Source organism: Callorhinus ursinus, unplaced genomic scaffold (genome assembly GCF_003265705.2).
Source record: "Callorhinus ursinus isolate GAN/ISIS: 27379988/994484 unplaced genomic scaffold, GSC_fseal_2.0 scaffold33, whole genome shotgun sequence".
Lineage (NCBI taxonomy): Eukaryota > Metazoa > Chordata > Mammalia > Carnivora > Otariidae > Callorhinus > Callorhinus ursinus.
In genome coordinates this window covers 16,678,518-16,750,606 of record NW_027397095.1, presented here as the reverse complement: position 1 = coordinate 16,750,606, position 72,089 = coordinate 16,678,518, and the positions used below count along the sequence as shown (strand labels likewise).

The 72,089-nt window shown below is 39.0% G+C and overlaps 2 protein-coding genes across 3 annotated transcripts; one reads left to right on the top strand and one right to left on the bottom strand.

Annotated features, from left to right (window-relative positions):
• Nucleotides 1–34,954: 34,954 nt before the first annotated feature.
• On the top strand, nucleotides 34,955–61,906 carry SLC6A14 (solute carrier family 6 member 14). 2 transcript variants are annotated; one of them, XM_025852733.2, is made up of 14 exons: nucleotides 34,955–35,094; nucleotides 36,121–36,286; nucleotides 39,693–39,824; nucleotides 41,090–41,251; nucleotides 42,373–42,511; nucleotides 44,119–44,251; nucleotides 46,392–46,532; nucleotides 51,572–51,800; nucleotides 53,304–53,429; nucleotides 55,003–55,121; nucleotides 55,677–55,776; nucleotides 56,004–56,113; nucleotides 58,260–58,427; nucleotides 59,397–61,906. In XM_025852733.2, the coding sequence occupies exons 1-14, from the start codon at nucleotides 35,047–35,049 to the stop codon at nucleotides 59,541–59,543; spliced, it is 1,920 nt and encodes a 639-aa protein (XP_025708518.1). In that variant the 5' UTR covers nucleotides 34,955–35,046; the 3' UTR covers nucleotides 59,544–61,906. The 2 variants fall into 2 exon arrangements, with proteins under 2 accessions (XP_025708518.1, XP_073735337.1); XM_073879236.1 differs by lacking the exon at nucleotides 46,392–46,532.
• Nucleotides 61,907–61,995: 89 nt separating this feature from the next.
• On the bottom strand, nucleotides 61,996–63,636 carry CT83 (cancer/testis antigen 83). Its single transcript, XM_025852734.2, has 2 exons — nucleotides 63,417–63,636; nucleotides 61,996–62,321 (listed from the first exon to the last, which is right to left on the bottom strand). Exons 1-2 carry the CDS (start codon nucleotides 63,489–63,491, stop codon nucleotides 62,016–62,018), a joined length of 381 nt encoding a protein of 126 aa, XP_025708519.1. The 5' UTR covers nucleotides 63,492–63,636; the 3' UTR covers nucleotides 61,996–62,015.
• Nucleotides 63,637–72,089: the final 8,453 nt, after the last annotated feature.

Sequence of the window (72,089 nt, the reverse complement as noted above, 5' to 3'; positions counted from 1 at the left end):
GGTTAGTCTCCCCCTCTGATTTCCCCCCTACATTTTCCCCTTCCTTCTCCTAATGTCCTCTATGCTATTCTTTACATTCCACATATAAGTGAAACCATATGATAATTGTCTTTCTCTGCTTGACTTATTTCACTTAGCATAATCTCCTCCAGTCCCATCCATGTGGATGTAAAAGTTGGGTATTCATCCTTTCTGATGGCTAATATTCCATCGTATATATGGACCACATCTTCCTTATTCATTCATCTGTTGAAGGGCATCTCAGCTCTTTCCACAGTTTGGCTATTGCGGACATTGCTGCTATCAACATTAGGGTGCATATGGCCCTTCTTTTCACTACATCTATGTCTTTGGGGTCAATACCCAGGAGTGCAATTGCTGGGTCATAGGGTAGCTCTATTTTTAATTTTTTGAGGAACCTCCACACTGTTTTCCAAAGTGGCTGTACCAACTTGCTTTCCCACAAACAGTGTTAAGAGGGTTTCCCTTTCTCCACAACCTCTCCAACATTTGTTGTTTCTTGCCTTGTCAATTTTTGCCGTTCTAACTGGTGTAAGGTGGTATCTCAATGTGGTTTTGATTTGAGTTTTCCTGATGGCTAATGATGATGAACATTTTTTTCATGTGTCTGTTAGCCATCTGTATGTCTTTGAGAAGTGTCTGTTCATGTCTTCTGCCCATTTTTTGATGTGATTATTTGTTTTTTGGGTGTTGAGTTTGAGAAGTTCTTTATAAATCTTGGAAATCAGTCCTTTGTCTGTAGTGTCATTTGCAAATATCTTCTCCCATTCTGTGGGTTGCCTCTTTATTTTGTTGACTGTTTCCTTTGCTGTGCAGAAGCTTTTTATCTTGATGAAGTCCCAAAAGTTCATTTTTGCTTTTGCTTCACTAGCCTTTGGAGATGTATCTTGAAGGAAGTTGCTGTGGCCGATGTTGAAGAGGTTACTGCCTATGTTCTCCTCTAGGATTTTGTTAGATTCCTGTCTCACATTGAGGTCTTTCATCCATTTTGAGTTTATTTTTGGGTATGGTGTTAGAGAATGGTTGAGTTTCATTCTTCTGTATATAGCTGTCCAATTTTCCCAGCACCATTTATTGAAGAGACTGTCTTTTTTCCATTGCATATTTTTTTCCTGCTTTGTCGAAGATTATTTGACCACAGAGTTGAAGGTCTATATCTGGGATCTCTATCCTGTTCCATTGGTCTATATGTCTGTTTTTGTGCCAGTACCATGCTGTCTTGGTGATCACTGCTTTGTAATATAGCTTGAAATCCGGCAACGTGATGCCCCCAGATTTGTTTTTCTTTTTCTCTTCTAATGTGTGGCTTAGGCATCGTTTGTTGCTTTTTCTCTAGTTCTTTAAGGTGTAAAGTTAGTTGGTGAATTCGGGATTTTTCTATTTTTTTGAGTGAGGCTTCGGTGGCTATGTATTTCCCCCTTAGGACTGCCTTTGCAATATCCCATAGGTTTTGGACCAATGTGTTTTCATTCTCAGTGGTTTCCATGAAATGTTTAAGTTCTTTGATTTCCTGGTTGACCCAAACATTCTTGAGCAGAGTGGTCTTTAGCTTCCAAGCGTTTGAATTTCTGCCAAATTTTTTCTTGTGCCTGAGTTCCAGTTTTAAAGCATTATGGTCTGAGAATATGCAGGGAATAATTTCAATCTTTTGGTATCGGTTGAGACCTGATTTGTGACCCCATATGTGGTCTATTCTGGAGAAAGTTCTGTGTGCGCTCGAGAAGAATGAGTATTCTGTTGTTTTAGGGTGGAATGTTCTGTATATATCTGAGGTCCATCTGGTCCAGTGTGTCATTCAAAGCTCTTGTTTCTTTGTTGATTTTCTGCTTAGATGATCTGTCTATTGCTGAGAGTGGAGTATTGAGGTCTCTTACAATTAATGTACTATTATCAGCATGACTCTTTATTTTGGTTAACACTTGGCTTATGTAGCTGGCTGCTTCCATGTTGGGGGCATAGATATTTACAAGTGTTAGATCTTCTTGTTGGAAATACACTTTAAGAATGATATAGTGTCCTTCTGTGTCTCTAACTCAGTCTTTAGCTTAAAATCTAATTTGTCTGATATAAGAATTGCTACCCCAGCTTTCTTTTGAGGGCCGTTGGCATGGAAGATGGATCTCCATCCCTTCACTTTCAGTCTGGATGCATCTTTAGGTTCAAAATGAGTCTCTTGGAGATAGCATATGGATGGGTCCTGTCTTTTTATCCAATCTGCAACCCTGTGCTGTTTTATGGGAGCATTTAGGCCATTCACATTGAGAGTGATTATTGAAAGATATGAATTTATTGTCATCATGTTGCCTGTGAAGACCTTGTTTTTATAGATTGTCCCTGTAAATTTCTGTTGTAAATCACTCTTGGGGTCTTTTTCCTTTTATAGAACCCCCCTTAATAATTCTTGCAGGGCCAGTTTAGTGGTCACATTCTTTCAGTTTCTGCCAGTCTTGGAAACTCTGCATCTCTCCATCCATTCTAAATGACAGCCTTGCTGGATAAAGTATTCTTGGCTGCATGTTCTTCTCATTTAGTACCCTGAATATGTCTTGCCAGCCCTTTCTGGCTTGCCAGGTCTCTGTGGATAGGTCTGACATTATTCTGATGTTCCTCCCTCTGTACGTAAGGAATCTCTTCCCCCAACTGCCCTTAAGATGGTTTCCTTGGTTCTAAGATTTGCGAGTTTTACTATTACATGTCGGGGTGTTGGCCCATTTTCCTTGTTCTCGGGAGGGGTCCTCTCTGCCTCTAGGACACGAATGTTTGTTTCATTCCCCAGATTATGGAAGTTCTCAGCTACGATTTGCTCAAATATATCTTCTAGTCCTCTCTCTCTCTCTCCACCCCCTCAGGGATCCCAATAATTCTGACATTGAAACGTTTCATGGTGTCACTTATTTCTCTGATTCTGTTTTCATGGATTTTGAGTTGTTTTTCCCTGGCCTCCTCTTTATCCTTCTCTTCTATCAGTTGGTCTTCTAGATCACTAATTCGTTCTTCTGCCTCGGTTACCCTAGCTGTTAGATTATCTAGATTAGATTGGATCTCATTGATAGCATTTTTAAGTTCTGCCAGTTCAGCTTTCATTTCTGCCCTTAGAGACTCTATGTTGCCATTAATCAATTTCTCCATTCTAGCTATTGTCTTCACAATTGCTACCCTGAATTCCATCTCCAATATCTTGGTTGTATCTGTATCCATTTGTAAATCTGTGGCATAATTCATAATCTCTCAGTCTTTCCTATTTTGGGGGTTCCTCCTTCTAGTCATTCTGTTGAGGGGTGGTTGAGGGAATGTACAGAGCCAAAATTATTGACCACAACCCAAGCAAGACGCCCCTGTTTTATAGGGACCTTAGGGTTGTTGGCCTCTTTATCTTGCAGCCTGTCTTCTGGGGGAGGGGTCTGCCGCGCTGTTACTCAGCCAACCCTGTTTGGGCAGAGTTGCCCTGCCCCTTGTGAAGGGGGAATGGGCTCAGTCAAAACCAGTTTTTTGGGGCTTTTGTTCTCCGGTGGCTTTCCCTGGCGGCTTTCCACGTCTCTTTCGAGAGTCAGAGCAGAAGAGGTCATTTCCAACCCACTGCCTCAGAACAGAGAGATAGCAGTCTGTTTTTCAGTGAGTTCTCCAGGCCACACTATCTCTGCTTCTGTGTGTACTGCTATAAATTGCAGCATTCTGGGTTGTGTGCCCCTCAGCCGAGCTCCCAGTCCTCGCCTCCAGGTGGGGGCACAGGGGCACGTCTCTGCCTTTTGTGCTTCTAAAACCGCCAGCCGCCCCCAGTTTGCACACATAGCCCTGCTGCTCCAGGTTTCAGTCTGGGGGGCTGACCTAAAGTCCCTTCCCTGCTGCTACCAGTCTGCGAGTGTGTGCCCAGTCCCCAGCGTGGCTCCCCGCTTCATACCTCAAAACCAACCACCTGTGATAGTCTGTAGAGTTCCAGATCTATCTTCTTACACCTCAGGCTGATTTTGTGGGTGTTCAGAGTGGTCTGTTAGATATCCAGCTCAATTCCAGGGACCAGCTGGAATAGGGTCCTCTACTCTTCCACCATCTTTTCCTCTCGAGTGGAGCTCATATGAATCTTTTAAATGAAGTCCTTAGAGAAGTTTCTTCGATTGACCCTATTGGAAATATCTCAGAGATCTGGCATATCTCCAAGTGGTTTCTCCTAGTATAACACTGGCCTCTTTTCACCTGGCTCTGGAAAGTTATCAAGAATTCATATGTGGAAGGCAGGCTAAAGCTGTCACCTGCACAAAACCACACTCTGCAAAACCAAAGTCTCAGGGCAGCAAAAACTGCCTCAGACTTGACCCAGAGGCAGGACTGCTCCTGAGATGAATGTTCTTAATGCACAGCTCTGAATTTTTCCCCTCCTGTTCAAAAACCTTTATTGTATCTGTATACCCAATATAAGTGAACTAAAACTCCTTCGTGTGCATTCCAAGACATTCACAGTTCATCTCTCTTACATCATCTATGCCCTCAGCTCCTGGTTCTCAAATCTGACTTCATATAAGAACTGTCTGGGGAGCTTATAAGACTACTGATGCTTAGGGCTCATCCCAAACCAATTCAGTCGGAATCTCTGGGTTGGGGCTGGCATATGTATGTCTACGGGCTCCCCAGGTGATTCTAACGTGCAACTGGGATTGAGAACTTCTCTAAGCCAATTGCACGATTTTTTTGTTTTCTAAATTTGAGCCACATATCTTGTTTCTCCTACTAACCTTTTTGAAAAAGGTATAATTAACACCCAATAAATTAAAGAAATTTTAAGTGCTCAGATTTATGCATTTTGAAAATTCAAAATGCATAATTAGACATCCATCTAACTATTACCCAAAATAAAAACATTTTTTTTATTGCCCTAGAACGTTCTTTTGTGCCCTTTTCTAATTAGTTTCCCTCCCTCCTAGAAACCACTTTTGGATTTCTAACAATATAGTTTTGCTTGTTCTTGGACTTCATATAATTACAACCATATAATGTGTACTATGTTTTATCTGGTTTCTTTCTTTTCAGAATTGTCTATTGGATTTATGTATGTTATTTTATATACAGTAATTGGTTCTTATTTTATTGTTGAGTAGTATTCCACTGTATGAATATACCACAATTTGTTTATTCATTCCTTGATGAGTGGACATTGGATTGTTTTGATATATTCACCATTTGAAGCCCTACCAATCATTCAAGGCCCAGTTCAAATTCTAACTTTGTCATGAAAACTGTCCTCATTCCCTGGTTCCAAGTGAAGTGATTTCTATTTTCACTGAACTCCCATAGCATTTTGTGCTGCCTGAAACAATGTGGAATATATGAGTCAGAGCTGGGTTTAAAACATGTCTTCATCACAAACTAGTTGATCTTAGATAACTCAGCATATTTGTTTTCTATTGCTGCAGTAACAAATTGCCACTAATGTGGTGACTTAAAACAACAGAAATGTATTTATTGTTTTACAGTTCTGGAAGGCAGAAGTGTGGCTTGAGTGTCACTGGGCTAAGATCAAGGTGCTGGTGGGGCGTCATTCTTTTCTGTAGCCTCTGGGAAAGAATCCATTCCCTTGCCTTTCCAGCCTCTAGAGGATGCCCATATTCCTTGGCTTATGGCCACCCCTTCCTCCATCTGCAAAACTAGCAATGGCAAGTTGAGTTCTTCTCACATCATCACTTTGACTTTTATTCTGACTCTCTCTTCTACCTTTAAGGACTCTCTTGTTTACCAGTGGGCCCACTGAGATAATCCAGGATAATTTCCCCATTTTAAGGCAAACTGATTAGCAACCTTAATTCCTTCTATACCCCTTAATACTTTGCCATGTAACATAATATGTTCATAGGTACATTCTGAGATTACGATGTGGACATCTTGGGGAGGGAGGCATTATTTTGCCTGCTACACTTACTTAACTCCTGTGTTTCAGTTTCTTCACCTCGAAACTGAGAGGTGTGCCTGGGTGGCTCAGTCAGTGAAGACTCCAACTTTTTTTTACGATTTTATTATTTATTTGACAGAGAGAGACACAGCGAGAGAGGGAACACAAGCAGGGGGAGTGGGAGAGGGAGAAACAGGCTTCCCACCGAGCAGGGAGCCTGATGTGGGGCTCGATCCCAGGCCCCTGGGATCATGACCTGAGCCTAAGGTGGATACTCCACCAACTGAGCCACCCAGGCATCCCGAAATGTCCAACTCTTGATTTTGGTTCAGATCATGACCTCAGGGTCCTGGGATTGAGCCCTGTGTCTGGCTCTGCACTCAGTGTGGAGCCTGTTTGTCTGTCTCCCTCTGCTTCTCCGTGCACTCCCTCTTTCAAATAAATAAATAAATAAATAAATAAATAAATAAATAAATAAATTCTTTTTTTAAAAAAAGAAAATGAGAAGAATTCTACCTACTTCACAGGACTGTAGTGAGGATTAAACTAAATGAGCTCATATATCCAAATTGCCTAGCACAGTTTCTAGAAAAGCTAGACAGTATCATTCATTCAACAAATACTGATCTCCTGCTTGGTGCTAGGCACCATTGTTGGTGCTGGTGATACAGTAAGAACTGAAACAGACCAAGGATCTACTTGATGTTGTTAGCATTCCAATTGGAGGATACGGGTAATCAACAATTCAACAAGCAAATGGATAGAATTTCATAAGGTAGTAAGTATTGTGGGGGAAAATGAAGCAGAGTACAGAGATAGTGATGGATGTTATTTTCTATCACGTAGTTATAGATAGCCTCTCTGGAAGGTGCTAGTTGAGCAAAGTCCTGAAGGAGGCGAGGGAGCGTGCCACAGAGATAGCCGAAGGATGGATATGACAGGCAGATGAAACAGCAAGTACGAAGACCCAGAAGTGGAGCATGCCATCCCAGTGGGCTGGATTGGAGTGAGAAAGGTAGGAAGCGAGGTCAAAGAGATAGTATGAACTATTACGATTTTTCAACTTTTTACTCCTTTTCAACTCTTTGTAAGGGGTGTGAGTCTTATACAGTCTTATATGCCTCTCAGCTTTGCACAATGGCCAGCTCGTGGTAGCTGCTCAAGGCAACTTTTTATGTCCACTGATTTTTGTAATACTTACTGTCTATGTGATATTTAAATAAATCGCTTCGTGCCCATATCCCTTTATTAACCTAAATCATCTTTAGTCATCCATCATAGGATGAAAATGTTCTTCCACCTTACTCTACCATCCCTGTCTTCCATTTTGGTGAATGGCTTTATATAGGAAAGACTATCTTGTGTATCCTTTTGTAAATGGCTTAGAGATCGTCTAAGGATGATTGAATGCACTTAGGTTTCTTGCCAAAGAGCAGCTTTGGGCAGTGTTCTTTGCTTAACCTTTCCACAGGGGGCCTGGTGAGAAGAGAATATTAATCAGTTTTTTTCTGTCCGCAGAGTTAGACGTGCTGGACCTTGACATTACCTCACTAGTTACCTTGTTCTCTGAAGTGGCCCAGGAAGCCAGGAGCATTTCAGAGATCCAGACAGGTTTGGAAGTGCTGGAAATTTTAAATTCACATCAATCCTGCTAGAGGTATCTGTACCTAGAGTAGTTAGATGAAATACAAGATTCCCGGTTAAATTTGAATTTTATATAAACAAAGAATAATTTTTAGTATAAGTATATACCAAAGATTGCATCAAACATACGAACAGTCTATCTCAAATTTTGTCTGAGATTTATCTGAAATGAACTGTTTGTCAAAACTTCTAACTTAACTGGGTGTTATGCATTTTTATGTGCTGAATCTTGCAACCCTGTCTGTAACCTGAAGTCCTGAGAAGCCTCCTTAATCTGTCACTACTTCAGTTCCAATCTTGAAAGAGTTGCCAGTATTCACAGTTTTTATTTCTTCCAGTCCCATCCTCTTTTAAACCAGTTCTCCTCAGGCTTTTGTTGTCACCATGAACTGAAATTCTTCTTGTCAATATTCCCAGTAAACTCCGCAGTCTAAATCCAATGATCATTTCTCAGCCTTCATCTAACTTGACCATCAGCAGGATTTGCTCAGTTGATTACTCCCTCCTCTTTGGAACACTATATTACCTTGGCTTCTAGGACACCACTCTTTTTAACTTTGAATGAAGGACCTACTTCATTGTCTTTATTGGTGTTTCCTCATCTACCCTACCTCTCAAAACTGAAGGTCCGTGTTGTCTCTCTTCTGATGATCTCATCTCATGTTATGGCTTGAAATCTCATTTATCTGTCAACAGCTCCTGAATTTATCTCTATCCCAGACCTCTCTATGTAACTCCAAACTCAAATGCCCAATGGCCAACTCCAGGCCTCCAACTTTTTCTAAAAAAAGATTTTATTTATTTGTCAGAGAGAGAGAGAGAAAGAACAAGCAGGGGGAGAAGCAGACTCCCCACGGCATCGGACTCCTTGCTCAGCAGGGAGACGGCTTCTCCCTCTGCTTGTGCTCGCTCTGTTTCTCTTTCTCTCTCTGACAAATAAATAAATAAAATCTTAAAAAAGATAAAAATGTTTCTTTGAGGAAGTGGCTACACATGCATTCTATTTTAAGGAGTTTTGACAAGTTGAGATTGTTGCATTGCATTCAGGCCTTATTTAAATGGAAGCCTGTTGTTACAATGTGCAGAACTGTTGGTCTTGGTTATTTACAAATTTCCTGTCTGTTTCTAGAAAGCAAATATTTGATGTTTACTTTCTGCCACAGTCAATATACTAAAGGTGAAAATATGCAAACAGGGATATCTAGTGATTCCAAAGAAGGAATCTTGAGAAGCCAACTCTTTGTTTGGGGCTATAATGTGCCCATTTCTTCCTTCCTCCGGGATGCAGCATAAGACCTCAATGCAATTTGAGGTGTTCTGTGAGAAAAATGTAGAGAGGCTTGTGTATCAGCCAGGATTTCGGCAAGAGATGGGACATACACACAACTTGGATTCTAAGTGAAATGTAATGAAGGAACTCTTCATAGGGTTGTGAGCAAGTTCAAGGGAACCAAGAAAAAATGGTGAGATTCTTAGAGACGAGCAACAGGGGGACACTCTCATCCTTAGGCCAAGGAGAGCTGGGATCTGTGAAAGGGGTTGGGGAGTAACAGGCAGGGGCTAGGGTCACAAAGGAACATGGCCACCGCTGGTGCAACCCCAATGGGCAGAGAAGGGGTTTTAATGGATTTGGGAAGGTTTACATTTACATTTACATTACAAATGTATAAATACATTTATAAATTGTTTCTTCTTTGGGGCAGTGGTTTTTCACAGTCCAGGCAGCCTTGCAATGAGAAGTATGTATGAGTTAACATTGTAGTCAGTCTTTACTGGTGGATTTGAAAGTTCACAAACTGTTTTTCCTACAGTTCTGAACACAGGAGTCTTTCAGTCCAAGCTACTTTGCTGCTGAGTGTGGTAAATATGGTCTCTTCGGTCAGGTTTCCCAGGAAGCATGTCCACTGTATACTTGTCACCCAAAGCCAGGCTATCCAAGTCAAGTCAGGTGTGTGTGTGTGTGTGTGTGTGTGCGTGTGTGTGTGTGTTTGCTGAGATATAAAACCCTCAGATTTGTATAGATCTCACAACAGCTCTTCTTTTCCCTTCAACAGAAAGTAGTTCAGCCTCACACCTGTCAGAATGGCTAAAATCCACAACGTAAGGGGCAGGAGGTAGCGGGTGTTGGTGAGGATGTGGAGAGGAGGGAGCTCTCTTGCACTGCTGGTGGGAGTGCAGACCAGCGCAGCTACTCTGGAGAACCATATGGAGCTTCCTCAGAAAGTTAAAAATGGAGCTGCCCTATGGTCCAGCGGTTGCACTGCTGGCTATTTACCCAAAGAGTACAAAAATACCAATTTGAGGGGATCCGTGCACCCCGAAGTTTATGGCAGCAGTGTCTACAGTGGCTGAATTGTGGAGGCAGCTCAGGTGTCCAGCGACCGACGAGTGGATGGAGAAGATGTGGGGTGCATACACCGTGGAATATCGCTTGGCCGTGGAAAGGAATGAGATCTGGCCATTCGTTGTGACATGTATGGAGCCTGGGAGTATTGTGCTGGGTGAAGTGGGTCAGCCAGAGGGAGACAGGAGCCGTGTGATTTCAATCAGGTGTGGAATTTAAGAAACAAAACAGGCGAGCAAGGGGAAAGAAAAGAGAGAGAGAGGCAAGCCAAGAAACAGACTCTTGACTTCAGAGAGCGGGCTCAGGGTTGCAGGAGGAAGGTGGGGGGGGCGATGGGTGGGATAGGTGATGGAAGTAGAAGGCACTTGCCGTGGTGAGCACCAGGTGACGTATGGAAGCGTTGAATCGCTCTATTGCGCGCCTGAAACTCACATGACACTGTATGCTAACTGACCAGAATTTAAATAAAAACTTAAAAAATAAAAGAACGGTGCAAACAGCAGTAAATTGGTTGAATGACCTTAAACCAAATCATTTCCCCCCTCTGTAACTAGGGTTCCTCATTGCGAAATAAGAGGATTGAGCCAGTGATCTAAAAGTTCTCTTAGAGCTCTAACATTTTTGGCTTTGAGAAGAGTCATTTCCAGCATCAAGGCTAGTTCTGCAGTTTTCCTGCATCCTGGAAGGCTTTTTGCTCTCTAGCAAAAATAAGTAAAAAGGAAGGGGGAAGATATTTATACCATCTCCTTTCCTTTCCTTCAATCATCAATCCAACATTTTGTTAAGTCAGCACTTACTGAGGTATTTAAAAATTGTACAGACGTTCAAATGTTGATGCCATACAAAAAGATTAGCAAAGGGTTGATTTTACCATGTTATATATTTATTTATTTAAAGATTTTATTTATTTATTTATTTGAGAGAGAGAGAGAGAGAGAGAGAGAGAGAGAGCATGGTGGGAGCAGCAGACTCCCCACTGAGCAGGGAGCCCAACACAAGGCTCGATCCCAAGATCCCATGATCATGACCTGAGCCGAAGGCAGATGCTTCACCGACTGAGTCCCCCGGGTGCCCCCCCTTTTAAATGTTTTTTTTTTTTTTTAACTGGCTGCTTGTTTTACAGGAGTATTGATTTGGACTATTTGATAAAGGTGGGAATGGCTTCATCCTATAAGACCAGATATCATGAATTATTACTTGAAAATAGGTTCTACCTGTGCTTGAAGATGATTGTTCTTCTGTAAATTGGATTTACATAATGATCTTGGTTGAAAAGTACACTGAACAATGAGCACTGACTTTTAAAAGTTGAAAAAGACTGTCACGTAAATAAGATGTGCACTAACTTTTGTAGCGCCAGAGGAAAAAACCAGGACCAGGAATGGAAGCACAAAGAGATGAGCACACTAACCATTGTCCTAGAAGACTTATGGTTGCCATTAAAGGTAAGCTCTCTGTGGCATAAGCGCCAGCAAGTTTAAATATCTATCCAATGCATCATACCCCAAGCGCTTTCTGCTAATTTTATGCCACCACCCTCAGATCAAAAGGTGTAGACTGAGAGTGTGACTCAATTGTTTCATAACTAATAAGTACCTACTCTGATCCTAGTTAGTCATCTTTAAACTAGGACTTGAGCCTGCCTTTTTCACCTTGCATGACAAGATACACAGTCTTTTGGAGAAGATATTTCCATGGACATTTTGGTGACCATGCAAATAAATGGTGTCATTAATAATATAGATCCTTTTTACTCCAGGCAGTGTTCAAGGATGAGAAGTTCTATTTGTTTATGTGTATTAAAGTTAAAGGGAAGATCTTGACGTAGGAAAAGACATTCTTTTTTTCTGAGCCTCCTCCAAGAAAAAGTAGAAAATCCTTTCTCAATTCTTTCTTCCTCTCTTTCTTTCTTCTTCTTCTTCACCTTCATCTCCTTCTCCTTCCCCTTCCCCTTCCCCTTCCCCTTCCCCTCCTCCTCCTCCTCCTCCTCCTCCTTCTCCTTCAACAGCCTCTTCACTCCAGAGAAACTAAAGGAACTGCCATTCGCTGAATATCAGCTCTATAAAAATGCAGTAGTACAAGCTGCTCATTTTCTCCTCTTAACAATCCTCTAATGTTAATGTATTCCTATTTTACTGGTGAAGAAACTCAGGGGTTACAGCAAGGGCTAATTTGCCTAAGATTACATAGCTGGTAATTGGTATATGAATCTAGTGTTTCTGACTTCATTTGCCTTGCTCTTGTGATGATCAATTTCAGTTTTCCTGAAACCACATTCAATTGTTTCATAAAGTGTTTTCCCAGGTTATCTTTAATTTTAGCACTGTAGTGTTTAGATTTTTCACTTCCTAAACCCTATGTCCTTTGAGTAGATATGTCTTCAGCCAGGGCCAGTAGGGGCAAACTCAAGATAATATTAAGGAGCTTCTGCTACCAGGAAATCTGGATTCTGATTCTTGGCAGTTGATACTTACAAAGCTGCTGCTGAGTTCAAGTGAAACCAAAAAGACAAGGTTACTTAGTACTTTGGGAAACAGATACAAGTTAAATATATGTATGCACAAGAGTGTTCAGGGCAATGCTGTTTATGATGGTAAAATTTTGAAAACAACTTCCATGATAGTGCATCACTACGGGAATGCATTTAATCATTAAAACTGATAAAATAGACCCATATTTATTGAAATGGTTAGATATTTGCAACATGTTAAAATTTCCTATAATGGAAAATCCTAATATACGGTCAAATAAAATGCAGTGCTATATTAAAAAGATAATATACCCCAGATAGGTTAGGTGTGTTTCAGAAATGCAAATCAGTGACTGTAATTCACATTAACAGAATCAAGGAGAAATTCATATTTTATCTCACTAGATGCAGAAAAACACATCTGAGAAAAATCCATTCGAAATAAAAAAAACCTTGGGGCGCCTGGGTGGCTCAGTCAGTTAAGCGTCTGCCTTCGGCTGAGGTCATGATCTCAGGGTCCTGGGATCGAGTCCTGAGTTGGGCTTCCTGCTCAGCGGGGAGCCTGCTTCTCTCTCTCCCCTGACCCTCCCCTTGCTTGTGCTTGATCTCTCTTTCTCTCAAATATATAAATAAAATCTTAAAAAAACACTTGTAGCAAACTAGAAAGAGAGGAGAAATTTGTTTCATCTGATAAGAAGTATACATCAAGGGCGCCTGGGTGGCTCAGGTGGTTAAGCGACTGCCTTCGGCTCAGGTCATGATCCTGGAGTCCCAGGATCGAGTCCCGCATCGGGCTCCCTGCTCGGCTGGGAGTCTGCTTCTCCCTCTGACCTTCCTTCCTCTCATGCTCTCTCTCTACCATTCTCTCTCTCAATAAATAAAAAAAATCTTTGATAAAAAAAGAAGTATATATCAAAAGCCATGGGAGACATGTCTAAGGGTAAAATGTGAAAGGCTGTCTCCCTCAATACACACCAAGATTGGGGATGAGACAAAAATACCCATTTATTATTGTACCAGAGGTCCTAGCCAATGCAAGAAGATAAGGAAAAAATGGTGTAAGAACTAGAAAGGAAAAAATAAATCTCATTATTCACAGATGAAAGACTATGTGTGTAGAAAATGCAAAAGAAGCTATAAGCAAGCTATTGCAATTAATAAATAAATTATTAAGTTTGTTGGCCACAAGATCAAATGTAAAATTGCATTTGTATGTCTGAAATAATCATAGAAGGTGAAATTTTAAAAGGCACATTTAAAATACCATAGGGGCACCTGTGTGGCTCAGTCCTTAACGCATTTGCCTTCGGCTCAGGTCATGATCCCGGGGTCCTGGGATCGAGCCCCGCATTGGACTCCCTGCTCGGCGGGAAGCCTGCTTCTCCCTCTCCCACTCCCCCTGCTTGTGTTCCCACTCTCACTGTGTCTCTCTCTGTCAAATAAATAAAATCTTTAAAAAAATAAAATACCATAAAAATATTAAATACCTAGGAAATATCAAATGAAATATACACCAGGTCTATACATAGTAAACTCTAAAAAATTCCTGAGAGATATTAAAAAGACCTAGATACATGGAGGTATATACCATGCATTTATAGTACTATGCACTGTTATAAAAATACCATTTTTTTTATCATTGATCTGTAAGTTCCACAGCAGTTTCAAGTATAACTGCAGCAGGTGTTTTGTGGAAATTGACATGCTTATTTTATTTTATTCTATTTATTTGTTTTTTTAAAAATTGTATTTATTTATTTGAGAGAGAGAGAGAGAGAGAGAGAGAGAACGAGCAAGGGAAAGGACAGAAGGAGAAGCAGGCTTCCCGCGGAGCAGGGAGCCCGATGTGGGGCTCGATCCCAGGACCCTGGGATCATGACCTGAGCCCAAGGCAGATGCTTGGCAATGGCTGCCAATAGCACGATATTGGCACCAAATGAGCAAAATAGAGCAATGAGGCAGAGAGTTCAGAAACCAACCTACACATATATGATTATTTGGTTTCCCTGTAGCACAGCAGGGAAGGATGACCTTTTCAATAAGCGGTGCTGGATTCATGGTCTACTGGGTAGCAAGAGGAATAAAGGAATCTCCCCTCTGTATTACACCATAAACACATCATTTCCAGATGGACTATTGATCTAAATGGGAAAGATAAAATAATAAAGCTTCCAGAAAAAACACACAGGAGAATATTTTACCAACTTTGGGCAAAGATGTCTTAAACAGAACAAAAAAGACAATGCTATAAAATTGTGTATTAAATTAAGAACACGTGTTACTCAAAAAGCATCGTTGAGGGAGTGAAAAAACAGGCTGCAGATCGGGAGAAGATATTCACAACACACATAACCAACCAAGTTGGTGTAACCAGAATGTCTAAAGAATTTCTACACATCAATAAAGATAAGCAACCCAATAGGCAAAAGGGTTAAACCGATCGCAACATAAATGCACATCCACGTGAGTGGCTAAAATGAAAGCGATAGGTAATAACAAGTTTTGGCGAGGATGGAAAGCAGCTGCCATGCCCATGAACTGCTGGGGGGATTGCAAACTGACACAACCACTTTGAAAAATGGTTTGACATTCTATACTAAAGCTACCCTAGCCTGTGTAATCCAGCAATTCTGCTTTTAAATTAGATATGAGAGAAATGTGAACATAAATGTACCAAAGACATGTACAAGAAGATTCTTAGCAGTAGTGTTCATAATAGCCAAGACTTGGAAACATTCCAATGTTCATCAAGTATAGAATGAATAAATACCTTGTTATATATTCACACAATGGACTTCTGTACCATAATAAGGGAGAGTGATTACTGCCATATGCAACCCACTTGGAGGAATCTTATAAATATAACGAGACACAAAGGAAGCTAGATACAAAAACAAATGCATAGCTACCATTCCACTTATACAAAGATCATATACAAAGAAACATAAAAGTAGTTGGAAGGTGAAAGAAGTCAGGATAGTGTTTTGCTTTTGGCATGGTTAGTGTGGCTGCAAGGAAGCACAAAGCACAGGGAAGCCAGTAATATTTTATTTCTTGACCTGAATGATGATTACATGAGGCATGTTCACTTTGTGAAATCGTCCAACTATATACTTAAAATTTGTTCATTTCTTTATGAGTATGTTGTACAAATATATAGTACTTCTATTATATGTACATGTATCTGTATATACCTATTCACATGTAAGATAATAAGTAAGGAAAAACACTTGTTAAAAATATATCAAGTGAGGGCGCCTGGGTGGCTCAGTCGGTTAAGCGACTGCCTTTGGCTCAGGTCATGATCCTGGAGTCCTGGGATCGAGTCCCGCATCGGGCTTCCTGTTCGGCAGGGAGTCTGCTTCTCCCTCTGACCCTCCCCCCTCTCATGTGCTCTCTCTCTCATTCTCTCTCTCTCAAATAAATAAATAAAATCTTTAAAAAAATGTATCAAGTGATCCTTTGTTTAAAATACACATCTCTGATTTTAGGCAAGATGGCGGAAGAGTGGGGACCTCGTTTCATCTGGTCTCTTGAATTTCGCTAGATCGCTATCAAATCATTCTAAAATACACATCTCCATAGGAAAATGTTTGAAATTATTTGTGTACCAAACACTACATTTTTGGCGGGTGGGATCACTGATGATTTCGATTCTATGCTTTGGACTTGTATTTCTTGGAGGTGGAAGTAATGTAGAAAGAAACATATGGGCCTCATGAGGGCTTAGTCCAAATCTGGAGGAAACCAAAAAGATCTATACCACGCCTTGAGGCTGAACAGATTTAAGCCAGGCTGGCAAGAGGGGCGAATGCTAGAGAAATATCTCAGATTTTCCTTAGTTGTAATCATTACATCGATCAGCAAGAGCTGCTGAGTTTCAAGGTCTGTGCAGAAGCCTGTTGTTTAAGGCTTACCGTAGATATACTCTGCCAGTAGGACACTATTCTTTCTTGAAGCACTGAGGTGCTTGGCTGAGTTAATAAAGACGCTGAAACATAAGGGCGATTTAGGGAGGCTGGGACAAAACCGGAACATTTTTCCCATTTTTCTCATGGCCCTCAAGGGGTCTTAGACTTGGTGCCTTGAAGAAAGAGAACTTTTTTTAAAAAAAAATTTATTTATTTGACAGAGAGAGACACAGCGAGAGAGGGAACACAAGCGGGGGGGGGGGGGGGGGGGAAGCGGACTTCCTGCCAAGCAGGGAGCCCGAAGTGGGGCTCGATCCCAGGACCCTGAGACCATGACCTGAGCCGAAGGCAGACACTTAAGGACAGAGCCACCCAGGCAGCCCGAAGAAAGAGAACTTTTGACGGCTCAATCTCTATGCACATGGAAATCAATGTCCTTCTTTATCTACCTTTCAAGTGCATAACCACCTATTCTGTAATTGAACCTTCAATATTAAATTTGTTGTGATTTCAGGGGGAGGTACCTGAACTTGGACTTCCATGTTTTCGGTTCAGTTGGTGGATTTTTCTTAGTGATACAGAAGAGGTCAAAGTTTTGGTCTCCTAATTGTATGTTTTGTCACAAGCCAATTCAATCACACATGAACCAAACAGGTCTAACATGATTTTTTTGGCCAAAATCCAGCCAGCCTGTCTCTTACTTTATAAGTTTTGAATAATCCTTGTAGTGGTTCCAGAGTGGCTGGAACTCTAGTTCCGGGTACATGCCTGCAGACGAATTCCAGGTCCTGTGAGCAGCTATAGTGGCTCTCACCGTTGTCCTAGTCTAGTTTTTGATAACCATGCTTGGATTTAAAATTCAGCGAATTGCTTTCCTGTTACGAATAAGAAAACTAAATTCCATATAGACCGGAAGATTATTAGAAAGACTGTTCGGGAAAGTTTTCATGGATTAGCTCAGACAAATAGATATAGTACCACTTTACTTTTTGTATTTCCAAAATCAAAACATCAAGGTGGAAAAAAACTAGCCAAACAACTTTCCAAGAGTTTTTCTTTGCTGTTTACATAAAGGGAGTTACCTTTTTGAGGTGCTTTTCTTTTTTTTCCCTGATGAGCACTTTATTTACATTCTATTATTGAATCATCACAACTACCCAGTGAAACAAGTGCTCTAGTATTGTCTCCATTTTACAAATGAGGAAACTGAGAGACAGAACGTTTAAGAAATTTGTCCAAACTCACTCAGCCAGGAAGTGGCAGGGCTGGAATTCACAGAAAGATCCATTTTATTCTCCACACTAAATTCTTAACCATTCCAGTCTATTTCCCATAAATAGGTGCTATCTCATCGTGCAAATAATACCTTCCTTGATTCTTCTTTAAAACGATCCAGTAGGGGTGAGGTTAACATCGTATCTATTTATATATCCCCTACCCTCTTAACTGCTTCTGCCGACCTCAAAGATCTTCCTCTCAAAAGCCACTTCTCTCTTCTTTACGCTAACCTCAAACTTCGAGTGGAAACAAGAAGCCCAGCATCAACCTCAGTGCAAAGAACTTATGAACACTTCACTGAGAGCAGTAGTTCCCGGGTGTGGGAGATTCTGTCCACGGCTCTTCTTCCCCAGGCACATTTGACAGTGTCTAAAGACATTTTTGATGGTCACGACATGGGTGAGGGCTTGCTTCTGGCATCTACCAGGTAGAGACCAAGGATGCTGCTGAACATGCTCCGATGAGCAGGAACGCCTCCCAACAAAGGAGAATCATCTGGTCCCAAATGTCAACAGTGTTGCGGTTGAGAAACTCTGACTTGGAGAGTGATAATCACAAAGCGCCTTACAAGGCTTGTTGCATGAGCTTATCTGGGACAATACCGGTTCTGTGACTAGGCTGTTATCTTGTAAATTCCAACAGCTTGAATGTACTCAACATGGCTCCAGTGGATACAAAGAATTGTCTCGAAGACTGTTTCCCAAACGTTTATAGGATTCTCATGCCAGTGGTTAATCATTTACTCAAAGAAACAAGAAATGGATCTTTGCAAAGCAAACCACTCCTTTTAAGGGAAGAGGAGGGAGGGAGATGCTCTGAACGGAGTTAATTCATACATTAGATTAGTTCTGATCTCTTATTTAGTAACTCAATCCTTGACATAAAGAGAGTCATATTCTATCCCCAGATATTTGTGCGGGACTCTTAGACGTCAGCAAGAATTACAATAAGGGTGTCTGAGGATACATATCCTCTCCAAGTAGTGTAAAATAAGAAAGTGAACATCTACAGATAGACTAATAGATAACATTAAAATTGGAGCCACTGGGTTTAAGTCATTTCATTGTACGGTGGCTTCAAGGTCATGTACTTGACATAGCTGTGTTGTGCTGTCAGGTGGTTGTATATAGACTGCTAATGTGCTCTGCAATCGCTTATCGACTCATCTTCAGAATACTCCTGTAGTTGTAATAGTTCATGGTAGAAGGTTCTGGCTGGAAATGAAACCAAATGTTGTGTGAGATATTTGGGGAGGATGAAGATTATCGATCATAAGAGATGATACCTCTGTTTCAACTTAACCTCTCAGAACTTCGTGTGGTGAAGTGGAGACAGCTCCAGCCATGGTGTCAGACAGACCTGGGGCTCATCTGTCACTCTGCCATTTCCTAGAGGTTGGAGGAGAGTTAATGAGCTTCTCGAAGCCTCGTTTCCTCATCAGTAAAACAGGCTACCGCGAATGTCACCTGAGAGCCTTGTGATGATTAAATGAGACTGTGCATGGGAGATGAGAAGCATACACTCCCTGGCAAATGTTACCCCTCAAAGAAATGTTAGTCTTCTCCCATGTAACTTTTATGGGGACTGACCAAAGTGAATGGACCTTAATACACAAAATATTAGGGAATTGCATTTTAAGTTTATTTGGTGGACTCTTTGGTCATCTGAGATCACACTGGCAGCTGGTAAAGATTTTCACATGGACGTTGTTCCTGTAGTTTTTACTACATTCTGGTGAGAGTTCAGAGTTCAGATAATGAAACCGCTAATTGGACTTCACGGCCATATCAGAAAGTCATTATCTATAAAGATCTATGGAGATCCATAGAGAATCTTTCTGTTTCTAGGTAGTAAGTTGCAGTAAATGTGGATGCAAATAAATAAGTAAGACCCTTGTGCATCTGGGACTGGGTCAGGGTTCCCAAACTATACTGAAAATACCGGCCCACGGTTTTCATGTACCAAGAAGTACCAAGGTTCTCTGATATACGTCTGGTGGTAATGTGAATTGGCACAATTTTGGATGATAATTTGGAAATACGTCTTCAAGCTTAAAACAATCATTCCTTCTGATTTCTCATCACACTTCTAGGAACTAGAAGTCTAAAAAAAAAATCTATCTTGAGGAAATAATCCTTAACAACTTATAGACATGGATGCTTATCTAAACATCATTTATAGCAATGAAAACTTGAAAAATTGTTAATCACCAAGAACAGGTCAAATAAATTGCCATACCCAGATGATAGGAGGCTATGGAGCCATTTTAAGAGATGTCCACATAAAACATGCTCAAAATATAATGCTAGGTGCAGCAAATGGGATCCAAAACTTTTTTTTTTTACAATATCAAACTGATTTGATTTTATGTATACATACATATATACACATATATATGTAAAGCATATGATGAAGTAATAGTGGTTATACCTGGATGGAGGTATTACAGATAATTTTTGCTTTACCTTATACTTTTCTTATTCCGTGATTTTTTTTAACAAAAATATTACTTTTATAATCAGCAGGTAAAATAAATACTATATGCTATCCCGTTTTGGAGCACTTAAAGAAGGTGCAGTTTTACCTCAGCCCTGAGTGGTCGGCCTGCCAGTCTGTCATGGAAGAAGAAGGCCAAATGTGTGAGCTGTCCAGCCTTGGAGAAAAATCTAGAACAACAGCCTCTTTAAGGGCCTAATTAACAAGCCATGTCGCGCTAATTTAAATAATAAGCCTGTGTAACTGCAATTTACCTAATCTGTGTATAGTTTATACCCTGAAATTGCCACACTCTGTAAGTAGTTCTGCACTTCAACTGGCTGACTGAGCCTGAGTGAGCAGTAGACATGGGGGCAGAGGATGAAGCCAAGGGAGAAGGAAAGAGGAAAGACTGGGGGCCATAGGGCATGGAGTTCAGAGAAGAACCACCCTCCCTGCTGCTACCCAGGCATTATCTTGGATGATGTCAGCAGAAAGTTAGCCAGCAGGGACCTGTCTATTTGGGGTTAGTAGCCCTATTTCCTAATATTCATAAGGAATATTAGGACTACTGCGAAGTCGGGAGGAAGTATAGAAAACATTGTCAAGACTTCTATTTCCTTTCTTTTTAAAAACTTGTAGACCAACTTTAAGGACAGGAAGCAGAAGGATGGAGGTTTAGACTAGAATTCAAAGAGATTCCAGGCTCAGAGCGACATATACCCCTCTCTCCCCATCCTGGGACATCAGAAAGCAGAGCACCATCTGAATTGAACTGTGTTTTTTTGTTTTTGTTTTTGTTCTTCTTTAAAAAAAAAAAAAATTCCTGTAGTTTGCATGGACGGCCATCCTGGGGCAAGAACATGAGAGGAAGGGAGGAATCTGCAGGATTACTCTGGGAATGCGCTTTGGGTATTCAGGCATAGTCCCTAAATACCGTCTGGTATGTTCCTAAGTTGCCTTGAATTTATTGTTGCTTCCATTTCTCTGTCCCTTTTCATTTTTTTTTTTTTGCCACTGCAGTAAGTAGGAGAAGATAAAAAGCAAAGATAGATTATGAAATAAACTCAGAGAGTGTAGTTTTTCTCTGATTATAAAAAATACACATGATAATTTGGAATATAAATTATTAATACTCTCACTGCCTTGAGAAATCTCCCTATAATATTCTAGCATAATTTTTCCAGTCTTTTTCCAATCTCTCTAGGTATATGTTCACATTTTTAAATATCATTATTCTACAACAGAAATTTTCTTGCTTGAATAACATAAAATTTACTTAAACATTCACGAATGCTTAGTGACTCAGTGTGTTATTAGTTGTTCTCGATTATGCTAAATTTTTGTTTACATCTTCGTTTCCTTAGGCTCCATTGCTAGAATTAAGAAATACCAGGTCAAAGGATATGAACATTCTTCAAATTTTTGACACATGCTGCCACATTGCTTTTCCAGGAGTTAATACAAATGTACAGTCCTATCAACTATGCAGATGGATGTGAATCTGGATTTTCAAACCACAAGAAATAACATAAATATTATCATAAATTCTATGCTGAATGACAGCCAAAGAAATAAAGATGAACACGACTTTGGTCATTCTTCGGCCTTATTTCATGGGCGGAGACTGGTGGTTTGCTCGTATTTACTTTGAGATTTCCTTGGGTAGAATAAGGGTGCAGGTTGATGAAGACTGGATACAAAATAAACCTTGAAATAATTCTAAAGGCACTTTGGAAAATGCTCAAGTGGTTCTGTTCTTGATGTTAACTCTGCAGGCTCCCCTCCATAGAATCCAGATTCGAGATCTCTATGCTCAGGCTCAGCAAGCAGTAACTATTGATTGAGCCCATTGTGCTCCAAGCCTCCTTCAAGGCACTGGAGATCCCCTGGTGAACAAGACATGGTCCCTCTGTGAATTTTGCAGTCTGGTAATTCTACTGAATGGGGTCGACCGTTTCTTCTACTCTCCCTCCCCAATGCAAAATCTTTTGCTCTAGTCAGACTTGTATTTGAGCTGCTTTATGCTCATTCTTGCCCGATTACAGTTAATCTTGTCCCATAAGCACTAATCCTTACAGTCAAGGCTTATCCTAAGTCCCCTGTGAAACTCTCCCCAGCGACTCCTCTCATCCAAGCACTCAAATCTGTATTCACAATTGATTCTTCATTGTCTTTTTCGACTCCTCTGAGAAGGACAGCAAGCTCATTATGCATAGCTTACCTACAGCACCTAGTGTAGTGGATGCACCAAGTAGCCCCTTCTTTTCCGGAACTTGGCTTCCATCAGTGGGATGAGATTCTGAATAAGGCTGCTCTGTCTTGGACCAACCCTGCCCAAGGAGATTTCACAACAGAGGTCCTCAGTGTCTCCAAGTCAGTCTAGCTGCAAATATAAGGCTGAGCCCCTGAGGTCAGTGTTAGAGTGGGGCTCAGCCCGTGGCATAGGCCTGGGAATCAGGAAACCAGAGTTTGTTTCTGGATCTGCCACTCACACAGGGGACCTTTGAAACCACATCTTGAGGGAATCATATGCTTCTTGTGTTTTAGATTCTTTCATAAGATGGAGACAATGATATATTTGCTACCTATTTTATAGTATTGTTAGGAGAACCGTATGAGGAGTTAGATGTAAAAAGCTCTATGTGTGAAGTGTTATAGTTCTACCCTTTTTCTTTAGATTTCTTTCTCATTGGGGCACCTGGGTGGCTCAGTCGGTGAAGCGTCTGCTTTCAGCTCAGGTCATGATCCCAGGGTCCTGGGATCGAGCCCCGCATCGGGCTCCTTGCTCAGCGGGAAGCCTCCTTCTCCCTCTGCCCCTCACCCCTCATTATCTCTCTCTCTGTCAAATAAATAAAATCTTTAAAAAAATAGATTTCTTTTTCATCGAGATATCATCGACATATAACGCTATGTTTCACACGTGCAACATAATGATTTCATATTTGTAGAGATTGTGAAATGGTTCCCGCCATAGATCCTCTTTCTTCTTACAGAGGAAGAGGAGGAGTGTTCCAATGGTAAGTTAGAGTAGAGAGGACTCCAAGATAACTGCTGGCCAGAAATTGCAGGTTTGGTAAAAAGAGGACCCCGGCCTATCGTTTTCTTCTTTCCACCGCTGCTTATCTAGTGGACCATCTGATCTGTCCCTCAATGTTCCTCCGAGCAACAGGAGAAAATAATCGAAGAGAGGTGGCGGGGCAGAGACAAAGAGCTGCGAAACTGCCTGAACTTTCAATTTGGCATGCAAAGTATGTATGTGTTGGGGCGCCTGGGTGGCTCAGTTGGTTAAGCGACTGCCTTCAGCTCAGGTCATGATCCCGGGGTCCCGGGATCGAGTCCCGCATTGGGCTCCCTGCTCAGCGGGGAGTCTGCTTCTCCCTCTGACCTTCCCCCCTCTCCTGCTCTCTCTCTCTCATTCTCTCTCTCTCAAATAAATAAATAAAATCTTTAAAAAAAAAGTATGTATGTGTTTTCCACTGGTCAAGCCGATGCCACCGAAAGCAGCCGGGCTGGAGTCATCTTGCCAGGATGCTCCGCAAGAGGGCCGCCAGCGGGTGAAGGTTTTCCCAGGAGTCAGAGGCTCCAAGTGCACTACAGATGTCAGCTTGGAAGAGGTTGCAACTGGAGGTCAGAGGAGAGTGCAAGGAGGAGCCACATGTCCAGAAGATGGTTACAGAAGTTGTCAGACGCACCTGGGATTTGGATCCCTACCTGGCAGAGTGCACGGATGGCCAGGCTTTCATCGTCAAAGAAGCAGTGACAGCTGAATGCAGATTATGCCAGGAGCTCGCCCCATCTGCAGAGCTGCAGAGGAGAAAGGGACTCTGTAAAGAGAGGGGGAGGATTAAGAGCCAGTTGTATTTCCTTACCGCTCCAAGTCCCTGAAGCTGAAGTCTGGCTGTTACTGAGGGGGACAAAAAGGTGAAGGGGAAACGGGCAGTGAATTGGAGTTTTAAAATGGGTGGACTAGGTTGGACTTTTTCATACCTAAAGGTGATCAGAAAACAATGTTATATGCCTGAGGTGTTGGAGATTTTTTTCCTCATGTGTCCTTCACTTGTTTTCTTTGAAGTATAATTAGTATATAACCTGTTAGTTTCAGGCGTACACTATAACACCTCGATATTTGTATATGTTCCCAAGTGATGACCACATAAGGCTGGTTAATATCTGTCAACATACATAGTTTAAAAGGTTTTCTTCTTGTGACAAGAACTTCGAAGATATATTCCCCTAGCAGCTTTCAAATATGCAATGCAGTATGATTAACTATAGTCACCATGCTACATATTATATCCCCATGAATTCTCAGTTTTATAACTGGACATTTGTACCCTTTGATCCCCTTCACTCTTTTTGCCTCTCCTCTGCATGCCCCACTTCTAGCAGCCACCAATCTCTTCTCTGTATCTATGAGCTTTCAGGATGCCATATATAAGTGAGTTCATGATGTCTTATACAGGATTTGTTTTTCTCTACCTGACTTATTTCACTTAGCATAATGTCTTCATGGCCCTTCCATGTCCATTTGTAACAAATGGCATGATTTTATTCTTTTCATGGCTGCATAATATTCCATTGCATATATATACACCACATTTTCTTTTTTTAAGATTTATTTATTTATTTGAGAGAGACTGGGAGAGCGCGTGCATGCAGGGGCAGGGGCAGAAGGAGAGGGAGAAAGAATCTCAAACAGACTCCTTGCTGAGTACAGAGCCTGACATGGGGCTCGATCTCACAACCCTGAGATCATGACCTGAGCAGAAACCAAGAGTCAGAAACTTAACTGACTGGGCCACCCAGGTGCCCCAATACTACATTTTATCCATTTATCCATCAATGAACACTTACATTGATTCCAAATCTTGGCTATTGTAAATAATGCTACAATGAACATGGGGGTACAGATATCTTTTTGAGCTAGTGTTTTCAATGTCTTTGGATAAATACCCAGGAGTGAAATTGCTGGATCATATGGTAGTTCCGTTTTTATTTTTATTTTTTGAGTCAACTCCATACTGTTTTCAAAAGTAATACCAATTTACATTTCCACCACGAGTGCACAGAGTTCCCTTTCTCCACATCCTTACCAACACTTATTTCTTGTCTTTTTGAGGATTGCCATTTTAACAGGTGTGAGGTGATATCTTGTTGTGGTTTCGATTTGCATTTCCCTGAGTAGTGATGCTGAGCATCTAATCACGTGTCTGTTGGCCATCTGTAGGTCTTCTGTGGAAAGATGTCTATTTAGATATTCTGCCCATTTTTAAATTCGATTGTTTGTCTGTGGTTGGTTGTTGGTTATTGAGTTGTATCAGTTCTTATATATTTTGGATATTAACCCCTTAACAGTTGTACGGTTTGCAAATATCTTCTCCCAGTTGGTAGGTTGCCTTTTCGTTTTGTTGATGGTTTCCTTTGCTGTGCATGAGCTTTTTATTTTTTTATTCTATTTTATTTTTAAAGATTTTATTTATTTATTTGACAGCAAGAGACATAGCGAGAGAGGGAACACAAGCAGGGGGAGTGGGAGAGGGAGAAGCAGGCTCCTCCTGAGCAGGGAGCCTGACATGGGACTCGATCCCAGGACCCTGGGATCATGACCTGAGCCGAAGGCAGACGCTTAACCGACTGAGCCACTCAGGTGCCCCCGTGCATGAGCTTTTTAGTCTGATGTGGTCCCACCTGTTTATTTTTACTTTTGTTTCTTTTGCTTTTTGATGTCATTTGATATTTAAAATATCATCACCATGACCGACGTCAAGGAGCTTACCACTTATATTTTCTTCTCAGAGTTTTCTGGTTGCAGGTCTTACATTCAAGCCTTCAATCTATTTCGAGTTAATTTTTGTACATGGTGTAAGAGTTTAATTCTTTTGCATGTCGTTGTCCAGTTTTCTCAACACCATTTACTGAAAGGACTGTCCTTTCCCCATTGTATATTCTTGCCTCCTTTGTCATAAATCAACTGACCATTTTATGCATGGGTTTATTTCTGGACTCTCTATTCTGTTCTATTGATCTTTGCATCTATTTTTATACCAATACCACACTATTTTGATTACTATAGCTTGGTAATATGGTTTAAGATCAGGGATTATGGTGCCTCCAGCTTTGTTTTTCATTCTCAAGATTACTTTGGCAATTCAGGGTCTTTTGTGGTTCCCTGCGAATTTTAGGATTGTTTGTTCTATTTCTTGTGAAAATATGCCATGGGAATTTTGACAGGGTTTCCACTGAATCTGTAGATTGCTTTGGGTAGCATGGACATTTTAACAATGTCCATTCTTCCAATCCATAAACACGAAATATCTTTCCATTTATTTGTGTCTTCTTCAATTTCTTTTATCAATGTCTTATAGCCTTCAGTGTACAGAATTTTTATGTCCCTGATTAAATTTATCCCTAGGTAGTTTATTCTTTTTGATGTAATTGTAGCTGGGAATTTTTTTCTTAATTTCTCTTTCTGATAGTTTGTCATGAGTATATAGAAATGTAACAGATTTTTGTATATTGATTTTTTTATCCTGCAACTTTACTGAATTATTTTTTTAGTTCTAACAATTCTGGGGGCTGTGGAGTTTTTGGGTTTTTTTTAAATGTATAATATCTTGTCATCTGTAAATAGTGTCAGTTTTACTCCTGAGGTGTTTTTAAGGTTCAGGAAATGGAGGTTCAACACGTCATGGTTAAAGGCAGTAATCAGAAAAAAAGTTACATGTGTACACAATGCTGTTCAATAAACTGGATATCAATATGATTATTTTTTCCATTTCTAAAGGACATGCTAGTCAGAATAGGTAATAGGATTTAGTATCTATATCATCAGGAAATGTTGCCATTTTTCTAGCCCCACAGATTTTTTTTCTTTTTTTGCATCATGAAGTTATGCAACAGCAACCTGAGTGGTTTTCTGTTAACTATTTAGAAAAATGAGACTAATACCCATTGCACCTATTTCGCTTGGTATGCCTCATTGGAATGAGCAACTCAAATTGGTAGAATGACTTAACAGAAAGATATTATGTAAGAGGTAGTGTTTACATTTTTCTTGCACTTTTCAATAATACTTCCCAGTAAGTCTTAATCATATAGCTCCCTTCATTTCTAGACACAAAAGATCTAAACAAATGAGTCAATCTGTAACTGAGGCATTAGCTGGGGTTGTGTAATTACAAAACAGGTGCATCACCACTCCTAAGCCTGAAAACAACAGTATCCCAATAACCCTGGGTCTTGGGCAGCCTGAAATTCTGACCCCCTGTGACTGGTTGCTGAACCCCATTGCTGTTAATAACCATTAGAAAACAGGTTATAGTGCTGGACTTCATTGTATTCATAAGCCCTTCCTTCCATGGGTATTGGCAGAGGTCTTGGTCCTGGTCTCATAAACTGATCTCAGATTGTAGGAAGCCTGTGGAACTGATCCAGTTGGCTTATACACTGAGTCACCCCTCTTCTCTTCAACGGTCTCCCGAAAGAGATCCCCAGCTTGGAGAAGTGAGATACCTGGCAGGTGTTAAGGCGTTGTCTGCTCAGGCTGGTGATGAATACTGATTAACCTGTGTTTGTGTTTCAAAGAGAGACTGATTGAGAGAAGAGGAACAAAAGGAGGGAGAAGGTCTCGAATGGGAATATAATTTCCGTGAAGGATTGGGTTAGGCATGATAAGGGGTAAAGGAAAGTGTCACAGAAGTAAACAGCAGGAGGGCGGAATGTTGGGAAGAGGGAAAGAAGTTATAGAATAATCCAGAAAGGCTGAGGTGAGGCAGAGAAACCCCACAGTATGATCACTGGGAAAAGCTCAGATTTTGGTAACAGAACTGTGTTTGGATATCTGCCCCTGAATTTTCCAGACCTATGACCTCTGGACAAGTTATTTTGCCCCTCTGTGCCTGTTTATTAATCTATAAAATTAGGGATAATAATAGTACCTATTTGGTAGAGTTGTTGTAAGGATTGAAAAGAACGTACATGAAGTACATGGCATATGGCAGCTACTCAAAGGGTAGCTGATATTATTACTGTTGTGGTGGTTATTGTTATTATTCTTAGAAGCAGTAACATTATTGTTGTTAGTGATGGTATTGTTTGATGGTAATAAAACACAAATCAATTGCCATGACATTCATCAATAAAAGAAAGTGCATAGATGAAGAAGGTCTCAGCTAGCCCTCCAGATGTCAGCTTTTAGCAAAAGAAGCTAGAACATCGCTGTGTTGGTGAAGGAGGAAAAGAATTGCATTACATGGCTCACATATTAGACATTCTACCGCCTTTCACTTTTACATCAAAGGACCTCAGCCAAGCAAGAAAAGAATGAATGCTGTATTTTATACCATGATCCGTGTTGTTCGTCATACTTCCTTTTCCAGTTCTTGAGACGTAGCAACTCCCAATTTGATCTTTCTTAATTAGAATAAGATACTGAAAATTTTTGCACATGAACACAGATAGTATTAACATAACTATTTTAAATTGATTTTATCTTCTCAAAGGATTTTAGTATGTAGATTTCAGTTAGGTCCCATAATGAAATGATTTTTTTTTTAATGCTTGCTTTTATTTAAGAAGTTAACAAAAGCAATGATTATGTGGCTCATACGAAGTGAATGATTTCCTTAGGTGGGAAAGCAAAAAATTGGGCACCTGAATCTCTAAAGGGCCTGAATGTCTAAGAGCTAGTTCTGATACAGTTCTGATACAGTTTATTATTATAAATGCAAACTGAGAATAAGCATGACTTACAGCAATGCTTTCCAAGGGAGAAATACCAGTGTATCAAGAGTGAAACCTAAATATTTCTCTCCTTTAATGCACCATTACAATAGTATCAGATAAGTAGGTCAAATTAAAATGTTTATTCATTGTTGCTAACAATTTAAAGAGTACCTGTAGTGGCTACACAACCAATGTTTCAGCGCAATGGAAAGAATGAATATTGATGTATCTGGCCTAAAAAGGCCATATATGTCCTAGGAGAGAAAATTCTTGATTTGTTTATGCACACACACAAAATAAATAAATAAATAAATATTTAAAAAATTCACATTAGCTCCATTGCCTGGTTTGATTCAGGTATCTCTTATATTAAGGATTGGTTTGGTTAGGGGCATCTGGGTGGTTCAGTTGGTTAAGCATCTGCCTTCAGCTCTGGACACGATCCCAAGGTCCTGGGATGGAGCCCCATGGTGGGCTCTCTGCTCAACGGGTGGTCTGCTTCTCCCTCTCCCTCTGCCCCTCCCCCTGCTCATGCTCTCTCTCTCTCTCTCTCTCTCTGTTGAGTGCTGGCTCGCTCTCTCTCAAATAAATAAATAAATAAATAAATAAATAAATAAATAAATATCTTTTTTAAGAAAAGGGTTGGTGTGGTTAAAGATATTTAAAAAAAAAAAAGCTGCATTGCATGGGGTTTGGTCCCACAGGCTCCAAGTCATATGTGTTTGTTACAGAAAGAGCATTGCATGTCTTTCTTTGCTTCTAAGCTCTAGCTACTGAAATCCACCCTCACCCTGAACACTACTGAGTAGCCTAACTATGAATCAGCTGAATCCGAATCTCTCGATGGTGACCCTTGCAAACTGACAGTGTGAGACTCAGCTGGGAAGCCATCATGAATGTCTAAGTCGTGACTTCTCCAAGGAGGCGATGCAGAAAAGCTTATTCAATCTTCCCAAAGATGAGATTAAAAAGTTTCATTTCTGTGGACTGTTCTCCTGGATACAGGGGATCAAATGATGCCTAATTATTCCATGTCATCGTTCCTGCTGATGGAGTGCCAAGTCCTCTGAGGCAGGAATTCCACAGATAACGCATTTTCTAACGTCTTGTGCTCATGTTCTTATTATAGTAAGGTGGTTTGGGAGCATGGACTGGAGAGTCAGATAGTCTGGGTTCAAGTATCAGACCTGTCACTAGCTGTGTAACTTTGGGCAAGTCACTTAGCTTCTCGGGGCCTCTGTTTCTTTGTTTGTAAAATGGGTGTTCCTACCTCAAAGTGGTTCTATGGGAATCAAATGTGATCGGAAATGTGGCTCACTTAACACAGTACCTGGCCCAGTAAGTATTTCTCTTCTTTTCCCGTCACTCGCCCGCTTCCTTCCATCTCCCTTCTCTTCCTTCCACAAACCTATTCTATGCCATGTGGCCTTTAAAATCGATATGGTAGTGCTAGACAGAATGCAAATTGGAAAATCACTTTGGAATAGTGTTTGGCAACATCTGTTAAAGCTAAATAGGGTATACCCTATGATCCATACTAGGTCTATGCCTAACAGAAATACACACAGAAGACCTTGTTACAGGAAAGTTCGGAGCCACATTCTTCAAGATAGCTCCAATCTGGAAACAGCCCAAATGCCCATCAGTAAAACAGATCAATAAATTGTGGTATAGTCATACATTGGAATACCATGTAGAATGACGATAGATGAACTATAGGTCTATGCTACAGTGTGGGTGGATCTCCAGAACATAATGTTGAACCCAAAGAAGTCAGACATAGAAGTGTACATGCAGTAATATGCATTTATATGAAGTTCAAAAACTGCCCCAACTAATTTATGGTGTTAAAAATTCAAGATCGTGGTTAACCTTGAAGACGGTAAGGAGGGGTCTTCTGAGGTTCTGGCACTATTGTTTCTTGAACTTGAAACTAGATGCATGGGAATGCTATATTTGTGCAAATTCATCAAGCTGTACACCTATGAGCTGTACACTTAATACTTAAGGAAAGCTGTATATGGTATGCCACAGTGAATGTAAAAATGATGGAATTTGGGGCACCTGGGTGGCTCATTCGGTTGGGCGACCAACTCTTGACTTCAGCTCAGGTCTTAATCTCAGGATTTTGAGTTGGAGCCCTGAGTCGGGCTCCGTGCTGGGTGTGGAGTCTACTTAAAAAAAAATTATGAAATTTGACAAATTAACTTTTCCTGTTAGAAAGCACCCACATGAAATTATTCACCAAGAGCTATCGTTTTCTTTCCAGTTTCTCTGGCATGGTACCCTCGAGTATTCTGTAAGACAGGAGTGTGTATTTTCTGTCTCTTCACTAGTTGCTCCAGCTAGAGAATCATTGCCTCCTCTGCTGGCAGCAAGGACATCTTGCAATCGGTCTTTCCCAAGTCTTGCTTCCTAGAACTGAAAGACACTTTTTTAAGGAAATAATTTATTAATTACTTATTCATTTGTTTTGACTATGGGCAGAGTCTAATTTTTTAATCAAGTGTTTAATGTCTGAAGCTATAGACTTTAAATGGTGTTTTTACGATTTATTTATTTATTTTAGAGAGAGCGAGAGCATGGTGGGGAGGGGCAGAGGGAGAGGGAGAGAGAGTCTTAAGTAGACTCCGCACAGAGCCCAATGCGGGGCTCGATGTCACCACCCTGAAATCACCATCTGAGCCAAAACCACGAGTCTTACGCTTAACCGACTGTGCCACCTAGGCGCCCCTGAAACTATAGACCTAAAAGAGATAATTCATATACACACATTTACTATGATAAGATTTTAAAAATATATGTTTATTTCTTTTTCCTGTTGATAGACTAGTAGGGTTCCTTTTCTTAAGGCTTTCAGCTGGTGAAGTTTAATGGGGTTCTTCCGGGAGAGGGTTACAGAACAGTGTGGTTGCTCAATAAGACATTGGGTTTTTGAGATTGTTCAAAGACCTTCTGATTAGTGCAAACTTTTCACATCCAAATAGCTGGAAGAAAGCTTTAGGTAATGAGTCTCCTTTATTTTTAGTGACTAAAAATACCGAAGGGACTTCCGTGAATAATGACATAAATTGATTTTTAGTACTAGGGGCAAAGAACGTGGGATACAACTATTGGATTGGTTCTTAACTTTTTTTCCTGGCCAAATCACAGTTATAAGATGATCTTTAGTTGCTGGTGACTTACTAAATAAATCTTTAAATTGCTGTCAGTGCTTTTTTTTTTTTTTTTTTTTTTTACAGCTAAGCAGATTCATGGCTGTGGTGTGGGTGTCCTGGAAGAGCTGACCCATAGTTAAAAGTCCAGCATTGCACAACTCAGTGCATGGAGATCATTAATTATAATTTTGAGGTATTTTTGCACAACTGAAGTAGAGTGTACTATGTGTCATTCCCAAGTTAACAATCACTTTACTATTGCCTACTAGACCATGGCTTAGGCCTAAATTTTGAGGCACACTTTCTCTCTCCAACCTTATTTATTATTATCCTATTGATTACCAGACTCTTCTCATATTTTCCTACATCATGCTCATTCATACCCCTGTGACTGGGTTTATGTAGTTCCCTCTCTCTTATGCCCACTCAACTTCTTTTTTTTTAAAGATTTTATTTATTTATTTTATTTATTTGACTGAGAGAGAGAGCACAAGCAGAGGGAGTGGGAGAGGGAGAAGCAGACTCCCTGCCAAGCAGGGAGCCCGACGTGGGGCTTGATACCAAGACCCTGAGATCATGACCTGAGTGGAAAGCAGACACTTAACTGACTGCAACACCCAGGCGCCCCTACCCACTCAACTTGTTTTTCGTTTTCAAAAAAAAGATTTTATTTGTTTATTTGAGAGAGACAGAGTGAGAGAGAAATCATGAGCAGGGGGGTAGGGTAGAGGGAGAAACAGGTGCCCCACTGAGCAGGGAGCCTGATTCCAGGCTCGATCCCCGGACCCTGAGATCATGACCTGAGCTGAAGGCAGACATTTAACCGGCTGAGCCACCCGGGTGGCCCACCCACTCAACTTCTATACTTCTTTCGAGTCTCAAATAAATAAAAAAAAAAAAATCCACAAACACAATTTGTCAGTTACTAAGTCCAAACCCAAAGAGAAGGAAATGCAGTCCTGGTATTTTATGATTTCTTGGGGATGGATCGTAGACCAGTTGTCCTTTCCCTTTCTGGACCACGGAGTTACTAGATGGCCTCTCTGAGTCAAATTTCCTAATAAGCATTTACTGAATGCCTGTCTGTGTCAGGTTTTGTGCAAGGTGTTGGGAATACAGGAATGATTAGGACCGTTACCCTGCCCTCCCTTGGAGAACCGGCAGTCTAGAGGACCGTAAGCAAATAATTTCACACGACGTAACGTGAGTATGGGGCAGCATAGGACTATAGAGGAGAGGCATCCAAACCGTGTGTAATAATCGAGGTGCAACCATGTGGAAAGACCTGGAGGAGGTGACACCTAAGCAGAGTCTTAGAGCATGAGTAGTAGTTAGTCAAATGAGGAGGGTGGGAATTTCCAGAAGAAATAGCAGGAGCAAAGGCACAGAGGTGAGAAACGGCATGTAGGTGCCTGCACAGGAAACGCCAGGCAAGCTTAGGAGTTTGAGGCAGAGAATGGCAAGAGATGCATGACAATGGGAAAATATCCCTCAAACAAATAATATTTTCTCTCAAATACCTTCTATTTTAAATGTTATGTCCCTGATGCTCTAAGCTCTCCAAGTCGTCAGATGCTTCTCTACTGCGTAACAGGCTGGGGGAATTGCTAGTTGTTTCCTCTGCATGCTCCCTACCCCTGCCTTGATATCCCCATAATCTATCTGTCCCTAAGACTCCTATTCTCTTTCTATTCCCACAGTCACCATCTGTTTCCAGCGCCCCTTGGTGGGTCCCTTTAATTTCTATGAGATGTTGATAGTTGGGGCAAATGCGACTAGATGCGCTTTTCAGCTCATCTTTTTACAAAGAGCGTTATACGTCCCTTTGCCTCTCCTTTCTTCTATGTCTGAGACAGGCTAATAATTCCTTCATTTTAGCCTTTAGGTCACACCTAGTTGTGTGTATATAATACTAGCAGGCACACACACACACACACGCACGTGCACAAACAAAGCCAGATGAAATTCATTAATGCTTTCTCATGACTACTTTCCCACTTCCCTCCTGTGCTTTTCTCTGCTTTACCTGCCCAGACTCCTCGGGGCGTATTTCTTCTGCAAGTGAGAAATTCATGTCGGTGGATGGAGACAAAAGGAGCTGCACACAGGCTACAGAATTCGACTCTCTGCTGGTTCCTCTGTGTGCCCCGATTCCTACCGTGTTTCAGAAAGCCACCGCCATCTTTGACCTGAGTCAGACTAAATCCTTTGAGCTTTCTGAGGAAAAGGTGCTACATTGGTAACCAGCATTATAGTAATTCTTTCCTCCCTGGCCAACCTGGGAGGCTTCCTCGTAGTTTACTTTCCAGGTCTTACTCTTGCAAAGTGGAGTCCTTTGTTAGGGTTAGAATTTCCCATAAACCCACTTGATAATTTGTTTTTGTTTGCCCTCTTTGAAATGCTACACAAAGCAATCCCTGTAAAGGGCAATGCTGTCCCGAAGGCTGAGAAAGGTCCCTGAGACAGCGGCTCAAAGTTGCTTTTTCAGGCAGAGCCAGCTGAGTAACCTTATCTCAGGTGGCTGCCTTTTGAGGCGCCCAATTCGGGTGCTTTCCCTCTGGGAGCAGCGTTCGCCCCAGGGGATCATGTGCTTTCGAGTGAGGGGCAAAACTGTGAGACATCCCAGGGCCCAGGACGATATGGTCTGTTCAGAAGAATGTTGGGGAACAGAAGGGGCCCCACAGACCGTGCCCTTCACACCCCCACCCCCACCCCAGCGCCAGTGGAGATCAGCACTTGGCGTCAGGACAGAGCCCAGATTAAGAGAGGAGGTTAGGAGGAAGCAGGGAACCTGGGAAAGGAGGCGAGATTGCGAAGGCACCTGAGTCAAAGGCTGTCAGTCACTTCGGCTCAGGCTGCTCCGCTCGTGAACAGCCCAGCCCTTTCCCGGGGCCGGGGCAGGGGATTGCTACATGCCAGTTTACCTGGGGAAAAACCAGAGCCTCACTTCGGTCCCTTCCGGTAAGTGACACGACAGGGCGCCCTGAAGGGGGAGGGGAGAGCTCCCTCCATAAATGGTCCCACCCCTGGGCAAGGTGGCTCACTCAGGCAGGTAGCAACAGGGGAGTGTGCACCTGCCACCAGTCGAGCTCAGCCAGACTGCCAGACGAGTCGGAGCGAGCTGAGGGAGTGAGTCAACCATGGACAAGTTGAAGTGCCTGAGCTTCTTCAAGTGCAGAGGGAAGGAGGTAGGGGTCTGGAAACCGTGGGAGGTGTGGGGGCCTGGGAAGGGAACACTTCAGGGGAGGCCGGTGCAGGTTTTGCCTTCGGCGGCTGTTTCTTGTTCTCCACATTTCTCTTCTGTTGCCTTCAAGTGTGCCTGAGATGTCCCCATAGGATAGAGGGGAAGGAGAACAACTCTTCCCGGGGCAGCCAGAAGACTTAGGATGGATCACCTCAACCTCTGCCTTGGGTGTGCCCACAAAATCCTGGTTTTTGTCCCTCTCCAGACCGTGTCCATATGCTGGAGGGAAATGAGAAAATGCATTGTCCTTATCTGACCTGAGGAGCCCTCCAGACCCCAGAGCAGCTAACATGTTGGGAGCGAACCCCTTCCCTGTGAGGTGGAGAGAGCGCTACTCCACCTGGTGGGACAGGACAGTTTGTCTCTGAATATTATTCTGTGGCTTCCAGCCAAGGATAGGGAGAGAAGTTAAACTTGCTTTAACTCCAAACATCCCAAACTATCAGCCTATAGGAAAAGGAGTCTATAAACTCTTTTTGTTTGTTTGTTTGTTTTAGTAGAAGCTATATTGGAGCCTTCTTCTCAAAGATCTCCTGCAATCTCGAGAGTGTTGATTTTACCTAATTCATCTTTAAGACTTTGGTATTTTCGAAGTCTCATTTGTGCACCTTCATTTGTCCTTCATGCTGGGTACCACGTGTAATCTTTCTAGCAAAATTTGGATGATCTCACCCAAAGAAGTAGTAAATATTCCCACCTGAAGAGGTTTTTGGTTTTGTTTTGGTTGGTTTTTTTTTTTTTTTTATTTTAAGGGGTAAATGTTGCAAAGTAAAAGCGGCCATCAGCAGAAATCCCGTCAACCTTTGGAAAGTGTTTCCCTTGGCTAAGGCTTTCAGGGTTCATTCTCCCCCCACCTCTCTCTCTCTCTTTCTCATGTGTGTGTGTGTGTGTGTGTGTGTGTGTGTGAAATTATGCTTCTGTGGATTTTTAATAGTAGAAAGACAAACTCGTGATATTTTCTCTTCTCCAGAAAGTGACGGCTTCATCTGAGAATTTCCATGTTGGTGAAACTGATGAGAATCAGGACCGTGGTAACTGGTCCAAAAAATCGGATTATCTTCTATCTATGGTTGGATATGCAGTGGGATTAGGGAATGTGTGGAGATTCCCCTATTTGACCTACAACAATGGCGGAGGTATTCCCCCCCACCCCTGCCCCAGCTCAACTTCTTTCCCTTCCAGTTTAAATGGTGTGCTGTGTGGCCTCTGAAGCTATTTTGAGAACTGAGGAAAGGTATATGACAGTTTGGGTTAGTAGGGGGATGGGAAACAAGCATACTGCATCCATCATTAGACTGAGTTGCTAGCTCAAGTTAGGAAGCTGGCTTTGCAAAATCCTCAGGTATAAACTTGATAAAAGTTGTACATTTAGCACTTCTGAGTCTCTGGTTTAGGATCCAATGTAATCTTCCACTATGACTTGCTTTTCTTCATTTATACACGTTCATGTGATAATCTGTTCAGACTCAAGTTGTGTTTGGCTTTATTTATGGCTGAATCTAAGCAAGAGGCTGGGGATTCTCTTTCTAATATGAAGCTGAAATACATTGGTTGCTTAAGTAGCATAAGGCATTACATTTTGGAAATACAAGTGTGGAAGGAGATGATTAAGAAATAAAGGTTTAGTATTTTAATCTGCAGTATCAAATTGGATTGACCATGTAGAGGATCCTTCTAGAATGCAACAGACTTTAGTTCAAGACTAGGTGTTTAATTTTTGCAAAATGATACTGTTTATACCTCAGAGATCATTAAGGAAGACTCAGTTAGAACAAGGAGAAAAAAAAATAACTCTGAGGTGACATGCAAAGGGAAACAAAATGAATTGCACAATTCTCTAGTAGTGTCGAAACAACTTTTCACTTACACCATATTTTATTTACTTGTAATTACAGGTTCTATTAGAAGTGTAGAGGTGACATGCCCTTAGATTTCATAATTGGGAACCAGTGAAACTGTGCCACTATAATTATTTTTCTTGGTATAATAGGGTTTTTGTGGTGATGTTTCAATCTTATAGTTCTTGTTAATTGGTTGCATTAGAACACTCATATTGGCCTGTGGAGACTTAAGAGAGAAGCTCTGTTTATCAAACACTTTAAGTGTTGGTGGCAATAAATTCTCCTCTCTGGAGCCTACATTGTTTAGTCATGGGTTGGGTCTAAGTTTGAACTGGAAAATGAGTTAGGAATCAACAATCCTTTGAGTGTTCAAGTCCTAAGGTCTAGTGTAACGAAGAACATTCAAACTTCTTTCTTTCTCTTTCTTTTCTTTCTTTCTTCTTTCTTTCACAGAGGGAGACACAGCGAGAGAGGGAACACAAGCAGGGGGAGTGGGAGAGGGAGAAACAGGCTTCCCGCTGAGCAGGGAGCCCGATGTGGGACTCGATCCCAGGACTCTGGGATCATGACCTGAGCCGAAGGCAGACGCTTAACGACTGAGCCACCCAGGCGCCCCGGCATTCAGGCTTCTTTCCAGCCTCTAGTGCTCAGGTTCAGAAAAACTACAGGTTCAGAAATTCCCTGTGACTTACCATTGTACATCAGTCCAGTGGTGGCCATAAACTTCCAGGAACTATATTAACCTAGGTTTAATAGAGAATTTGAAACGTAGCTCTCCCCAAAATGCTATTATTTATTGTATGCTATTATCTCTCTCACCTTTTCCTCTAAAAATTAATATATCACATCAGTTCTCAGTTTTTAAAGATTCTATCATTTGGGTAATGCATGATCTAGGCTCTTTTGATTGCTTCTTTCTCTCCTGTCCACGTGTAGGAGAGGAACATGAAACTCAGATTTGCCAAGTGTTAATAGATTAGATTTTTAAATATGGTTAGGTTTGGAAAACTATGGCTAAAATCTAGAGTCATTTTTATCTATAGATTCTTTTTACCAGTTTATGAAAGAGAAGTATCACACAACCAAAGGGTCTAAGACGGCAGTATCAACAATTTGGGCCCAGGATATTATGTTAGCAATTTACCAGTTACGGTTGTTAATAAAAACAATAATATAATGGGTAAAAAGCTATATATGCCACTCAGGAAAATAATCTTTTTTTTGAAAAAAAAAAAAACCCAACTATTTATAATGGGCTATTAAGATTCACCTTACTGTTGTATTGAGACAGGGATAGTCTGTATTATTTTTCTTCATATTTATCATTGGTAAGACTAAAACTTCTATTAGTCATAGTAGTGATGGTATGTACATTGCAACATCTACGAAAACATATTTGTCCCTATGTTCTAGTGACTAGTGACTTGTACATAACAAGTATTTTATTGCCTTATTATTTTTAATGGAATATATTTTGAGGGTTGGGAAAAATGTAATTCCCAGGTATGACGTTACAATATCATAGTATGAAAAATACATGAGGGAAACATTTGCCACATGGGTCAATGAAATGTATGTAATCCAAAAGCCTATTTTTTAATCTACTGATCCCGTTTTCTTATTAAACTTTGTTAAGACTTCTAGAGTACTTGATCAATAAATTTAGTATTCTGTCCCTGCTTCCACCTACAATCTGGCCAAAGTTCGCACGAGCAATTTATTATGTCCCAGAAGTGGGTGGAAAAAAAATCAAAAAGGGATCTGGATAATCTAAATGTATGAGCATTAGTCCTTCCTTTTAAAATAAAAAGTTAGCTTTTTTTGAGAGAGAAAGAACACTCGCACATGTGTGAGTGCTGGTGCGGGGGAGGGGCAGAGGGAGAGAGAGAATCTCAAGCAGACTCCATGCAGAGGGTGGAGCCCGACACTGATCCCACAGCCCTGAGATCATGACCTGAGCTGAAATTAAGAGTCGGACACTTAACTGAGCCACCCAGGCGCCCCAGAAAGTTAACTTTGAGTGTACCTCAAAACTTCAGAATCTTTTAACAAAACCAAGAAATTTCTTATTGACATTGAGGAAAGACCCTTATGACTAATTGGAGAATAATCCACTTAGCTGCAATAACTTCCACTCTGAACCACATGCAGCATTCGCACCCGAAGTCTTAAAAAAATAGACTATTTGGAAAGGAGAAAAGAGGGAAACTAACTTTGAACAGATACTGTGTGCCTGCCATTTTGCCCAGTGTCTTCACAGAGGCTCTATAATTGAGCGCTTACCACAGACTGATGAGCTGGTATCGCTCTCCCCATTTATGAGGAACCCAAGGTCCCAAGAGGTTAGGTAAATTGGCCCAGGTCACGTAACTAGTAAATGGTAGAGTCAGAATATAAACCTAGGTGTATCTGGCTCCAAAGCCTGTGATCATTCACCTCCTCTGGATTGCTTTTTTATAGGCTATTGTTTTTAATAACCACAGCAACCTCCTTGGGTAATACTAGAATCCCATTTCACAGATGAGGAAACCAAGGTTTAGAGAATCGACTACTTTCCCACAGAAACTAGTAAATCTGGGGCCTAAACCTTGTACTCTTACTCCACTCTATCAGAATGCTTTCAAAATGTTACGCTGGTTATCAACGTGCCATCAACGTTTTGGGACATAATAGTGCTTTGCTTCTATTTTGCATTTTCTAGGTGCCTTCTTGATACCTTATGCGATCATGCTGGCACTGGCTGGTTTACCTCTGTTTTTCCTGGAGTGTTCACTGGGACAATTTGCGAGCTTAGGTCCAGTTTCAGTTTGGAGGATTCTCCCATTGTTTCAAGGTTAGTGTTCAAATGCTCTTCTTATTGTGCCTACTGGTCCCTTGGGGTCTATAGCTGTCCTCACTAGGGGGCGGGAAAATGTTTCGTATTTGGACATGGTAAAGGCAAAGCAGCAGATGTTGTTTTGCTGAATATTTGCCAGAGAATTGAAAGACCAAATGGTAATTTGGATTTCTGTTTCTCTCAGGCCGAAGATACAGAAAGGGTTAGGGAGGATACTGGGGGGGGGGTCGTTATTGTCCTATAGTCACATTTTACAGTCCCGTGGCACATAGTTATAGGCCGGTTGTGCATTAACTTCGCGGCTCTGGCTTTTTGCTCCTTCATGTGCAGTCTTTTGTCTTCTTGCCTTTGCGTATCTTTTACAATGCCTCATTCAGATAAGTTGAAGGGCAGGTCACTATGTTTTCTGTGATACTCCCTAATAGGACACTGGCGAAGTTTTTCAGAGTGCCTTGATTGTTATTAAACATCAAACAGCCTTCCTGTATGAAGATTAGATATACTTTTGGTGTGTGCTAGTGGCTGCAAACTCTCTGTGAAAGCTTCAATACAGCACCAAATATAAATTTAGAGTGAGGCGAACAGAATATTGTGAGGGAATATGAAGGAAGCTACCTCAAAAGCAAGTCTTGAGTGTATGGGTTATATTCAGGATGCTAAACTGCATCTTGAAACTATGGAGTTCAAGAAACTTTGGAAGTTTAAATTCAGATTGTTACTGGATTATTGACTTTTCTTTACATGTGCTGCTAGAAATCCTGTACGTCAACTCCGAGCCTTTATCTTCTACTTGCCAAAATATTGGCTTATAGATGAAGATGTAAGTAGTGGTCAGTGGGTCGATAGGATATGAGCTTTGTTTGTTTGTTTTTAAGAACAGGACCCACTCTGACAAGAACTTTCAGACATAATAAGAGAGTGATGGCCATGGGCGATTCTTTACGTGAACTTGATGGATCCACACAGGTCTTCTGCCCTTGGTCTTAGTACCATTTTCTAATTAACTAAAAAAAAAAAAAAAATGGTTTCAGAAAGCCAATCATCAAAATAATTTTAAATTTGGGAAGAAAGCTATTTAGACAGTAGTCCTTCCTCCCCACTCCCCTGCCCCCACCCCCCAAAAAGAAAAGACAATGTTTGAACCTGCCTTCTCATTTTCAAATAGATTTTGTGGAAATTGAGAGGCAGCTTTTTTTTTTTTTATGAATTAGCAGAAGAAATTGCACTTGTTTGTTTTTGATTTCAATTGTTCTCTTTTCCAGGTGTGGGAATTACAATGGTCCTGATATCCATTTTTGTGACAATCTATTATAATGTCATAATTGCCTATAGTCTTTACTACATGTTTGCTTCTTTTCGAAGTGAACTACCATGGAAAAATTGCTCATATTGGGCAGATGAGAACTGTAGCAGATCGCCTATAGGTAAACTTCATTTATTTACTTAAAAATATTGTGAACGAAGCATCATTCTTTTATTTTTTTCTAATAAGCTTAAAGGATTACATGATTTTCTAACCAATTTAGGGGCAATTTAAAGCGAGCCACGGGTGGGGCACCTGGCTGGCTCAGTCTATAGAGCATGTGACTCTTGATCTCGGGGTTGTGAGTTCGAGCCCCATGTTGATTACTTAAAAATCAAATCTTAAAGTGAGCCCAGGGTTATTGATGAAAGCAGGATAACTTTGGATAACTTTGAAAACTGATTAATGCAATATTTTAATTTCTGAGAGCCACCAGTAAAGCCAAGCCATCCTTAGGACTAGGCAGGAGAGAAGGAAGAAAGTGGGAGAGTGGTAGAGACAAGCACTATCCATGATAGATAGTACTAGTGTGTTTTAGGAGCCAGTGAGTATCATCCACATAATAAGTTGCTGATCTTTGAAAGGGATCAAGTAGTATTGATATTATAGACTATTACCACTGGGATTGTCTATGTATATCAGAGAATAAAGTAATAAAGCTTTAATGCTTCTTAGAGATTTAAAGGTGTCATTTATCTATATAGGTTAAGTAAGTCCACATACTAAAAATTCCTTAGAGCACTAAGTCCTGTTCGAAATGATTGTTACTTTATAGCGGTAATTATTATACATATAATCATAGTTTAAAAGGGCAGATATTTACTCACCCCCAGCTTGGTAGTAGAGAAGATTTAAGATGCTGAATGTGCATGGCTTATTCCATTTGCAAGATTTCTCCTCTGCCCTCACCAAGTAACAATCTAAATGGTTTAATTATTTTACCATTAAAACTTTTTTCAGGAGGGGCACCTGGATGGCTCAGTCTGTTGAGCAGCCGACTCTTGGTTTCGGCTCAGGTCATGATCTCAGGGTTCTGGGATCCAGCCCTGCATCAGACTCCACGTTCAGTGGGGAGTCTGCTTTTCTCTTTCTCCCCCTCTGCCCCTCAGCTCACATGCTCTCTCTCCCTCTCAAATGAGTAAATAAATCTTAAAAAAAAACACAACACTTTTTTTTCCAGGAAAGTACTTGTCTAAAACTAAGTACGTGTCTGTGTGTGTATTCTTTTTTTATAATTTTTAGTTACTCATTGTAATATCAGCACAATTTCGGGGGAGATCATCCGAGTGAATAAAAGCTGGGTAGACGTCAACAGTTTAAACTGCATCAATGGAAGTGAAATTTATCAGCCAGGGCAGCTTCCCAGTGAACAATATTGGAAGTAAGTATGCTAGATGATCTACTTCTTTTTGTTTTTTTGGTTTTTTTATTATATTATGTTAATCACCATACATTACATCATTAGTTTTTGATGCAGTGTTCCATGGTTCATTGTTTGTGTATAACACCTGGTGCTCCATTCAGTACGTGCCCTCTTTAATACCCATCACCGGGCTAACCCATACCCCCACCCCCCGCCCCTCCAGAACCCTCAGTTTGTTCCTCAGAGTCCATAGTCTCTCACGGTTCGTAGATGATCTACTTCTTAAACAGATGTTATTTAAAAGTTCTTGTAAATAACAATAAAATATTAATCAGTTTGTTCCTTACCTCATATAGGTAGGAAAAAAAGGGGAATCAGAGCAAATTATACTTAATAGGACTCAAATGCTTACCTAGCCTGTGTGGGGAGTAGTAACCTGAAGGATCAGCTTCTAGTCAACAAATTGTCATTTGTAAATTGTTTATCAAATGAGCGCAATACTGTCAGTAATGCTCTGTTCCGTGCTTATTATATATAAGTTAGGGCATTGCTCTGAAGAATAAAATACTCAAATTTTAGACTATAATGAGCAAATTTGAATAATAAACTGTTGGGTGATGAGTAATATTGGGGGCAAAATTGCCATTTAAAGCTGCGATTCTTCATTATCCAGTTTGCTTATAATTGTCATTATATGATAAAATAGATATTCAGGGTTATATTTATTTGTATTAACTTCAATTGATCACTCTTTACTCTTCTGACTTATACCTACCTTTTACCCTTACCAAACTGCCTTGATTATTGCTGTAATGAGCTCTTCCTCATCTACATGTTCATGCTCTGTGGGACCCTTTCAAAAATTGGATCTTAAAATGTTCCCAAACACCAAGCTAAGAATTAAAATCCTAGATCTATGCATGTCCCTAATAGAAATCATTGATTTTTACAGAAAGCCTTTGAAAGAGTCATAAAAATTTGGATCATTTAGGTTTGATGCTAACTATAAGTATGATGAATAATTTAATTTTAGATGTTTTCTTCATCTTTTTACCTTGAGAAAAATACTGTAACAAATAAAAGAAATAATCTGATAAGGTTCTTTTTTTTTTACATAAAAGATCTTTGAAATATTAGAGGGAAAATCATAGCTAAAGGAATTAGTAGATTTTTTATTCTGGGGTTTAGAACTTTGGACTGGCTACAGTTAACCCTAAAGTTCAGAGCCTAGCTTTTTACTCTACTATTTTTGCCCCTCTGTACAATAGTATCAATAAAAGGCTCACATGGGGGTGCCTGGGTGGCTCAGTCAGTTAAGCGTCTGCCTTCGGCTCAGGTCATGTTCCTGGAGTCCCAGGATGGAGCCCTTCACTGGGCTCCCTGCTCAGCGGGGAGTCAGCTTCTCCCTCTGACCCTCCCCCCTCTCATGCTCTCTCTTTCACTCTCTCTCTCTCTCTCTCAAATAAATAAATAAAATCTTTAAAAAGATAAAAGGCTCCCATGACATTGATGTATTAGTAAGATAGAACACTCATGAAACATCTCCTTGGATGATAGATATTACAAAATTCAATGTATGAAGACAAGTGATTCTGTGTTCATAAAAAAGGCTTGTGTGTTTTCAGTAAAGTGGCACTCCAGCGGTCAAGTGGAATGGACGAGACTGGAGTAATTGTGTGGTATTTAGCACTTTGTCTTCTTCTGGCTTGGCTCATAGTTGGAGCAGCGCTATTTAAAGGAATCAAGTCTTCTGGCAAGGTAATTTGGAAAACACATTAAATGGTGATGTAGCTCTTTTCCGATTTCATTGCAGTTCAATGTCAAGCATAATCAAATGCATGTTTTTTTCTATAATGGGAACATTCAAATGTGTGAAAAGCTTTCTAAGTAGGCAGCCTAGCTGTAGGAAAATACATAAGATCCCTGCTATTGGTACAAATACAACAAAACAAGCAAAACTAGTACTAGGGTTGTGCAATTACAGCTGACCCTTGAACAACGTGGGGGTGAGGGGTGCCAAAACCCCCTTGCACTTGAAAATCCAGCTATAACTTTTGACTCTCCCACAACTTAACTACTAACAGCCTGATGTTGACCAGAAACCTTACTGATAACCTAAAGTCAATTAACACCCATTTTAGTATGTTATATATATTATATACCTTATTCTTACAATAAAGTAAGCTAGCAGGGCGCCTGCGTGGCTGAGTCGGTTGGGTGTCTGCCTTTGGCTAGGGTCGTGGTCCCAGGGTCTTGATGGACCCCCGCGTCAGGCTCCCTGCTTGGCTGGGAGCCTGCTTCTCTCTCTGCAGCTCTCCCCTGCTCATGCTCACTCTGTCTCTCAAATAACTAACTAACTAAATAAATAAAATCTTTAAAGTAAGCTAGAGAAAAGAAAATGCTATGAAGAAAATCACTGGAGGACATCCATTTGCAGTACTGTATTTATTGAAAAAAAAAAAATCCTCATCTAAGTGGATCCACACAGTTCAAACCTGTGTTGTTCAAAGGTCAACTTTATCAGAAGTCGGACCCTACTAGCTAATACAGCATTCGGAGACTTGAGTGTATATTTTAAAATTGTGTGTCCTATTACAGAAGTAAGCATCTAGGATGGAATTACATATTGCCATGTTTGGTTTGGCAAGTCTAGATCCTCGTTATATAAGGTTCGTGTAGGGATTCCTTCAATGGGAGAGAGAGAAAAAAAATCAAATATGTAGTTGTTCTCTTAAAGCTGGCCAGAATTGACTCAGAGCCCTCTTTTTCAGTGAGGAGTCCTCTTCTGAAAAACATTATACTTTCCCCCTTTATTGTTCTGTTTTTTAAACTTTCCCAAGAGCATCATGGCAATTTCAGGGAACAACATAAAATTTTCTCCATGAACAGTTGTACAGTACCCAGAAAAGTGAATATTCATGGTAACTACCAGACTGAAATCTCCTTAAAGATGGAAGACCAGGATAGCTGTGGATACTACCTTTGTGTTCCTGGTATGATATCCGGCGTGTTCAGTTCATGCTCAATTATGATGAGACATTCTGTTAGATCACAAAACTATTGTGAACCTCACAAAGTCAGTGGAAACTTTCCAAAATAATGTTTCAGTTGCACATTTTTGAGACCCATGGTTCCTTTTTGACGTTAATATTGAAATAATCCATTGAAGGCCATTTGCCTAGGCGATTAATTTTTACTGGTCTCTGGATGACTTTAAATTGTCTCCTTGGGCGTATTATCAAACACAGGACATCTATGGATCAAAGAAATTGTCTATATTAATGAAAAGCCGGCCTCAAAGGCAATCTGCTCATCTGGAACCATGTGTTATCCAGGATACAAGTACAGTGCTATGTGTGCTACCAAACGCCTTTAATGGTATCTCTAAGGATAATAATACCAAGTGTTCAGTATTCACTTTAATCAGCTTCCAGGGGATTTGGACATCTACTAGGAGATTATTTTCCTTCTCCTTGGGGACTGAATATATACTTACTATTGCAGGTATACAAGCATTTCCCTTTCTACCTCAATGTAGTAATTTACCAAGAAGTGATATTCAGTCCCTTCGGACATTTACAAAGACATATTTAGGAAAGCACTCTACCTAGATTCCAAGTTACCCCTGCTGATGTACTGTGTATTTACAATGTGAACCCAGGAAATACTGCTTCATACATCAGAGTGTTTTGAAAATGGATTATCCGAGATTGGGGAGAAGAGAAAGAGAAAATTATGCCATTTTTGGTATTGGTATCACCAGGTTTATTAATAGCTTATGAAATCCTTTAATACTTTATTTTACTAATGTCAACCGGCTAATAACTTTGTGCATATACAGTTATATAACAGGACTTAAAAATTTAACTTATCCACCACTGGTTGTTTTTCTTGGTAGGTGGTATATTTTACAGCTATTTTCCCCTATGTTGTCCTGCTCATCCTGCTAATCCGAGGGGCGACTCTGGAGGGTGCCTCGAAAGGCATTTCATACTATATTGGAGCACAGTCAAATTTTACAAAACTTAGGGAAGCTGAGGTAAGACTTCATTTGGATTTCAAATTATCTGAGGAGGTAAACCTTAAAAGCAAACACTGAAAATCTTGGTTGCATATGAGTGTCATAATGTAGTGGCTTTCAAAAGAACATGGAGTTAAATTTATTAGTGTTTCTGTCCACTAGGAAGTCCAATGTAGCCATTTAACATGACACTAGTGCTTTCCTTTTGGAAGTGAGGTAATCATTTTTAGTAGTAAGCTTTAAAAGTCATATTATTCATATAACTGATTCTATTTGACCAAAAGGATTTGGGGCCTATTAATCTGAGAAAGAACCTTTCCTGTTTGGATACTTACCTACAAGTTGATGAGTAGGACGGTGAGACTTCTTGGATAAACTCATAGATTTCAAGATTACAGGTGAAAGTCTAATGGTCTAATATACATTTTAGTTGTCTTCAAAAGTTAATATCCCCCAAGTTAAGATCAAAGTGTACCTATTGGATTATGAAGTTAAACCACAAATTTGAAATGAAGCATTCCATAAATGAAACTGTTATTTGTCATCATAAATGTGTGCCATGAATATGAATTGGATAACCCTCTTTTAACTTTAGTCTGTCGCCAGATAATGGCTGTGTATATCATGGATACATAAAATCTTTTACACTTTTGACTGCAGAGAGCATATAGATTAAGTGCACTCTATATAGGATGCATCTATTCACACAGCCTAAGAATGGTTTCACTTTGTCAGTAATCACATCACATTCTTGGCACACATTAAGCTTCTGGCCAGCTAAAACACCAAGTCTTACGTTGAAGTCAAGAAACACTGTTACTATAATCTTCCATACTAGCAGTGCTATCCAAAATGGATATTCGTTTGTTTGCTATGGTATTCTTTGAGGAACTGATGCTAATTTCCAACAATTTGCTATTTTCTAAATGCTTACAATCTGGATATTTATTTTTTTAAGATTTTACTTATTTAGAGAGAGAACGCATGTATGGGGAGGGGCAGAAGGAGATGGAGAGAGAGAATCTCAAGCAGACTCTGCACTGAGCATGGAGCCTGGCACAGGCTTGATCTCATGACCCTGAGATCATGACCTGAGCCAAAATCAAGAGTCAGATGCCTAAACCACTGAACCACTCAGGCACCCTACAATCTGGGTATTTAATTATTTGTTGTAGAATTTTTCTGGTAAGCGAGTCAAATTTATCACTTTTTAGTCATGGCAATCCATCCTTTACCTTTTTTGAAAATTGAGATGTCAGTGTCTGGCCTTTGGTTTCCTGTATCCAAATAATTTTCACTCAGCAACTAACCCACAACAGACTTAAATTATTTTAGAACTATGGACTTTTATTATTTTAGTCTTGGAGATTAATATAGTTTGATGTGTCCACAGGCCATTTGTTCATTCCTTCGTTTATCTTGGGCCTCACATCTTTTAACCTTGTTTGTTGATATCTTTCCAACTTGAAGACCATTTTTGATGATGCATAAGAAACAAATAAAATGGAAGTTGGGATTCATCATCTTCTCTCTGTTAGGTTGTTATACAAGATAAAATATTAATTAATGCACTTTCAAAATGGTAAACTGTTATATAAATATGAGCACACACTGATTTCGATTATTGCTATATTATACTCTACTATTATGGATGCAACATTTTCCCTAAGAAGTGGACCCTCCATTTTCTTTAAACTTCTTAACTTTGAGCACAGGTGAAAAGCCCCTTTGATATTCTTTAAGTGACTTTTCCAAGCCTCAGATCACCTGAGCTTTATAGTTCCTGAAAAATTTATATGATTATTTTATATTGGTCTGTTTCAATGTCTCTATTACCTTTAACATATCAGACCTAAACCTAAAGCTCCCTTTGAAACATACAATTTAATCCTCCCTACTCTTCACCCCCAATAAATACAGTACCCCCACTGGTACTGTATTACTGCTGGTAATAAGAATTTTTTTTCTTAGACCTTTTGTATTTCTCACAATCCATATTCTGAGCATGGGATCATAAATATATATTTTTTTTCCTTTTCTTTGAATATCTGAACTTTGTTGCAACCATACAAATTTATAGCTAGAAGGGTCTTCTGGTCTTCAATGATTATTTTACTAACTCCTTCATTTTACAGTGATGAAATTGAAACCCAGGAAGAGTCCCATTTAGTTAAGTTTACACAGCCAGTTTGTGCATCTTGAATTAAGATTTTCTAATCCCTAAATTACTAATTTTGTATATAGCTATGAGATTGATAGATACGGAGATTAGAACTATGTTTGGACTTTTGCTTCACTTTATTTGCAACCTAGGTACACATCATGGTCTGCAGTAGCATTTTGTTAGAATCCAGACCTGCTACACCAATTTCCAGCTCCCCCTAACTCACATATGAATACAAAATGTATCAGATAAAAGCAGCTGAGACATCAACATAAGCATGTTGTTCATCCCTTAATATGTACAGGTGCCTAAAAAATAAGAGCATTTAATTTGTAATGATTTTGTTATAAGTGAAATAACATCTATCTATCCATCCACTCACTTTGCTTTCTACTGGCTGCCTGCCATTGTAAAGCAATTATAATGTAATAATAATCTAACATCAAGCTGTGTTCTGAGGACCTAGTAAATTTTATTCCCCAATGACTTTTATATCTATTGAAATTGGAAATAGATTACATACCTTTCAAAGGGGAAATTATAATTTTTAAGTTCCATAAAAGAAACCGAGTATCAATTTATGATTATTTTCCATAATAACAATAACAGCTACCATTGAGCATCCTAATTGCTTTACATATGCTATCTTACTCAATTCTCACATCATTCCTAGTACACGTATATCATCATCATCATCATCATCTCCATTTTACAGATGAAAAACAGGCTTAAAAATGTTAAATACAATGAAGTCAAGGAGAGTAAGAGGTACTGGATATAAATTTCATTCTTTTTGACTCCAGAGTTAGAGCTCTTTGTCGCCACGTTATATGGATGCTTTTCACTGAGCAGTCCTGTTTTTCAATGGACTAAAAATTAAAAAAAAAAAACCACTTTTGCCCAAATCTTTGCCAATCTATTTGAAATCTATACAATTAGGTTTTTTCTTTTGTAATGTTCTATCTACAGATTTTCACTGTTAACATGGATTTGCTTAGTTTCTAAGATTATTGTCCTTTAGCAAAGATATAAGAGGGGTAAATTGTAAAAGGCAGACTAGTAAAAGGGTAGGATTAGATGGAATGAGTGGGAGGCTGCTTAAAGAGTTGAGGTCGGCTACGTGAGGCTCTAATCGAACAAACATGGGATGAGAGAACTGGTGATCTAAGGGATTCTAAGTATATCATTATTCTTCAAAAATTGCCTAGTACTGTCCTTGTTAAGAATGGATATGTATCTATTGTCCCCAAACTGATATGTAGAGTCAATAGAATTTTAATCAGATTTGAAAGCACAGTTTTCCTTAGATGTTGAGAACGGATTGTAAAATTTACATGCAAGAGAAAAAGGCAAAAAAACCCTGTTTTTGAAGACGGAAGACTTGTCCTACCAGATATGAAACAATATTATAATGCTATAGGAATTAAAATAATGTGGGGTTTGCGTAGATAGAGATTTACAGATCAGTGGGACAGAATGGTCTCAGAAATAGATTCATGAACATTTGGAACTTGATATGTGGGGAAAGGATGGACTGGCTAATTGATATAACTGACATCCAAATGATTATCTTTAGACAACCGATACTCCATTTAGAAAAGAAAATGAATTGGACTTTCCAATTTAATATGTACTGTATCAATTTTTCAGACTAATTGAAAACAATATGAACAAAGCTTTAAATCTTTTAGAAGAAAATGTAGGGCAGTATCTGTGATCTTTGGCTAAAGTTTCTTTTTAAGTCAGAGAAATCAAGGACAATACATAAAAGCAAAGATGGGCACCTTTAGTCACATTAAAACCACAACAAAATCTTTGGCTCATCGAAGGTCACGATGTTAAGAGGTGAATAAGAATAAGCCACAAATTGGGAGGAAAAAATAACATATATGATAGACAAAGGATTAGAATCCAGCATACATAAAGAATTTCTAGAGATCAAAGAAGACAAATAACCCAAACAAGAAGTTGGCAAAAGACCTGAACAGGAATTTCACAGGGAAAAAAAACCTGTGGAATACAAAGACATAAAAACACACTAAACCTTATAAATAATTAGGGCAATGAAAACTCTCATTTGACAGCTACCAGATTGGAGAATATTAAAAATTCTGACCAATATTGGCAAGAACGTGAAGGAATGGGAACTCTCACACCTAGCTGGTCAGAGTCCAAAGTGGTAAAATAATATGGCACTATTTCATAAAAGAGAAGATGCATATACTCTTTGACATCACAGTTCCTTAACTCGGTATGAGGAGACATGCACAGGAATACTTATAGCTACAACATTTTTAATAGCAGAATATTGAACCACCTCAATGTCCCTCAACAGGATAGAGGATGATCTGTGGTATATACCGTGGGGCAATACAGCAGTGAAAAAAAATGTTCAAAACTACATATGTTTAACTAAACCATATGGATTTGTCTATATTTTTTCAGTTTTGACACAAAATTAAAATTTCATATGGTTCAAATTGATAACGGATAACTCTCATACAATACCGAATGAAAAAAGGCAAGGTGTATAAGTTTACATGCATTTAGAAAACTTTTCTATCAACTCAATAACATGAAAAGCTAAACACCGTATTGCTTGGGTTTACATGTTTCTAGGGTAAAAATCTAAAGAAAAAACGAGGAAATGAGAAACCCAAAAGTCAGGATAGCAGTTACCACTGGAGGGTGAAGGGTGATCTAATCAGAAAGGGGCCCTGGGAGTTTTCCAAAGACTGGTAACATTTCATTTTTTAAGCTGAGCAGTGGGTTTGGTGTTCTGGTGTTTACTTCATTATTATTCATATTTATTCATTTGTATATATGAAGTCTTTTGTAGTAGTAAAAAGTTTAAAGTGTATGTTTTTAAAGATAAAATTATCTTCTCTTATAGGTTTGGAAGGATGCTGCCACTCAAATATTTTACTCCCTTTCAGTGGCTTGGGGTGGCTTAGTTGCTCTATCATCTTACAATAAGTTCAATAACAACTGCTTCTCAGATGCCATTTTAGTTTGTTTGACAAACTGCCTCACTAGTGTGTTCGCTGGATTTGCTATTTTTTCTATATTGGGACACATGGCTCATATATCCGGAAAGGAAGTTGCTCAAGTCGTAAAATCAGGTATGTGATGCTCTACATTAATAACTTCAATTAATTCGGTGTAGCTCATTTAAGAAACACTAATATATTTTATAGCAATTTACTTAAAGCACTCAAGCAAGGTTTAGGGTGCTGCATTTTCTTTCTCATTGCATCTTATATAATTTGATTACTTTAATGATGTAATAATTCTTAGATGGTCTGAATAAACAGGACTATATGAGGGAATAATTGTTTAAGAAAATAATTTTCTGAATTTTGTCTGGTCCTTAATATGAACTGTTTACTGTACAAGTATCAGGCATCATGGATGCCTTTACATGTGTTATCTTCATTTAATTTATACACATACACACATATACATGTGTGTATTCATATATATATGACTGTATGAGTGTATATGTGTGTGTGTGTGTGTATTCCTCCATGTACAAGTGCAGCCTTGGGTCTGAATTTTTTTTTGGGTCTGCATTTTTAAAACACATTAATATCATATAGATAGAAACCCAGGTAACTTTGAGTGTCCAGCTATGTCCGGCTTTAAAGGAATCTGATTAATGAACTTCCTAACTTTAAAGACATTAGCTAGGGATGCTTAATTATCTGGTTAAGATTCTTAGGAAAAGAATTCCAGGGGTTTAGTAGTAGGAATCCCTCATTAAATTTTTATTTATGGCCAATATCATTTGATGGAGAGACTAATGCAGGAAAATAGAATGTTAGGACTAGAAGGGACTTTACAGATAATCTAGTGTCCAGCTCCTCATTTACAGAGAAGTGGACTGATGCACAGAAATGTTATGTCTTGCAGAAGATTAAATGATTAGGAAGTGACAGAGCCTAGGCTAGAAGCGAATTCTCCTGAATCTTAGGTCAGTCCTCTGGGAGTCTGGAGAAACTTAAAATACTTCAAACAACCAAGTATCACATAATATAATTGAAAAAAAAATTAAAAGCACCTCTAACGATAATATACATCAAATAGAAAATAAGATTCAGCTTCTAGTTTTGTTACATACAATTTTGCAAGTGGCCATATACTAATTAAAATTTAGGCACTACAGCTAGTGACCCTGGGTGAACATTTGGAGAGATGGCTGCAGACTAAAAATGTAGTTCCATAAGCATAGCTTTCTTGATAGTGTAATTCTTCTAGAATTTCTAGGCTAAGATAACAATTTAGGTTTCTGGAGTTTAAGACAGCTGTTATTCTTCATGAATCTCTAAAAAATGAAATAGGTTAAACAAAATCGTTAAATAGTTAAGATTTCTTATGCGAGAAATGTACCATTTACAAAATTCATCTCACTAGCTTAATGCACATCACATGCTCACATTATCACTTCATTGAACAACCAAGTCAAATATTCTTAAAAGTGCAAGTGAAATAGTTGCCCGAGAATGTATATCATGGATTGCGTCGGCAAATTAAAATGAAATTTTTCTAGTATCTTATTTTGAAAATGTCCAAATGTGTGAACTTTTTGGCCACTAATTTAAATGAAATTCATACATTTTTCTTAGGTTTTGATTTGGCATTCATTGCTTATCCAGAAGCGTTAGCCCAACTCCCAGGTGGCCCATTTTGGTCCATATTATTTTTCTTCATGCTTTTGACTTTGGGTCTCGACTCTCAGTTTGCATCCATTGGTAAGTAATACTCCCAGTGTTACCATATCCCTCTTATATTTTACGCATGTTTCCTCTACTTAAAAACATCCTTTTCTTACCCTTGTTTTCCCCATTAGCTTTTACTCTTAGAATCTGAAAATTCTTTTTAACTTGATTTTAAATACGGAAAAGTACAAAGTACTTATGTTGTAGATACCCAAAAGGAACAGACATTAATATCTTATGTTTGCTTCAGAAATGAAATTGAAGTCCCCTCTTTTTCTCTCCCATATACAATTCACATTTCTTCCTTCCTAGAACTAACTGTCCCCATGGATTATGTGTTACTCAGTCCATGTCTGTATATGTTATATATGTATCCATAAATAACATATAAATGTTGTCACATAAATGTGAAGTTTCATAACATACATATCATTCTGACAGTTGTTTTTTTACATGTATTGTGAATCTGTGTTGATACATACTCAAATAGATCGACTTAATTCACAATGTGTTGCCATAATGATGGGCAGTTGGATTATTTCCGATTCTGACAAATTACACACGCTATTGCAATGACTGTTCCTGCACGTGGCTCTATGTACACATAGGGGTTTTCCCTAGGGTACACACCTAGACATTCTGAAACATTATTCATCAGATCACTCTTACATAACACACTTTAATAGTTGACTACGTACAGCAGAAAGTCTGGCTTCCTCTGGTTGACTTACAAAGCCCTTGAACATTTTAAACCTGTATCTTAATTCTTTCACCCCTACAACCTTCTGCTTTCAGCCAGTACTCTCTTTCATGAACACATTTATTTCTTAAACCTAGAAGGCCTTTCTGTCTCCATGCCATTTATTCAAATATTCACCTTATTTAAAAGTTCTCCTAGAATTCTTCCTTTCCCATAACCCTCTTTCAAACTACGTCAGCCCTCAGGGATCTATTACCCTGTAGTTACTAGCGATGAAAAACCTTGTAAAACAGACCAAAAACAACAAAGAAACAGAGCTGCATTTGGTTTTTATCCAACCCATCAAGTGGTGACTGCCAAGAGAAAGGACCCTATGGAGTTTTATTTTATTTTTATTTTTTTTTTAAAGATTTTATTTATTTATTTGAGAGAGAGAGAGAATGAGAGATAGAAAGCACGAGAGGGAAGAGGGTCAGAGGGAGGAGCAGACTCCCCGCTGAGCAGGGAGCCCGATGTGGGACTCGATCCCGGGACTCCAGGATCATGACCTGAGCCGAAGGCAGTCGCTTAACCAACTGAGCCACCCAGGCGCCCAGGACCCTATGGAGTTTTAAAAGCAAGGGGTAGGCCCTGGGTGTGATATGCAACTGATGAATCCCTGAACTCTACCTCTGAAACTAATAATACATTATATGTTATTTAATTGAATTTAAAGAAGATAAAATTTAAAAAGAAATAAAAAATAAAGCACTTCATGTAGGGAAAAATAACTAAAGCAAGGAGTAGGACCCAGAGTATATTTTCAACATATATTTGTAAATTTGATTAATAGAAGTTGAATTCTTTGATTAAAATTATTGGCAAATGAGTTGACATATGACATGCCATTTTTTTCCCCTTCTGAAGAAACAATTACAACAACAATTCAAGATTTATTTCCCAAAGTGATGAAGAAAATGAGAGTTCCTATAACTTTGGGTTGCTGCTTGGTTTTGTTTCTCCTTGGTCTCGTCTGCGTGACTCAGGTATTACTATAGTATTTTTTCATAGACAAATCATTAGTTGGAACGTGCTTTATAATCTAAAGGAGGAAAACAAAGGTTTAAGAGGATGTTTAGGAACAAGTCCAAGTCTGATTCAGCTCAAGGCTTTCTGAGTTTTAGCCCAGAGTTTTTCCCAGTATAGCACAATTTCGATAGTTAAGTATATTGTGAAGAGGGGTGGGGACCCATTATTGGACAATTTCTCCAATTACAATAAAGTTATAAACGTTCAATACATACTAGACTTTTGATAGCTACCACACAGCACACAGCCACTGCATGTCATTTTGATAATCAACTACTCTAAATGCTTTTTCTCCAGTGACTCAGTATAGGATGAAAGGTGCATCCTTTTTGAGATATTTAAAGCCACATTTGTGTTTACATTTGAAAATATTCCTTTTTCACATCTTAGCACAGGTGAAACCAAGGAGCACATGTTCAAATCAAATGAATAGATTTGATTTAAAGACTTCATCAATCATAAAAATAATTAAAAATATACTTAGATGTAATTGGTTTTTTTTTTTTTGGTAGGCTGGAATTTACTGGGTTCATCTGATTGACCACTTCTGTGCTGGATGGGGCATTTTGATTGCGGCTATACTGGAAATAATAGGAATCATCTGGATTTATGGTAAATAGTAACTATAGAATTATCTATGCATTTTATTAAAATAACTTAGTGTGATTCTTTTTCATTATGTTTACTAAAATTGTAAAGTATAATAATACTGGAAAAAAGGTGTATACTTCATTGCTGTAGAATAAGAAAATGTTTAGACAGAAAGATAATTTGGGGCCACAATTATTAATAGAGGAAAATGTGAGCAAGGACTGAATGTACTTTTTTTTTTTCGTAAGGTGGGAACAGATTCATTGAAGATATAGAAATGATGATTGGAGCAAAAAGGTGGATATTCTGGCTATGGTGGAGAGCCTGCTGGTTTGTCATTACACCTCTTCTTCTGATTGTAAGTAATTAATATGCCATGAATTTGGTATCAATGATATATATATGACCACTTCTAAGATAAACTTGAAGAATAATTCATATCGGAGACAATAAGGCAAACTAAGTTCATAAATTAATGACTTTCAAATTTTGCTTTATGACTGCCAAGTTCCCTCAAAATGCCTTCGCAGTATTGTTTTTGAGGCTATAGGTTTAAACATTTACCATTTGAGAAAATGAACAGGCTCCTATAAAGGTCCTACATACTTAAAAGTTATCAATTGAATAAAAATAAATCATTCATCTGCTGGTCCCCTAAAAAATATGCTGAGTCATCTACAATGTTCCTAAACTCTCTGCGAAGACCCAGACGTGGACTGCAAGGAATGTGATCTAAATATATTAATTGCTAAGAAACAACCCTCAGATTTTAATGCATATTTTTTTTTCTTCATGGGAGGGATTTACTATCTGAAATTACTAAAAGAAACCACTGTCAACAGAGGCAATAGTTTATGTTAAATTCAACAATTGGTGCTATTTAGGAACTGAGGGAAAGCAAAAGATAGCCTACTGGAGAGACCCGGCATATATACATGATATCGTTAAATAACAGTTCAGGGCAGTCAGTGACAAAATAAACACTTAACAGGATGGAGAATTACTGCAATGGTGGAGGTGGGGCAGTGGCAAAGCTTCACAGAGGATGTGTTTTGGTTCTCATTGCCTCCAGGCTTCAAAGCTTTTCCTGGGAAAGGGCATTAAATAATTTGATCCAGAATTTGCTTCACATCTGAAGTATTATGTTTGTTTTAGAGGGTGTTAAGTTTTATTTTTTTTCACATTTTATAAGGTCAGTTTCAAGTAGGGAGCAGTTTGGGACTGGATGTACTGAATTAAAATATTTTGGATGTTCCATATTCTAGCTAAATGATTTAGACAGTGGTACTAAATATTGTTTTCCTCTTCTGACAATTCTCCATAATAAAATAAACCCTTTATCAATTAAGAAGCTCTCACCAGACTTTTTAGCCAGCTAGTTTTTATTGATTACATAGCTTTGACAACTGGATTTAATTTAAAATGCAAAAGTATTATATATTAAATGATATACATTATCGTCTGTTTTGTATAAAGTGATGTGAAGTCATGGATACTCCAGTATCCCTCATCCAATTCTCTTGTAGTTATGGAAAAAAATTATGATAATGGGGAACTACATTTAAATTACTGTAATTAAGTAGAATTCATCTATTAAATTATTAATTAATCTATTAGATAAAATTAATCTATTAAACTTTACCTATTTGATATTCTTACATTCCATTTCCCCACTGATTTTAGTAAAACATAGACAGCTAAATAATTTAGAGAAACTACTAGGTGACTCTGGTTTTTGTTTGTTTTGTTTGCTTTACGGGTTTCTAAATAATTAGTTTTAATGCTGCAACATGTCTAGTAGGTTTTTGAAAAAGTTTTTTTTTTAACTTGGCTTTTAAGTGTTTTCCTTGTTAAGATTCAGATTTCACTGTTTTACCCAAACATACATTGAGCTTGTTTTTCTCTCAAAGAGAGGCTGGAAGTGAAGTGTGCTTTAGCAAATACGTACCAGTAGTTTGTGAATGTGTCTGTGTTTTTGGTGTGGAGTAAGGGGTGCTCTGTGCAGAGAGAAATAATAGAAGCAACTGCTAAGCAAGGAGCAAAGCATGTTCACTAAAGGGTACTTTACATTCTCCTTGAATGAATTGATATGCTGGCTAGCTTACAGCATAGAATAAAACCATACTATTATAAGTGAAACCTAAAAGTTCAGTCATGGAAATGTTCAGATATTGTTTTATTTTCAATCTGAAATATTTCATGATAAAGTAGTTTATTGAAAAACATGTTGGGCCAGCATTTGTCTCTTATAAATACATGGAGGTGCTCATTTTGGAAGAATCTATTCAAAGCCAAATACAGGTTATTTAGTTTAGTTCATTTAGTATTATCTTCTGGCTAGTTACGGGATTATCTTAGTTGCTTGAATGTATCTTCATTTTAATTGCTTTTGATAAATTATTTCTAAGGATAGGGATCAAATTCCTAACAATTAGTGCAACTGAAATCGTTAGTGCAATAAAGTCTAATCTTTAGCATTGTCTCTTCATACTTTACTTTCACAGGCAATTTTGATCTGGTCACTCGTGAAATTTCATAGGCCTAATTATGCCGAAATTCCATACCCTGACTGGGGAGTTGCTCTAGGTTGGTGTATGATTATTTTCTGCATTATCTGGATTCCAATTATGGCCGTCATAAAAATAATTCAAGCTGAAGGAAATATCTTTCAAGTAAGCACATTTATATTATTTATACTTTATAGAAAGCACTTATCAAAATGAAGATTACTCATATGGTGGTAATATGAGTTATGAACCTTTAGACTACTTCTACACCTGATACAATCATCTGATTACTATGTGCATAGCATAGCTTTACACCATATGTGTATTTGTGTGTCTCGTACTAGACTCTAAGCTCCTTTAGGGAGAGTTTTATGTTGCTTGCTGCTATATCCTCAGGCCCTATGAGTGTGCTGAGCACATAGAAGTAATATTTATACTTGTACTGAGTTTCCCTGAAGATGACACAAAGCAAAGGACCTTTTTGTTTTATATCTATAATCTTTAAATACATTGTCTGGTTATAATACATGTCCTCATAGTGTGTTTAGACTGGAAAAAGCCTGGTAAATTATTTCAAACCCAATCTAGACCCTGAGTGATCCCTCTTGCATGGAGGTGTAGGCAGATGGAGTTGATTATGACATCTCACTAGGACAATGACAAAGACAAATCTCAGGAGTCAGATTATAAATAATTTCCCAAGCCCACCCCGATCAGTGGTTTGACCCTGGAGCTCCCTTTGTTCGGTTCTTGAAACCTCCCAAGTATACACTGGTTTAAATCCTCACCTAACCCTCCCTCTAAGGGCAGCACAGAAATGTCGGATAATTCAGTGAAAATACATGGATTGATTCTGTTGTTCAAATGGGCTCATACACTTTCTTTTAAAATCATTTACATACTCAGTTATTTTGGTTTCATAGTTGGTGTAATTCTAGTAACAGTTAAATCTGAGTATCATTTTTTTAGTATACTGTATTAAGAATTTTGATGATCACTTTTTTTACTTTTCTAGGTTCTTATTTCATTTTGGTTAGCAAAGAAAATAATATGGTTTGATATTTGCTTGTTTACAGACTGTAACACTTATGGTCTAAAACAAGTTTTTTTTTTTTTTTTTTTTTTCCTTTTCAGCGCATTGTAAGCTGCTGCAGACCAGCTTCTAACTGGGGTCCATACCTGGAACGACATCGTGGGGAGAGATATAAAGATATGGTAGATCCTAAAAAAGAGACTGACCATGAAATACCTACTGTTAGTGGCAGCAGAAAACCAGAATGAGATCTAATTTTTTAAAATACGTGGTCATACAATGTGATTATTTTAGAACAGAGGAAAATTTTATTTATTTTATGTTAACTGAGTAGAAAAATGTATATACTATGTTCATGATAGTATAAGTTTTTCCCATGTAAGCAGGAATGTAATATAATGTGAATCTACTAATATTTAACAATGTGATTATATTTCTTTTTAGATTATCTATCTGTATAACACATATGTAGCTGTCTCTATGTCACAGTAATACTTTTGTAAATATTACCATATTTTTCTAATATACCAAAGACTTTATTTTGAGCCAGTTATTTAGAAAATTGTTATATTTTCTATTATACAAGTTTAAAAATATTATTTACCTATATTTTCTTGGTATATAATCTTTCTTTTCCATAGAGCTGGGGAAAATAAATCAGTATACTTAAAAGAAAGTGTTAAAATTGAAGGCCTCATTTAACTAGAAATGCTACACATACATGAAAAAATGGACTGTGTCTATAGCACTGTAGTTTAATACTTTTAATCCAAATATATCTAAAATTTTCACGTATTTATGGGTCTCTTTTTCTATGTGCACGTAGTGGTTATGTTTACTTACAAATAGTGAAATAAGGCAGAAAAATAAGGATTCTATGGCCAGTAAATGATAAATCTAGAAAATGGAATCCAGAAGCTTCGAGTACTTCTTTCCCCATATAATGTCTTCCTAGGTTATACTTGGAAGAAAATATCTCCCTCCTAATTTCTACTGTGTTTCACAAAATTAAGAGTTGTTCATTATACTCTCTGAAATCTAGGTTTATTTTCAAATAGAACATGGGACAAAATGCTAATGAGGAAATGGCTTCAATCAAATCTAAGATCTTATGATTGTAATATATCATTAATAGATCAAGTAAAATGATATTTGTCTTATTTGAGTAAGTTACTACTTACAGATGATAACTTATTTATACACTTAAAGGAGATAAACTTGTCAAGATTGAGGGAAGGCAAATTAGAAAGTGCTATGTCCCAGTTTCCTAAAAAAAATGGTAATGAAAACATATCATTAATAGGCTTATACAAGCATAATATTATTGACCACTGGTTTAAACATCACAGCCTAGGATAGTGAACATTGCCCAAATATGTAAGAAACTTCTCAGCTGTTCTTAAGGTCCTTAACCTGGGCTTCAGAGAACATATGAAACCGACATTATACATAATATCTTTCTATGTGAATGTGTACTTGCATTTTCTAGGGAGAGAGTCTAGAGTTTTCATAAGAATACCAAAGGGATCTGTGACTCAAAAAAGCTTAAGAACCACATATACTACTACTTCTGGCTTTTTGTTCTCAGCAAGTGAGGAATAAAAGGAATCATTTTAAGCCTTAATTTCTGATACATTTTAAATTCCTTTTCCTCTTCCTTTTGATTGAAGATTAAAGGAGTAAGGGATTAAGGTATTTAATTTATACTGGTAATTTATTTTGGGGAGAAGGGGCATGAAGGTAGGTAAACAGATAAGCCTATAACTGAACAATTTCAGTGAGCTATGTACATATATATAAAATAAACTTGTGTTAGATATTCTGAGGATTTCGAGGGTAAGTCAAATGTCATTAGTGAACTTCAACAGATTAATTCCTCAGTTACACTGGGTTTTATAAAATATTTGAAATAGATGGCTGACTAAAGAAACACTTTTTCTTTATTTTAATCCATATTACATGCATTCTATCATTATATTTTGGTGCTATCTGAGGTGTCAATTTTCCACCAAATAGAAAAACGCATGCCATTTTCTATAGGTGATTCTTGTGATTCAGGGACGATTTAGGCACATTTTTAATGAAATAACATCCAATTGATGGAGGAGAGGGTGATGGGGAAGAAATCCCCTTCAAGAGCTGACTACAAAGAGTAAAGAGTTTGTGTGATTATCTTCACAAGTATCTAAAGCAAGATCTTAACAGTGCCTGGCATATTTTAAGGTGCTCAGTGATAGCTCTTATTACAGATTTGACAGTAGTAAGAGAGAATTCTGTATAATAGAAAGAGTTCCATCAAATCCCGTTTACTTTAATGCAAAAAGACATTTGCATATTGTATACCAAAACTGTTTTTCACATGTGAGTGAAATTGAAATTACCATATCTCAACTATATTCTTTTTGCTGTAGCTTATTTTCTAACGCAAAACTGAGGAACCATTTCTTTCTCTACTGTATTCCTTCCTTCCCCAGTAAAACATATATATATATATATACATACACACATAAATATGTTTATATGTTTATAAACTTGTCAAACTTGTATATATAAAATATATAAATGTATAAGTATATAAAACATGTAATCAATTCTTTAAATGTCAGTAAAAGCAAATTGATAAATGTCTGGTTTTTGTACCTGACTTGGCATCCCCTCCCCTTTTAAACAATTCATTTGGTATAAACACATATAATCAAGTGAATTCACTCAAAGTGCCTTTAATGATTGCCTCCGTTGTCATTACATTCTCTAAGCTTGTCAGATTTCCAGTTAATTAATGCACCATTTAAACCCTTGATAACTAGGAAATGTTCCAGTTCAGCCAGCTTGTATTCCACGATCCCGAGGTTTACCAGTATTCGCTTCTGTATGGTTATGGTGTGTGGGGAATTAATTAAGATATCCCGAGAGAGGCTGATGACTGAAAGACTCTTATCAGTATCGCTCTTAGTTGACCCAGTAGAAGAGGTTGGTCTTACTAGTGCAAGAGAAGTTGAATTTGATGACATTTCACCAACGCTGCTCTGTAAGGGAAGGAAATTATACACATGTAGTTTATTGAGTTTAACAATTTCCAAATACAGTTGACCTTTGAACAAGGTGTGGGGGGGTTAAAGGCATCGATTCTCTGTGCAGTCAAAACCCCATGTATAACTTTTGACTCTCCCAAAACTTAACTACTAATAGCCTACTCTTGACCAGAAGCCTTACAGAAAACACTCGATTAACACATATCTTGCATATGTATTATATACTGTATTTTTACAATAAAGTAAGCTAGAGAAAAGAAAATGTTATTAAGAAAATAATAAGGAAGAGAAAATACATTTGCAGGACTGTATCAAAAAAAGAGAGAAAGTAAAGACCCATGGAGTTCAAACCTATGTTGTTCAAGGGTCTACTGTGCTGCCAACTAACATGTTTAGTCTTGGTTACCAAAATAAACTGATTGTCCTCCCCTAAGAATTAGACATTGAAAATCTGTTGAACAACAACGTTGATTTTGGAAATACGCTCTTCCCAAACACTGGAAAAAAAATATATATGAAAGTAGCCTTTAAATATCAAAATGTCATATCTTTGGCTTACATTTCTTAGAAAAGCAGGTCTATACCTGGACCGTGATCCTTATCTAAAAGGATCACTAAAGATCTGAAGTCACTTGCAGCTTTCAATATCACCAGGAAACCCACATTTTGACCTGAATTATTTGTGAAAGCCCTAATACCTGCCATACAGATGACTGAAACCAGGGGAGAAAGAGGCAAACAAACCTAAGGGGTAGTAGAAGCTAGAAAAGAGAGAGAAGGTATAGATTCCTAAAACAGGAGGTGGTGGTGGAGCGGGCACTTTCAGCTCTACTTTTCAAGTGGGTGAAAATCTGACCACATACTCAGTGACTTGGGGCTTTTTACAGCAGACCACAGCTGCCCAGTCATTGGGCAATAAGAAGGAAGCGTTGGGGGAGAAGAGAAGAATGAAGAGAAGAGAGAAGAATGAAATGACCTTCCCTTACTCTTATTTTACTATTTTAGTATCGGTCTACTTTCTCAGACACACACCTCCCATCCATGAACCACCTCACTTCATCTAATTCCAATTTCTCTTACACACTTTACCTGAAAGCGGCTTTTCCAGAAGACAAACAGAAAAGCAAACAGAATGCCGCTCAGTAGAAGCAACAGCACGCTCATGTTTCCTCTTCCGCCTCTTTCTCTCTTCTCGGGCACGGAGGCACTCAGCTGGCAGCTGGGAAGCAGGGGGACACCACTCGCCTGGCCACGATGTCGTGGGCCACGAGTCTAAGCATCCCACACTGCCTGGTGCAACTGGAAGACGCTGCCGCTTTCGGCTTTATATACAGCAAAGGGCTTGTGACGTCACAATCGAGCACCTACGTGAGGGCGCTACGTCACAATCTGATGACGTTAAGACCCAAAAGCAGGCGGCATTACATCGGCCTGCTTGGTTGCGGTGTCAGGTCGTTAGAGAGGGCGGTGAGAGACACCCGGGGTGGTCGGGATTTCCAGGAAGCTGAAACACGGTAGAAATAGACTCCAAATTCATCGGCTAAATACAAGATTTTAAAAGTGCTCGTCCCTCCTTTTTTTCTCTTTTAAATTATCTTCGTCCTTGCAGCAACCACTCCATTATTCATTTCAAAAACAAGTCCAGAAACAAGACGGAAATGTACTGTGAAAAGTAGTTACCCACAAACTATAAGTCTTTGCCAGAAACCGCCTCCACAGTCCCATTGCTGTTTTAGGATTCACTTTAACCCTATTCACATTGGGCTAATTATATACATTTGTGTCACTGTACAGCTTAAAAAGTAATTCCAGAGACATTCTCCCATATAATTCTCACAATAATTTTGTGCTTATAGGTATTTTTAATACTGTGTCTACTTTCAGAAATGCAAAAACAGAGACAGGTATTAAGTAAGCTCATTTGAAACTAGCAGCAAAAGCAGGACTCGAATCCACAGAGGTGAGTCCTGAGATAAACTCTCCCATCCCCATCCTCAGGACCTCTACCTGTACTTGCTGACTTGTGAGCATCGAGTATTTAATATTTTCCACTCAAGGAATTGAACAGTATATTTGGATTAATATTAATGAGAGGTAACAGATACAAGAATCATTGTACTCAACAGGAAATGTTTGAGAAATTTGGATAGATGTCCAAGATGACACCGAACTAAAAATTCAGAGCTAAAAGCAATGGCCCGGGTAATGTCAACATGAGTGGCAAACTACAACCCCTAACTGCTTGGGGGAATGACTCACATCTTCATACAGATAGGAAAGAAAAGAATTATTTATAAATTTTGCACATCCAACTTATTTCCCAATAATGAGTTCAAAGCTTAAAGATTTGTTTACTCAACAGGTGTGTAATAAACACTCATGTAAAGGGTGTTTACACTGTGATATATTCTGGGGATATGATTATGAGTGAAAATAAGGTCTCTGTTCACCTGGAATGTGCACTGTGGTGTGAGAGATGGACATTAATCAAACACCCACAGAAATGGATGTAAAAGTGCTGATGAGATAAGTGGTAGCAAGAAGTACATGGTGGCACAGGAGCTTCTCACAGGAAATGGGATATAAAGGAGAGCAACGCTCCTGGCGTTATGGCTTATTCAACTAGATGGATAGGAAATAACCACGTATAGGATTAGTCATCATGAATTTGGTGTTGGACATGTTGAGTTTGAGGTGACATTGAGACATGAAAGAGAGACGTAGAATTAACATTTTAAACAATTTTAAGGACACATTTCTGTGGCTTTAAGTACACTCACATGGTTGTGCAACCCATCACCACCATCCATGTCCAAAACTTTTTCATCTTCCCCAACTGAAAATCTATACTCATTAAACACTAAATTCCTATTCTCCCCTCCACTCAGCCCCTAGAACCTACCATTTTTCTTTCTGTTTTTACAGATTTAGATAGAATAGTTACCTCATAGGAGTAGAATGACACAATATTTGTCATGTTGTGACTGGCTTATTTCACTTAACATAATGTCTTCAAGTTTCAACCATACTGCAGCATGTGTAAGAATTTTATTCCTTTTTAGGGCAGGATAATATTTCACAGTATATATATATACCACATTTTTTTACCCATTTATCCATCGATGGACACTATGTTGCTTCTACCTTTTGGTTATTGTAAATAATGCTGCTATGAACATGGGTTATTTGTATGTTTTAGATAACAGTCCTTTATGTCTTTTGCAAATGTTTGCCCCCAGTCTGTGGCTTGTGTTTTTACTTTCTTGACAAAGTCTTTCACAGAGCAGAAGTGTTTAATTTTAAGGAAATCCAACTTATCAATGCTTTCTTTCATGAGTAGGTCCTTTGGTGTTATGTCTAAAAGTTATCACCAAACCCAGGGTCATCTAGATCTCTTCAAATTAACAACTCTTAGTTTGGGTTTTTTTTTCCCCCTATTGTTTTGATATTCTCTATTTCCTTTATTTCTGCTCTAACATCTATTATTTTCATCTTTCTGCTACCATCGAATTTAGTTTGTTCTTTTTCTAGTTCTGTTATTGTTCCTAAAGATAGCTGAATGCATGTTTCTCTCAAGTTCACGTGAAAACATTCTTCAGGATAGACTATATGTTAGGCCACAAAACAAGTCTTTTTTTTTTAAGATTTTATTTATTTATTCATGAGAGACAGAGAGTCAGAGGCAGAGGGAGAAGCAGGCTCCCCGCGGAGCAGGGAGCCCGATGCCGGGCTTGATCCCAGGACCCTAGGATCACGATCTGAGCCAAAGGCAGATGCTTAACCAACCGAGCCACCCAGGTGCTCAAAACAATTCTTAATAAATGTAAAAATATTGAATCATACAAAGTATCTTTTCCAGTCACAACGGATGAAACTGGAAATCAACAGCAGAAGGAAAACTGGTCAATTCACAAATCTGTGGCAATTAAACAACACACTTTTAAACAGCCAATGGATCAAAGAAGAAATTAGAAGGGAAATTAGAAACTATCTTGATGGAAATGCAAATGAAAATACAATACACTAAAACTTATGGGATGCAACAAAATCAGCGCTGAGCAGGAAATTGATAGGTTTAAATGCTTTCTTTTTAAAAAAGTACTTAAGGGGCGCCTGGGTGGCTCAGTTGGTTAGGCGACTGCCTTCGGCTCAGGTCATGATCCTGGAGTCCCGGGATGGAGTCCCACATCGGGCTCCCTGCTCAGCGGGGAGTCTGCTTCTCCCTCTGACCCTCCCCCCTCTCATGTGCGCTCTCTCTCTCTCTCATTCTCACTCTCTCAAAATAAATAAATAAATCTTAAAAAAAAAAGGATTTAAATCAACAACTTAGGGGCACCTGTGTGGCTCAGTCGGTTAAGTGTCTGCCTTTGGTTCAGGTCATGATCCCAGGGTGGTGGGACTGAGCCCCACGTTGTGCTCCCTGCTCAGCGGGGAGCCTGCTTCGCCCTCTCCTGCTGCCCCTCCCCCTCAACTCGTGTTCTCACTTGCTCTGCTCTCTCAAAGAAATTAATAAATAATCTTTTTAATTTTTTTTTTATATTTTATTTATTTATTTGACAGAGAGAGACACAGCGAGAGAGGGAACACAAGCAGAGGTAGTGGGAAAGGGAGAAGCAGGCTTCCCGTGGAGCAGGGAGCCCAATGTGGGGCTTGATCCCAGGACCCTGGGATCATGACCTGAGCCGAAGGCAGACACTTAACCAACTGAGCCACCCAGGCGCCCCAATAAATAATCTTTTTAAAAAATCAACAACTTAACTTTACACTCCCTTTTGATTACTATGTGCATGAAATATCTTTTTCCATCTTTTTACTGTCAATCTCTGCATGTTATACCTAAAATTACTCCCTTTTACACAACATACACTTGGGTTCTGCTTTTAATCCATACTGCCAATATATGTCTTTTGATTGGGCTGTTTAATCTATTTGCATGTGAAGTAATTACTGGTTGGGGAAGCATTTGCTTTTATCACTTTATTTATTTTTTGTTTTTTGTACCTCTTTTAGTGTTTTTGTCCTTCCTTTTCTCCATGACTGCTTACCTCCTTTATCTTTAGTTCAGTTTTTTGTAGTGATGCATTTTGATTGTTTTCTTATTTTCTTTTGTGTGTATTCAATAGATATTTTATTGTGGTTATCATAGGGGTTCCATATAACATCCTAAAGTTATGATTATCTGTCTTAATTGATACCAAATTAACTTCAATTACATGCATAAACTTCACTCTTTTACAATTCTGCTTCCTGCTTCCACTTTATGTTATTGATGTCACAAATTATATCTTTTATATATTGGATGCCCACTTACATAGATTTATAATTATTTTTTATGATTTTGTCTCTCTAAATCTTGTAGAAAATAGCAAGTGGAGTTACAAACCAAAATCGCTATAGTACTGTGTTGTTTTTTTTTTTTACATTTGCCCATGCATTTGCTTTTACTAGAAGTCTTTATATTTTCATATGGCTTTGAGTTACTCTCTAGTGTCCTTTTTCTTTTTTTTTTTTTGTTTAAAGATTTTATTTATTTGACAGAGAGAGACACAGAGAGAGGGAACACAAGCAGGGGGAGTGGGAGAGGGAGAAGCAGGCTTCCCGCCGAGCAGGGAGCCCGATGCGGGGCTCGATCCCAGGACCCTGGGACCATGACCTGAGCCGAAGGCAGCCGCTTAACGACTGAGCCACCCACTAGGCGCCCCACTAGTGTCCTTTTTCTTTAAGATTTTATTTATTTATTTGAGAGAGAGAGAATGTGAGCACAAGCAGGGGGAGAGGCAGAGGGAGAGAGAAAGAGAGAAGCAGACTCTCTGCTGAGCAGGGAGCCCATGCGGGGCTCTATTTGACAGAGAGAGGGAGAGAGCATAAGCAGGTGGAGTGGCAGGCAGAGGGAGAAGCAGGCTCCCCACTGAGCAGGGAGCCCGATGCGGGACTCGATCCCAGGACCCTGGGATCATGACCTGAGCTGAAGGCAGACGCTTAACCGACTGAGCCACCCAGGCGCCCCTCCTTTTAGTATTTCTTTTAGCATTACTTATTAATATTATTTTTTAGGGGGGGCAGAGAGAAAGGGAGAGAGAGAATCTCAAGCACGTGCCACACCCAGCGTGGAGCCTGACACAGGGCCTGATCCCATGACCCTGAGAGCATGACCTGAGTGGAAATCAAGAGTCAGGAGTTGGACACTTAATTGACTGAGCCACCCAGGTGCTCCTCTTTAGCATTTCTATTTGTAATGAACTCTTCCTGATTTTGTCTGGAAATGTTTTAATTTCTCCCTTATTATTGACAGACGTATTTGCTGGATGTAGAATTCTCAGCTGACAGTTTCTTTCTTTCTCACTGCCTTCTGGCCTGCGAGGTCTCTGCTGGGAAATCCACCCATAATCTTATTGGGGATTTCTTGTACATGATATGTCACTTTTCTCTTGCTATTTTCACTATTCTTTCTTTGGCTTTCAGTAGTTTAATTATAATGGTGTCAGGGTAGGACTCTTTAGGTATATCTTAAGTGGAATTGTTAACATTCTTGGGTTTGTATATTCACATATTACCTTAAATTTGAGAAATTTTCTGTCATTATTTCCTCAAATAAATTGTCTTCGCCTTTCTCTCTCTCTCTTCTGGGATTTCCCTAATGTGTGTATTGGTTCACTCCATTGTGTCCCATGGGTCCTTTAGGCTTTGTTCACTTTTCATCAGTCTTTTTTTCTTTTTACTCCTCAGACTCAATAATTTCTAATGTCCTTACAATGACGTGGATGGAACTAGAAGGTATTATGCTAAGCGAAATAAGTCAATCAGAGAAAGACAAGTATCATATGATCTCACTGATTTGTGGAATTTGAGAAACAAGGCAGAGGATCATAGGGGAAGGGAGGAAAAAATGAAACAAGATGAAACCAGAGAAGGAGACAAACCATAAGAGACTCTTAATCTCAGGAAACAAACTGAGGGTTGCTGGAGGGGTGGGGGGTGGGAGGGATGGGGTGGCTGGGTGATGGACACTGGGGAGGGTATGTGCTATGGTGAGCACTGTGAACTGTGTAAGACTGATGAATCACAGACCTGTACCCCTGAAACAAATAATACATTATATGTTAATAATTAAAAAAATAATTTCTAATGTCTTTAACTTTGATCCTTTATTCTCCCTGTTTGAATCTTCTTTTGAATCCCCCTCTACTAAATTTTTCAATTCAGTTATTGTATTTTACAGCTCCAGAATCTGATACTTTATTATTTCTATCTTTGTTGATATTCTCATTTTGTTTATGTATCTTTTTCCTGAATTCCTGTAGTTTTTGTCCATGCTCCCCTTTAGCTCTTTGAGCATATTTAAGATAGTTCTTTTAAAATGTTTGTGTAGTAAGTCTGATGCATATGTTCTTTAGGAATGATTACTGGAGATTTATTTTATTCCTTTGAATGGGCTGTGTTTTCTTGTTTCTTTGTATGCTTTTTGATACCTTGCTGAGAATCGGGCATTTGGAAAAATGCCCACCTTTTCCAGTCTTTAAAGACTGACATAGAAGACCTTCACTATTTAGAGGGACCCTTAGCCTTGGGATCAGCCCTCGGTCTTCTCTAGGCGTGTGTTTTTGTGAGCCTGTGTGTGTGCTTTTTTAATTTTTAATTTTTATTTCCCAGGGGCTTTTAAATGTCTCAATTTCCCCAAAAGTCTCACGCAAGCTTCTTGGGGCCTTAGAAGTTCTATTGTATACCTCTACTTAGAATCTCTGGCTCGTGGGCCTGCACCTCCCTATAGTGTTTGCATGCCAAGATACTCTCCGTTGTCTTGCATGACTTCCAGACTGAGATCCAAAAGTTTCTGCTGTTCCTCAAGTGAGCTTTGAGTCAGGCAAGACATAAACCAGTCACTCCAACAACCCATGGACAGACCAAGTCCTTGTAAACAAGTTTCACCCTGCTTCTGCCTGATGGATGTAACCAGGAATTGGGCTGCTATTTTTCAAGCATGCCCCCATCAGGGAGGGGTGAGGCAAGAGTGAGCAAAAAGGCTGCAAAATTTCCCACTAGTTTTCATGTGTTTGTTTGTTTGTTTGTTTTTTGATTGGGCAATCAGTTGGTTGCTATAGATCTTTCACTGGTTTACGGAGTTAATAAAGTTATTTTATTTATTTTTTTTTGAGGGTTGCTATATGAATACGTTTATTTCCCTCCAGTTCTAGTACAAGGTTCTTCACCCAGTGGGTGATTCCTTTAAATTTTTGTCATTGTTATGTTAATCACCATACATTACATCATTAGTTTTTGATGTAGTGTTCCATGATTCATTGTTTGTGCCTATAAAGTTATTTTAGTCAATCTGTAGTTGTTTGATATCCCCAGGGGGAAAAGAGGGTCTGGGGCCTGGGGTTTTCTTGTTCCACCATCTTGTTGATATCACCCACTAACAATTGACTTTTAAAATACTACAACTAGGGCGCCTGGGTGGCTCAGTTGGTTGAGTGACTGCCTTAGGCTCAGATCATGATCCTGGAGTCCCAGGATCGAGTCCTGCATCAGGCTCCCTGCTCGGCAGGGAGTCTGCTTCTCCCTCCGACCCTGCCCCCTTTCATGTGCTCTCTCTCTCCCTCAAATAAATAAATCTTTTAAAAAATTACTACAACTGGAGGGGCGCCTGGGTGGCTTAGTCAGTTTAAGTGGCTGTCTTTGGTTCAGGTCATGATCTCCGGGTCCTGGGATCGAGCCCAGTGTCAGGCTCCCTGCTTGGTGGGGAGTCTGCTTCTCCCTCTCTCTCTGTGCTCTCTCTCTCTCAAATAAGTAAATAAAATCTTTAAAAAACAAAAATAAACATAAAATACAGCAACTGGAAAAAAATTAAATAAATTAAAATGTGACAACTGGTAGGAATAATTGAAAGTATAGAGTCCTGGGGCACTTGGGTGGCTCAGTTCGTTGGGCATCCAACTCTTGGTTTTGGCTCAGATCATGATCTCATGGGTCATGAGATGGAGCCCCACATCGAGCTCTGCACTCAGCAAGGTGTCTGCTTGAAAGATTTTCTCCTTCTACCCCTCCCCACACCCTCTCTCTCTCTCAATAAGTAAATAATAAATAAATCTTAAAATAAAGTATGGAGTCTCTCCACCTGTGAGAAACTAACAGAAAAACAAAAACAAATTATGGATTGAATGTCACACATATTATTAACTTTTAATTTTGTTACCTCCTGTTCATTAGATGCCAAATTTTCTATCGGCATAGGTTACTAGGTAACAAAATAGCAGAAAAAGGAGACACGTTGTTTTGGGGATGATTTCAAGAGTAAAGAGTTTTATGAATTGTATCAGAAAATAGTTCATGTAATATTCCAAATAAGAAGATGACACTTCGGACAAATCACAGTGACTTAATTTTGGTTTAATGACAATTTTTTGTCTTCTCCCTGATTTCACCACCATGTAAAAATAATAAAGATATAATATTCTAGATAGTTTAAGACTTCAATTTATGAAGGTTTAAAATATTTAAATTTCCTACTTTGTTTTATAGGTCAAATAAATTGTCATTATTGTTTCCACAAGCAGTTTTAAATTACTAAAATGTAAAATTTTGTGAACTAAATGAATTTGCAATAATGGGTATATTAAAAAGCTTAGTCTTGTGAATTTTTATAATGCTAAGATCATTAGGTCTTAATGTGTTGGCTTAAATTCTAAGTTCCATGTCTTTAGTTAACTTTATGTCCTTAAATTCATATTGAATTGAGCTAATTCGTAAATATTCTTTGGCTAT

Bases quoted from the DNA above. Each gene is read 5' to 3' on its own strand.
- SLC6A14 (XM_025852733.2), top strand. From the start codon at position 35,047: ATGGACAAGTTGAAGTGCCTGAGCTTCTTCAAGTGCAGAGGGAAGGAG. The intron at 35,095-36,120 runs GTAGGGGTCTGG...TCTCTTCTCCAG, and splicing joins TCAAGTGCAGAGGGAAGGAG to AAAGTGACGGCTTCATCTGA. The intron at 36,287-39,692 runs GTATTCCCCCCC...TGCATTTTCTAG, and splicing joins GACCTACAACAATGGCGGAG to GTGCCTTCTTGATACCTTAT.
- CT83 (XM_025852734.2), bottom strand. From the start codon at position 63,491: ATGAGCGTGCTGTTGCTTCTACTGAGCGGCATTCTGTTTGCTTTTCTG. The intron at 62,322-63,416 runs GTAAAGTGTGTA...CTTCCCTTACAG, and splicing joins TCTGGAAAAGCCGCTTTCAG to AGCAGCGTTGGTGAAATGTC.